Here is a 71,742-nt window from a genome sequence, read left to right as displayed (position 1 = left end):
ATATTGTTGTTAAGAAGTGCGAGTGGCAAGCTGTCCTCACTTCTTAGTATTTTCCTCTCCCCTGGCTCTTTACAATAAAACATTGCCTCATAAATACAGAAATGAAGACACAAAAACACACCCACACATACAGTACACTCACTGGAACATATGGACACAATATCCCCCCACACACACACATGTATGGTATATCATACTCATGTGCCAATCTCCCTCCTCCCCTTTTTGCCATATATGCAATTTGCAACATATCATGTAGGGTTTAAGCCTCAGCCCACACTTCAAATTCTGCTCTCCTCCTCATTTCAGCAACGCGCACATCTCCGCGGACCGAAGCCTCCGAGTGCAAATACATGCAGAGGCTCTCACTATCTCCCCCCGTCACGTTGATGGGCAATAATTTTCCATCCACATTACATAACTCGGATAAACCTCTTAAAAAAATGCTATGCCTCTCAGTGTGAAAATTGCTAATCCATGCGGATGCCTCGGCGGCAGGCGTTAGCCACTTTAATTTTCAATAACAGTTAACATTTTAACATCTTACCAGTGTTTTCCCCAAAGTGCCACGTGGTGCCGTATCATGCTCAGTTCATCTGGCTGCCCTTGGCTTTCACAGCTGACACCTACACAGCAGTAGCTGCCATCTTAACAAACTTCAAAGGCAGTTAAGTTGTGTTTTGTTGCGTTGGTGACAGCTTCTGTAGCCGAGGAAGAAGACAAAGTTTTGTTAAATGACATAGAGTCATGTTAACAAGTCAAACCTAATCATGACTAAAAGAAGTGTGTTGTTTTTTTTCTTGCTTTTCCCATTTTCCTCTGCTCATATCACGATCAACTCCAGACAGAATCTCAGCTTTCCTTTTTTTTCTTTCTTTATGCCTTATTTTTCTCTTCATTCTATTGATTTGATGTGGTTGTCTCTTGCTATTAATATTACATTAGAGCAATGTTGCAGAAATATATAGAGGAGTGGAATTACACGCATGCATGCACAGAGTTCTATGCCCACTTACAGATTTGACCACACACACACTCTCATACACACATTGATCTCACTACACTCACACATGCGCGCTCGAATAAAAATAGACTTGATGAATCTGCTTGCTGTGGTGCTGCAGCCTTTCTGTCATCAATAGTGAAAGCTATTGTTGCTGCAGTGAAAGGAGTGTCGGTGGGGAGAGGTGGAGGGAGGGTGGTGGGGTCACGGCGATGGTTAATGTACCGGGCAGGGGCAAAGCAATTATTTAGCTCGTGTAAAGTAATGTTAGAGGAGCCTCCCACAGCACAGCGTCACTGTGAACTTGTTATCTCAATGATGAGGTAGAAAGAAGAGAGAGATTTGGAGAGGAGGAGGGAGGGAGGAGGAAGAGGCATCTTTTTTTCCACTTGATTTTCAGACTGATCGGAGAGACTCTCAGATTTTAATCACACTTGCATTGTTTTCTGTAAACACACAACAGAAATGTATAAACCCAAATTCGGGAAAGAGAGATCGTGATACATCAGTGGAGAGGTGTGAAGTGTTTAATTACTCCTGTATGCAGAGGAGAAGAGAGCAGCTGGCGACATGGGCTGCAACTTGATTGGCTGAGAGGAGATCAGGTCAGATTCATCTTCAATCCTTTAACATTTGATTGATTCAATACTTTAACTTGATAACAAAAGATCTCTTTGGCGCCACTATAGGTTTGGGATTCAACAGCATTTTGTCCGCTCTGCATCCACTTATTGAATCTGATCAATGTGACCTCATGTTAGCTCTTCTTTTCTCAGCAACGCTGTTCCACCCTTGGGTCTCTAGTGGTCTTAAAAGTTAAATGAATACAAACGTGTAATAGATATCAATAAATCAGACCAGTTTCCAAGATGTAAGATGCGGTTCGCCGGGGTGCACTGGATAGTTGGAAGCAGGTGCGGAGGGGTAGAGACAAGTGGCAGAGATCATGTCTGAGGTGACAGGGACAAGTGCACGTCCTAACAACAACAACAGGAAGTTGGTTACTGTAGTTTGGCTGCTGATTTAGCCACTTATCAGTCTAGTCTAGAGATGTCATGACACACAGCCCATGGAGGCAGTCACACTCGCTTCTCTAAGTCATAACTATCTGAACACAGGCAAACTTTTAATGGTGCCAGTTTTCCACGCAACAAATACAGGTTCAAAAAAAATGAGGCTTAATCAGTTGGGAGGGTGCAGTTGTGGTGTCCCACCCCTGGGTCAGACTTTTGTGATCATTTCTTTTGATCTTTCATTGTGGTCATTAAATATGGTCACCCTGTTGTTGCACTTCCTGGAGTTTTTTTTGGTTGCCTGGCAACCTCACAGCTAAGTGGCTGCTGGTATAATACGTAGGTAGATTTGTCTCAATAATATTTGTGTGAACAGAAATATCTTGCAAATATGAATCAGAAAATACACAAACACAGTTATGAGACAAACTTTCCGGCAGTCTGAATGAAAATCAGTGACTTTTGGAAAACACTTGATCACCTGCTGACGAAGCCATTTCCCATTGGCCGCTGCCAGGAAAAGCATTACGAGTAGCAAAAAGGGAAACTTACAAAAAGAGAACACAAATCCAAAATAAACTAACCAGGAACAAAAAAAATGAAAATCCAATAATGCAAGAAAGCTCTTGTCTCCATCCAACACTCTTGTAATGTCTTGTTTTTAACTGTAAATATATTTATTTGTATGTTTATATTTACCTGTATCAAGCAGCAATGTAAAACCGGAGACAAATTCCTTGTATGTACATACTTGGCCAGTGAAGCAGATTTCTGATTCTGATTCTGATGTAACCTGGATATACTGATTATAATGACTCCATTCAAACTACAGTCAGTGAAGTGGACCAGAGCGTATTTTGAAAGTCTGTAAATGCAACTATCGGTCATAGACTCCAGATCTAAAGGGAAAATTCTGGTAAACAAATGAGTAATTGAAACCCTGTAGATTATGTTTTTTAATAACTTGTGTTCTCCAGTGCTGCCAGGTAAATAATGAATGACGATGTTCAAGAAGCCTCGTGTGTGTCTGTGTCTCACACCACAGAGAGCGAATACACACATACAGTACACACACAGACTTTCTGCCAGTAGATGGAGGAAACAGATGCTCCACAAGCAGAGCACAGTTTGATCTTCCTTTCCCACGCCCAAATGTCAAACTGTTGCAAGTATATACAGAATACACGCTCGCATGCACACACACACACACACACACACACACACACACACGCACTTACACCTGCAGTGAAATTCAACAGATAGAAGATGCATCACTCATCCGATGTCGCTGCCAACCACTCAGCCTGCTACAGCACAAACACACACAAGCCTGCAACTGGTGTGTGTTCATACACACGTTTGTGTTAGACTGCCAAAATTTGTTAGCAGCAAAACAAACGACGACTCTCTTGAAAAAGAATTTCCTGCACCCTGACCCGAATCTGAACATGAGACCAAGCGTGAACGGCCCCTTCGAGGAGCTGATGATGCAGCAAACTAACCTCACTTTCAAAAAATGTCACCCCCTCGGGAAAATGGAAATGCAAGAACACACAAACACGTGTTGAAGTGGCGTTTAATTAACATTCATCTGAACACAGCACGATGGTGACAGGACCATAAAGGAACAAAGTATGAAAGGAAGAGAGGGAGAAAAAAAAAGCAACATGAAAAACAATTAAAGTGGACACATGTTTTCATCCAGGGAAGCATTTAGTTGGTCACTTCTAGACTGTGACACTGACGAAACAATTACTGCATTTTCTTTAGACTCTCTATGAAACTGAGCACAATGATTTTAAATACAAACGAAGATAATTCACTGTGAAATAGGTCATTGGTTGCAGTGGTTCCACAACAAGCCAAAAATAGTCCTAATAACACTCCTAATTTACCAAGAAGCAGATTTATTACTAACAAATAATCCCTGAGGTGAAGGTTTGTGCAGGTCACAAGGTGGTGTTGGATTTATTCAGGTCTGAGACTCCAGTTGGATTTTTATTAAAAGAAGAAATCATAATATATCATTTGGCCATCTGTAATTTATTATAATCAAATCCTCTGATATTTCTAAGAATTGATGCTTACATGTTTCTCATCCTCTCTGTGCTTAGATCAATACCCCAGCAGCTGTGGATTTTCAGACTCTTGTTGCAGTGTTTAGCCAACCTGCCATCTGCTTCCTTTGGATGTTAAATACTTTGCATGATTGATGCAATAAATTGAGAGAGAAATCGATGTCAATAATCTGCTTCTAACGCCATGGTGCCCTATTATTTTGTACTCCTCCAGGTCATAAGAGAGTTTCCTTTCAAACACAACACAAAGCAAAAGTGGGCAACTGCCCCAGGGCCCAGGAACTCCAGGAGCCCCAAAAGGCTCCATTGTATTTAAAGCACAATATCAACTGACATAGTATACGTAAAGTACATATACACACACAATGTTAGCACAGTTTTTATTTATCTATTTACTTTAATGTTGTGTCTTTATGGACAGGACAGGATTAACTTGAATATTTACCCTATAACTATAATAGGGAGTAAAAGTCGGGATTTTTTGCTGCATCTATTTGACCATTCTTTTTTAAGAATATGTCCCTTGTGAGTTGCCTAAATTTGTGCAACTGCAATTCTCCATTAAATTGTGTTTTCCCACCCAGACACACCTGGGAGTTCAGCTGTTGACCATCTGGTAACAAACCCTGGTCAGGAAGCCATAGGTCACTGTATTTATTTCCCCTGCCACCTTTTAAACAACATACAGAACAGAGTTGCAAATCACTATAACCTCATGCTGTATATAGTTACTGTATGTATGAGCATTATGCAAGGGAGTTCAGAAAAAAGGTGGCCTGAAATTCTGAACGTCTGTCTCATATATAACACACAGGGTTTCTCTTCTTCTTTGAATAGATGTGCGCGCGCACACACACACACACACACACACACACACACACACACACTCATTTACACACACACACACACAGACACTACTCTCTTGACCCCATGGCTGTCTGGTTAAAGTGACTTTTTATCTAATAGCCTGAAAAACACATTGACTGACTGAGCATGGCATATTAAATTCCTGCTTCTCCTCAGGGCTATTTACTCTGATAGCTTCTATTTTGGGCTATTTATTCAAGACAACACACAAAAAGTTTGAAAGATCATTGGGAAACAGTGACTAACACTCAGTACCTAAAAACATGTGAGTATTTGTTATTTTAACTTTGAGTTTATTTCATCATTTTGTCAAATACAGTAAAAAGAAAAGTGCTACCAGAAAGAAACATTTCATTTGTATCGCTGAGTTTGTGGCGTTTCATTCAGTCTCTTAAGAGAGGCTTTGTCTACAGTCATACAGCAACTGTTTGAGCTAAATGCTAACATCAGCATGCTAACAGTGACAACATTAACATGCTGTTACTAAGTGGGTGTAATGCCTACCATGTTAACCATCTGAGGTTAGCGTGTTAGCATGCTAATATTTCATATTGAGCTCTATAACACAAAATATAGCTGTGGCTGATGGAAATGTCATTAGTTTTTGCAGATATTATGTAGATTATGAAAACTACAGGGCAAATTAAAAATGGTGTGTTCTTAATCCATCCAACTGTTGCTGAAACATTTTATTCAAAACAACAAATGTCACACTCATGGTTGTCATGGCGAACTGCAAAAACGTAATGATACATCAAAGAGCCACAAGTGAATAGGGAGAGTGGTCTCTGACACACTCCGCTGTATGTATTTCACTGGAGAAGTGAAAAGCTTGAACTCCCAGTCCTCGTCTGACATCCATCCATCCATAGAGCCATGGCCATCCTGGGATTCAGCCAGTCGAATATCTGAACATAATTTCATGGCAATCCTCCCAATAGTCGGGAGAATGCAGTCTGGACCAAAGAGTCAGACCAACACTGCCATCCCTAGAGCCTTTGCCGTTACAATGCTAAAAAAAACACCCTTATTTCTTGTTTTTTTCCCTCCCACCTCTCCTCACAGAGCAGATTTGATGATGTCATATTGTAATTGCAGGACAGTTCATGGCCATAACTTGTGTCCTGCCGCCCAACCTGACATGTCTGGCTTCCCGGGTGCTGACGCTGGACAGAGCCATCACACTGTGCGGAGCTGACACTGACACATGGTCTCCTGTGAGGAAGACTCCTCAGCATGAGAAAGGGACAGTCCCCACTGCAGGTGGATCAGACATCACAGTGCTTTTCCTTCCAGTAGCACTTAATCTGTTCAGCCCTTCAGCTCCTCATCCACCGGCTGGTTGATATGACTTAACCTTGACTTTCCTGTGCGCTGCAGGAGCGTGTTGCTCGCATCATGTATCATACATATGCCATTCATTTGCTTCATTAATCATTTCCACATAATAACACGGCCAGGAAATTCTTCATCTGGCTTAGATACTCATGCAAACCAAGACGGATAAATAGTCCCCTATGATCTATCCCCACCATCACCATCTCCGAGCAGGTACACAACCATGAGCGTGTTTGTTCGACATCTCCATAAATAGAAGCCATGCATTATTTCAACAGGCAACACGGCTTAAACGTGTAATCCGTGTGTACTGCCCTTTTGCATGCACTCCATCAATGTAAAACGATCACTGATAAACAGACATTGTGTTAGTAAAGAACGTGTAAACAAAAGGAGGGAATGGATATAGCGGGAAAGCCTATACGGAGCTGAAAAGGATGTTGAAATCTTGCTTCAAGGATGTAAATGATTGTGTGGCATCCCTCAGGGACGCTGTTATCTGTCTCTGCTGTTGTGGGAGGAGTTGAATATGAATTTGCACAGACTGCATTCACTTCATTTATCAAGTGTCGGATGGGGGGTTTGGGATTGTTGCATCTTTATTTTCCATATCTGCCCTTACTTTCATTTTAACATGGCCTCTTAAAGTGTTTTTTTGGGGCTTTTTTGTGCCTTTAATTGACAGGACAGTGAAGATTGACAGAAAACGCAGAAGCAGAGATCCGGGGGTTGACATGCAGCAAAGCGTCTGGTCAGGTGAGAGTCGAACCAGGGACTCGCTGCTCAGGGAATTTGTGACCACGCAACTTTTTTTCACAAAAACTAGAGATTTTAAGTCCCATGGTTTTAACAGATGTACCGAACTGAAATCCAATAATTACATTTAAAATTATAATCCGCAGGCTCCCTGTCTGTGCTGTTTGCTTTCATTACCGGCGCCCAGAAGGATCCACCCATTATAAGGACCTTTCGAAATGGAACAACCTGGTCGTGCCGCTGTGATGCAATAATTTTCAAATGAAGCCTTCGGAGGATGCGGCCCCTGGGACGCAGCTCATGGCTGTGTGCCGACACTCCCCCCAAAGAACCTCACTGGCTGGGCTACGACACAGGTACCCACATCGCAAACTCTCTCAAATTACTTTAAATGTGCTTCTATTACAAACACGTGCATTGGATAATCAGGTCTGTTGTTAATATAGAAATATTGATAAGTGCAGCTGCTTTAAAGGAGATATTTATTTTGCACTTGGGCCACCCATGCTACCAAATGGGAGGAGTTTTAAGTACAATGGTTCACGATGCAGAATGTGTAAGTTTGTCTTTATCAGGAAAATCACTGAAAAGGAAAAGTTTCTCCTGAAAAAAAAGAAAAAGGATGAACAAGAAAAGGGAGCAACACAACCAAGACTTGCTGTCTTGCTTATTTGTTGTGTCTAATTCTCCTCTTGTCTGACTCGAGGCAAGCTGTTTAATTGTGTAAGCATGAAAGTTGTTGTTTAAATCAATTATGAGCTTAGATAAGAAGACAGAGTTGTCTCCCCCCCCCCGTTTCTCCTCGCTCAAACTCTCAAATATCAGGATTTCAATCACACATGAATCGACGCCATGTGAGTTGTGTTCAGGCGCTGTGCACCGCAGCATGGAGGGAATCTGCTGAAATGAGGGAGAGGTGAAGGGAGGGGGATGTATGTCAGTGACCTCCCTCTGGCCATGGCCCCCTCGTCGCCTCATTCATCTCTCTGCCTCCTGACTGAGGATTTATCCACCTGATTACCCGGCAGGTATCCCACCGGTCCATCCCTATCCCCGCACTGCTCCGCTCAGCATAAACAGCTTTCGGGTTCAGCCCTTGACCTGGAGCTTAATGCAACATTAGCTGCTTATAATATCAGGCATCATGGAGTTTTGAGCTGGTCATGGCCTAGTGTTGTGCTGTGTACTGTATTTGCCCCCGAGCAAGAGACTTACTCCTTCCCTGTTTAAACTGAGATATGTGAGTGTTACAGTTTTGCTGTCGTCTTCAATGCTCTGGTATCGGTGTGAACGCTATTTAAGAATTTTGCAACAACAAATCCATTTTAATCACAGACATAAGCAGCAGCTTTCAACAAAATCAATTTTAATAAAACAGGCTAAATGCAACATGTTAAACCTGCAGCAGCTGATTGGTTTAAGAGCAGCAGAAACACCGGTTTATATATCAAACTTATTCACGTACCAAACAGCTACCGATGGGCATTAGCATTGATTTGAAGTCGTATTCGGGTCCATCTGATGAATGTAAGTCTGTTGAGCTCTACACTATTTAGCTAATGCTGAATGAGGGAGCACCAGCTCGTCCCTACCTTTGTCTAGCAGCTGTAGATAGAGTCGTACGCAGAGGGTTTCCAGAGCTGAAAACAGTGAACAGTGAGGGGAGACAATGAAAACAATGGATAAAAAAGATGCAGTTGGGGGGGGGACAGAGTCGGCTGATGAATGTCCCTGGGTTCATCACTATGAGTGACCAATTTCACATACAAGTCCTATGGTCCACAACTAGAAATGTTAGCTGCTTTGGCTATAGCTTGGTTTGGTTCTGCTTTGGCTTTTACTTTGATGAAAGCTGGGGATTGTTTCTGTTTCTCACATGTAACTTATTAAAGACAATAAGTGTAGATTTATTATGTGATTATATACACAGCAAGTCTTCATCGCTCCATCTCATACTTCTCTCAAACAACTGGACCAAACAAAATCTTTTTTCTACATTGTCAAAGAAGCATGAAATGTCCATCACGTCCCTCCAGGAACAACTCTTGTGGAACAATCCAAGTGGAACAGCTGCACTGTGGGTCCAAAGGTCCGATATTATTTCCACATTTTCCTCTCTCACCGACACTTCTCTGGCAAATATGTTCACTCCGGCAATAAGATGCTGGTCACTGTGGAAAATAAATGCAGTAATGAGGTAAATTCTGGACTTTAGGGTGTGAACTGGGGTCAGAAATCAGGTCATGTGAGGTCAGGAAGCTGTGGACTTTGGATTTTTCTCCTCTCTTAGATGCAGCTAAGAGAAGGGATCAACAACATCCCAATTGCAGAGAATATTTCCTGTCTTGTCAATTTGTGATTTGAGCTACACAGGTGGATTCTTACATAGAGTTTGCGGCGCAGAGAAGCACGGAGGCGAGCGCCGCGCTCTTGCTGACAAGTCGTCCTGCAGACGAAGAGGAGACGAGGCCCCTGGAGGAGGCAGAGCTGAGAGTTAATCATCTTTCTGTATGCAAAGGCCACGGTTCAAAAGGCACTGCGATGATAGGAAGTGGCAAAACCCCATTAACTCCATGACAGAGTCTGCCACAAGTAATATGCTCTCTTGCGCTTTCTCCCCACCCCTCTCTGGGTCTCTCTTTTCTCCCTGGTTCCTATTCTCTGTCGCTCACTCTGGTCCTCTCCCTTTCCTGTCTTTCATCCTTTCTCTGTTTGTCTTTTACTCGGGATGAGTTCCAGTGTCTAATTTTTTCGCACCCTGTCATCTTTTCTCAGGCTGTCTCTTTTTCCCTTCTTATTCACTCCCTTTTTCTTATTTTTCCTTTAGCCTCCCTGTCTTGTCTTTTTTTTTTTGTCCATCACATCACCTATCTCTCATGGAGTTCCTCTCTCTCTCTCTCTCTCTCTTCTTTCTCATCCTTTTTCATTTATATATCCACTGTCCTGTTCCCGTCTCTCTCCCACCTCTGTTCATGCACACGTAACTGTGAATGACTGTGAATAACCATGAAGTTATAGTTTATTATTATTATATTATTTATGTCACAATGTTACACGATTCGCTTGATAACCGGCCATTCTCTAAGCCCCATGCCCCCTTGTCCTTTTTGTACTGTTTGTCAAACTTTCCATCTGCAGTTTGCAATAGCGTAGTCCTCTCATCCCTAGCTGATGACCATGACTTTTGTCTGACTAAAATGATGACTTTCACTACAGTATTTTATATTATCTGCAGCTAGCTGGCGTAAGCTAATGCTAACACCAATACTCCATCGCTGTTCATATGTTGCAGGGTACAGTCACTTAGCTCTGGTATTATTTATTCGTCTTTATGTTTTTTAGAGTCTCGCAGTGTGGTGGCATGTGATCTGTCTGCGATGGGAAAAGGCGAAGCGACCCTGGAGCACTTTGTGTTCACACTGGACAGGTTACGTGAACCGCAACGTGGCACCTCGAGAGCGAACTGATTGTAGGAAATGAAACTTTGACCTTGCGTTCGTATTTTTAAACATATGCTTCAGTTCTACAAGAGAAAGGGTTTTGAAGATGAGGCACTGTCTAACCAGTTGTACTGGACTGCACTATGTTATAAGCTGTTATGTTCTGCTTGTATACAGAATGCAGGCAGTGGACAAAATGGCATGTGTTTTAATGAAAGCCGTGTCAGGGTAACCACAGGTTTTTCAAAGCCTGTTTGATGCGATTGCTCTTGCTGTCAGATGATACAGTTTCCGCCTGATGGTGCTCGCTCCCTATTACTCCCAGTTTGTGTTCCAGTCAGTTGAATTTTCTCACCAACATAAATACCAAGTTTCACCCCTCTCTTGAGACTTGATGTCAGAGTTAAAGAATTTATTCAAATGAAAAATATTCAACCATTTAATACGCAGAACAGATGATTGATTTAAACTTTGTTGGACAACTTGTGTAGCATAATTTATGGGTCTATGTTTCCCAGAAGAGATTGAGAGTCCAGGCTCAAAGGCAGGGCATGATATGTCAGAAGCACCCAGCAAGACACATACTAATGGCCTAGACTTTCTGCCATTTAGTTCTTGTCATACGCAGCAAGCTTCAAAATGCCACCAACTGTGTGCATATAAATCATCATCAGAGAGAGAGAGAGAGAGAGAGAGAGAGAGAAGAAATAGTGTGCATTTTTAGCTTGAAATTGTTGTTATAGATAAACGGGGATATACAGCCATACATCAGACTGTCAAAACTTGGTTTTCTGTGATTTGATTTTAATTGTGGCATGAAGAGAGTAATTCATTTTGTAGCCTTTGGCCTCAGGTGTGAACAGACGGCAGGGTCAATATAACACTCACTGAATTAAGTGTAAGTGACAGGAAGAGCAGAAAAATTAAGAGAGCCACACTATAAACTGTAAATCAGTTGACTAGCGCTATTACACACATCATAACATCACATTGCAACACATCCTGAGTGAGAGGGAGGGATGAGGTGTTGTCTCTCAACCTCTCTGTCTCTGAGAGGACAACTCTAACCTTAATCAAGTGTCGCCAACCCACGACTTGACAGTTGTTAGCAGCCGACTCCAAATTTGACAGAAGGAAAAGGAAGATTTAGGGGCCGGGGTGTGAGAGAGCAGACAAGCGTCTGCCGCAGCGGTGTTGACAAATGAGCTCTGTAACGGGGCAATAGCCTTTCGCTGTCACGAGGGAAAAATCACGCGCTGAAAGATGACATCGAAAAACACAGCTGCTCGCGGACTGTCAAATCGCCCTAACTGCCATCCGTCTCCATAAGCAACCAGATTGGGGAAGTGATTGTTCATGTGCGAGGGAAATTACTTCAGTTACTTCAAAGAGAGAATGTTTTTCCTCATATTTCCATAGAATATCATTTTCTTTGTAATGTTATTTTGTAAGACAACTATAACCAGCTGCTGATAATGATCTGTACTGGTGATATCAGGCTTCTCCCAACCCCAGCATGCATGTGTATCTTCAACTCTCCATGGTGCTGAAAGGAGGGGAGGGATATTTGGTTAAGAGATATATATTTAAGCTAACAAAGGTGCAGCGCTGACAGCCGCACCTGTACTACACAGCACTGAACCCACCAGGAAGAAAAGTGGTGAACTGTTGCCACCCACTGACCGAACGTGGAACTACCACAGGCAGCAGACTGACAGGAATGCAGTGGTAAATGTACCAGTTTCCTGAGCAATAGAGTGTGTGTGTGTGATAGTTGAAGGCTAAAACCATGAGCATTTATCAGCTGCTGTGACCTCTCCTCTGTGAAGTCTCGCATTGGTGAGCCTGGACTACAGTCACATGTTCCAGGTCATCACAAAGGTGTTGTTTGTGGTGTAGGTGCAGATGTACGTCCACTCCAAACTTGGGAAATAAAAAGAAGAACGTTTCTGTACAGATTTAGGCTTTGAACATGAGTGCAGTGTCATTTTGAAACAGGGCAGAATCTTGGACAAAGTGTCGCCAAAAGTACATAAGTAGGATTTCAAAAGTGAGAATTTTTGTGACTTTTATGTTCTTGTAGTACTGGTGTTTTTAGTGAGGTTTCCACGTGTTGTGTGATTATAAAGCAGGTCTAGGTTGTATATTAATACTGTATCAAAGCGCTCAGTCCACAGAGAAATGCACACAGCCTGTATTCAGAAACTGCCTTCAAACGAGCCGTCACGATGTCTGTAATTTCGTGATGTCACAACGAAACAGCTCTAGTAGTGGGCTACAATCTGTTACCTGTCGTTGGCCTGGTCATGTGTCACTCAGAAAACAGTCAGCCAATCAGAAGAGAGGCTCAGAGACCGATACAAAGCGCCCTGTTCTTACTAGAGCTCCAGAGAGAAGCCTGAGAGAGCAGATGTAAAACTACATCAGATGGTTTTTGGTTCTTAAAACCACAAATATATCTTCTATTGGATCAACACTTCAAATAAAACATGTTATTAAAGTACGTGATAATACAGTAGCATAAGATGTAACAATATAACACTAACAGGGTCAGTTTTTGTGCATACGGTGTGCTTTTACTTTTCATAGTTTTACTTGTAACAGTCCTTTTATTCCTACTTTTCCACGATGGAGCTCAACACTTTTCTTTACTCCTACCTCTGCACATAATCATTGTTTTACTCAATGAATAAGAGCCTTTTCCCTCTTTTTTTAGTGATAAGTAGATGTTAAATTGACAACTACCCACGTTTTCATTTGACAGACACTAAAAGAAACTGGTGTTCTCAAAGATTTATAATTACACTACAGCAGAATGACTCATAAGATGTTGAAATGTGGCAGCACTGAGCTGTGGGCATGTGCATAGCCTACTCATACACTCAGCCACGTCCTGTCATCTTGACTCCCATCATAGTAGGCTTTAAACCCTTTAATCCAAATCAGACCAACAATAAAAGATATGTAATAATTAACAGGCTTTAATTCAAATAAGATGGAGAAAGGTGACTATTCATTTGCTGATAACGATGTCTACATCGTTCTAAAGGTTGGTTCAATAATGTGACGGGCCTTCGTTGTCAGTGTGCTCCCTCCTTGCAGGTAAATGACGCTCACATGCTGCACAGTTGGCGATGTGCATGCTGACCAAACCACGGCTCATGCGGAAAAGCAAGTTTGAACAACCTCTGCATTTCACTTCCTAGTATAAGGTTTCATTGCTGTTCACACACACACACACACACACACACACACACACACACACACCCTTCCACCCTTGAAAGCTTAATGAAGGGGCCTTGAATTGAGTCTTTTTTCTCTTCAATCGGAAGTAGGCTACACCTTGCCTCAGCTGAGAGCGCATACCTGTGCTCACTTGCCCGTTAACAGGACTCAGGGGGAGGGGAGGGGGAGAGGGGGGTTGAGCTCGAGGAGACACACCTTACTTACCTTTTGTGGCTCTGCGGCGCCCCCCGCCCCGCCCTACACCACCCTCTCTCGCTCGGTCTCTCTTTCTCTCTCCCCGTATCTCTCTCTCTCTCTCTCTCTCTCTCTGAAAGCGAAGGAATAATCGATCTGAACACAGAAATGTCGGCGAATGAGAGAGCCACGCGAGCGCTGAGGGAGATCCAACAAATCCCTGGAAATGACGCCTGCGCAGACTGCGGCGCTCCCGGTAAGATGATTTTTTTTTTCTTTTTTAAAGTTTTAATTATATAGCGTAATAAATGTGTAAGTCAAACTTTGTAACGTATCTCGACTTGCTGAGATGTGACGTATAGGAGGCGCAGAGCATTTAGCCAACAGGCCTACGTTACAGGGGTAAAATCAGACTAACCCTTCGTTAAAACACACGCTTTTTTTTATTCTTTATCATTGCAGCACATAAGTAGCCTGCGTCGTGCTTTTAACGTAAAACATTCACCCATGTTGTGGTGTTTTTCTAGCCTTGAGTGTGTAGACAAGGTGAGCCAGGAGCTCAGAGGGCGGAGCTTTCCTGGAGCACCTGAAGGTTTCAGCTCAGCTAAAGTCTTTAGTCTTAGTTTCTGAGATGTGGAGGCTGCCAGAGAGGGAAACTTTCAGAGGTCTACAAGTGTGGACACGCAGAGTGCTGGGGCTGCACACACCCTCATCCAGTGCGCTGAGCCTTACAGGAGGTCTGCACAGGAGTCAGCTGCTTATAAACAGTTTTGGGTGTAGGCCACATTTTAGGAGCTCCACTGTCCCACAAAGGTGAATCAGTAACCAGGAAAGAAGTGAATTTGAGACACAAGGGGTTTAAAGCTTCCAGGCTGGATAGAGAAGTTGGAATGCCTCAGTTTTGTCTGATTATTTTACTGATTACTGAAGAAATCTTCACCACAGAACTTATTTAATATGTACTTTTTCATCTTTCCTTCAAATTTGAAGTAGTTTTTGATTAAGAAACTAAATTAATCAGCAATTGACGGTCCATATATAGATGACTTGTTTCTCTGTAATATTTACATTCAATTCAATATAGTTTAGCTGGGTATCCTTCTTTATCATGCCATGATTTAGCTGTTGCTGCTATCTATCTATCTATCTATCTATCTATCTATCTATCTATCTATCTATCTATCTATCTATCTATCGAGAACACATTGTGACAGTAACTTCCCAAAGATTAGTACTAAACGACTGCAGTTGCCTTTTTTTTTTAGCTTAGTTTTGTAGTTAATACAGATTTTACCTACAGTTTAGATGTTACTGAAGGAAAGTAAAAAAAATCCAAAATTTTCAGCTCATGTGATTTGGATATTGCACTTGACCGTATTGTGATTTCAGTAATATTTCAAATAATTGTTCTGATCGCAATTAAATCAGGAAATCCCTGAAGCCAGGCCCTGGGGTAACATGAGGCTGGAGTTTCGTAATGTAACAAAGATAAAAATCACTGCCGGGCTCTAGCGCTTCATCTTTTGAAATGTGATTCATCCAAGGAAGGTTTACACCTGTGACACTGTGCACAAATCTTACAGTACCTGTGTCCACTGAGGACCGGTGTTTGTTTCCTTGTGGTCAGTTTTACTTCAGCTCGCATTGTGAAACACTGACATAGCAAAACACATCGTATTCTGATCTGTTGTGTGCCATTAGAAAATTAAAGAATGACCTGCTCTCCCTGCTCGGACGTCTGTGATCTGTGGTGATAAGAGCAAAGGCAGGCTCTCCCTCTCTCTGTGTCACACACACACACACACACACAAATCTCTGTTTACTGGCAAGCAGCAGTGTGTGTGTTAGAAAGATAAGCCAGGTGAGGTCAAGGCAAAGGAAACATTTCTCTTACATTAAGGGCTCAAAGAGGGAAGTGAAAGGCAGATAAATGAACCTTGAAGGTTTCAGGCTGCATAATTAATTGTGTGACAGCGATCGGGCCGATGTTCTGAAATCTGAGGCAGGTTTGTGAGCACAAGGTTCCCGTCAGATTCAGACCTCACTGGGGAAAGTGAAAAGCAGTTACTTTTTTAGGTCCCCCAAAGCAACGCGCTTTTTTAGCTCTGCATATGTATCATCCATTTTTCTTTTCACAAAGGTTGTGTATTCCCAGAGCAATTGTTCCTAGTCCTGGAGTGATTCTTTGTCTATTTCCGCAAAATGAATTACCCACAATTCTGATGATCAAATAATCAGTATTAAAGCAAAAACATCCTCTGGATCCAGTTTCTCAAATGTGAGGATTTGCTGCCTTTTTCTCCCGCTCACTTCGCTGATTAAATCTGTTTGAATTTTTGCTCGTACAAAACTGGCAAATTGAAGACGTCACCTCAGGGTTTCTGCAATGAAATTGGTTTGCAAAGACGGTGCGCTTTGTAAGCTTAATATGATATTTCATAAAGAATAAAGAAACTTCTGACTCATCATTTCATGTCATGAAATGGTGTGATGGTCTCAGGACTTCTGATGCTCATTTTCCACCATTTCTTAGACTAAATTCTTAATCAGTGAATAAAAACTTAATTAACAGACGAATCAGTCTTTCTCCCAGGTATTTACAGCTTGTTTTGTTAAGAACTCCCTGCCCATCTATCTTTCCATCCTCAGCTCCTCTCCCTCTTTACTCACAACGCCATATCTCGTCCTATCCATCACGTCTTCTCTCCGTCCTCCTCTCTGCAGATCCTGGGTGGGGCTCCTGCTCCCTGGGGGTGTTCATCTGTCTGGCCTGCTCGGGGATCCACCGCAACATCCCCGACATCAGCAAGGTCAAGTCCCTGAGTCTGTCCCGCTGGGAGGACCACGAGATGCAGGTGAGAACAGCTTATTCTCACTGTATGAAGTTGAGGTTATAATTTGAAAAGTTGATTGATTGATAAACAGTTTTTTTCCCCCTGATGACCATTAAATCTGTTTGAATTTAGACTTGGACCAAACTAGAAAATTGGGTTTCTGCAATGAAATTTGCAAAGAGCTTTTTAAGCCTAATATTATATTTCATAAAGAACTTAGAAACTTCTTCTGACTCATCATATCATGTCATGAAATGATTTTATGATCTCAGTACTTCTGATCTGAATCTCCCACTATTTTATAAAGTAAATGATTAGTCAGTGAATGAAAAGTCTTGAGATAGACCTCCTGAATGCTAAAACCTCTGTGTAGAGTCTTGTGCTGATCACAGTTACAGAACATGTTTTTTTGTTCTGCTTTCCTCGTCTCCGCTCGCGGTCGACTGATCACACGTCAGCGAGAGCCAGCAGATGATTTCTCTGATTAGAGCTGAGGTTTTGCTTATCAGCGAAGAAAACCGCTGCACACTGAGTTCCCAGAACTCAAGCCTCGTGGTCACGCATCGACTCCTGCGACCCTCTCCTTCCCTCTTCCGTTTGTTTGGCTAAAATAACGTTGAGTGATCGTCTCCTAAATGGCGACCCCTTAGATTTACAAGCCTCATTCCTCTGACCGTAAATTCACTGCGATAAGTTTAATGCAGCCACTTGATGTTGATGTGAATTTTAAAAAAAAAAGAAGTGCTGTCACACTAAAAAATAACACTTACTTGTCCAATATTAATAGATTCTAGCAGCAGGTGTTTTCATATCTGTTCTCATCCATCACACTGTGTAGTTTCAGGCAGACGGATTATTCCCCTCAGCAGAGAGAAACACAGATTAGTGTTTTATATTTTTGTGAAATTTCAAGTGTTTGCCTTTAGTCTTTGTTGACAGTTGGAAAGGCAGTTAAACAGCCTGGAGTAAAGACGTGCACACATGGAGCGCATGGACCGACAGTCTTTCCCTCTGTTATAGCTGATTGATCCAGGTCCTTTCTGTGTCACTTGAGGAAACATGCTGTAGTGTGCACAGCGTGTATATTCATAATGCTGATGCATGAACAGACCAAAGAAACTTTAAATACCCCAATAACTTATTTCTATAGCTTTTAGTTTATGTACAGTGTCGAAGTTTATACACAAAGTTGAAATGTTTATCATATGACATTACTCATAAAATATAGTACACTATGAACAGAATTACCTATTTGGAACTTGTAAAAAATGAAATGGCATCATGAGAGATAAATCTTTTCCAGTTTTCTTTATTTTAAAGCTTTCAAGGGGAAATAAATTATTATTTCAAATGTTAGGACATCACTTTTTTTATTAAGTACATTTCCCAGTGATTCCCAGAAACTGAATGATGAATGGTGTCAGTACCTTGCACATCGTTATCTTAAGATATTCATTGCATTTATCACCTCAGCTCTGTGATTTATTAGCTTCCTGCAACGTCAATAAAGATTTTTATTTCAGTTGAGTGTATTCTCCCGTTGAGCACATAACAAATTGCATTGATAAAACTGTCTGGTAATGTGCCACGGTGTTATTCATCCTTGAATAATCTCTTGCTATTTCGTGTGTGTGTGTGTGCATGTGTGCGCGTGTGTGTGTGTGTGTGTGTGTGTGTGTGTACACCTTGTTAGTTCATGGCAGAGAATGGTAATGAGCTGATGAAGAGTAAATATGAGGCCGCTGTTCCAGTCTACTACTACAAACCAACCCACAAAGACTGTCAGTGAGTAACCACGGCAACACATACACACACACACACACACACACACACACACACACATCATATATTTTGTAAAATGTACGATTGATACATTTCCTGTTTTGAACACATTCAGATGTTTGTGTACCGGTGGCTGTTTTCAGGTGTGTTTGCATGCAGGAATGAGCTATCGTTAACTAACGTGCACATGCAAGAACCAGTTTACCAGCCCAGCGCTCAGTTCCAACTGCAGTTAAGTAAAGCAGGTGAATTGGGAAGGAGAAGCGGAGGATTTCTCTAGTTAGTACAAGTTGAATCTACGGAAGCCCTGAAAGGCAAGAGAGAAAAAATTAAACAAATGATCCCGGACAAAAAATTCACTTCCCTCTCAGAGCTTCTGCAGAGCCTGATCAATAACAACATCATAATTTCCCTGCGGAGCTGGATTTGTAATGACAGAGCTGATATTTCTGTTTTTAAGATGTGTTTGAAATATAATTCCTGCCATGCTGCAGGACTGAAGGCCTTGTTCTGAGGCCCAGGGCCTTTACAAACCAGTAAGCTCCCCTCGTACTTCCCTTTGAAATGCTTCGGTGTGAATTACAGACGTTTCCTCAGAGCTCTACAGGAGCACCTTCTGGCTGTGAGTCACATGTTCTTCAGTTCGTCTCTATTTGAGGATTTTCTGCTTTTTCTAAAAGGTAGAGTTGCTCAAGCTTGGTCAGCTTGTGCAGGGACTGTGGGTAAAAGAAGTTGCTTCATCAAGTTAGTCCACAGATTATAAAGGGGATTCAAGTCTGAGTTTTGACTCTGATATTCAATTTATTTTTTTTAATCTTGATTATCAGCTGTCGTCATGGTTATGTGTGCCTTATAGCGGTGAGTGTTGACTGTTGGACTAAATTGACTGAAGTTACATCTCAGTCAGAACTCCAGATCAGTGTCGCTGTTGATGTTGATTTATCATTTAATCAATAAAATGCCAAATGTTTTACCTGAACGACGGTCGAGAATTTGACAGTGATGTGAAACAGAGACAATTTGAGAAGCTGAGTGAAAGTTAACTGCTTATCCAAACTTTTGTTAGTAAGTTTTCTCAACACTAAATTCAACTACAATCTTAGTATTTACCTTGAATTAAAACTGTAAAATTACAAAATACACCTTGAAGTGCACGGGCCTGAAAGAACCGAGTAGCTACATTTCAACTGCGGCCATTATCCAGAGCAGTTTTTCCTCTTCAATAATAATAGACAGGTTGCAGAGAATGTTAATTCACCTCATCATCTTTATTAGCAATGATAAGAGGAGGTGTGATGGAGCATTTTATTTGCATCAGTGAATTTCTTGTATCAATTTGTTACAGTTAACGCAGCACAGAAATATGATAATAAAGTGAATGAGGTAAGAGTGTGTGTGAGTGTGTGTGTGTGTGTCTGTTTGGTACATCATGAACTTAATTTCACCTTTAGTTGGAGGATTTTAATGTTCCTGATAAAGAACATTGCCTCGTTTCCCGCCTGAACATTATCAGTCTGTTGACTTTCTCCACCCGTGTAGTTTTGTCTCTGGTCTCCAGCAAAGGTTGTTGATTCTCTCCGTCTTCTTCTGTGTTCTTAAACTGCAGCTCAGTCTGGTCTCTGCAATTTCATGGAATTGATTGTGACATTTTACAGCGAAAAGCGTTGTTGACAAAAGCTGTTGTTGAGTGACGTTTTAAAGGCACTGAACGTGATTTTCATATTTAATTCTCAAGGTTTTCTTCTGTGGTTACTTTGTTTTATGATTAAGTGACTAATTCCTTTTGGCATCAGGTATGTGAACTAGTGTGAGTGTTTGCAGCTTGTGAAAGCATGATTCTTTGAAACATTACTTCAGCACGCCACGTTAGCATGCTAACTAGCATGCTAACTAGCATGCCAACCCTAACCCTTATGAACAAAGTTCAACCTGCATATCTCATGTAACGGCTGCCAGCTGTCTAGCTGCCACTTTAAGGGTTTGGTACAGACGTGTGTTTCCGCCCACGTAGTTGTCTAATGTGGATTGACAACACTTTTCAGTGTGGTCACAATGTGTTAGCTGATTGGTTCACAATCCATCCTCAGTGCATCCTTGGTGCATGTACACCTGAACCTTCACGAGGTCAAGAACTATCTGATTGCAACACATTTTAAAGTAAGGTGTGAATGGGGTCGTAGTGAGTCTATGAGACACTCGTAGACACACTGACTATGAGACACTATGCCTGTCTCATAGTGAGTGACTGTGGCTTCGTCGGGCAGCTTCCAGACAGGAATGTTAGGAATTGTTTAAATGCTAAGCAGTAAGCAGGGAATTTTTTGGAAAGGAACAGACCTTATCAGGTGACATAAAATGAAGCGCACAGACACACACACATAGTTTCCACAGCCAAGTGATACCCACCGCTTGATGAGGTCTTTGCTGGGCTGAAAAAGTGAGTGTGTGTTGAATGGAAGCAGCAGCAGCAGCTCGCCACTATATCTGTAAAAATCTGCCTGAGGGCAGCTTGAATCTACACGCCCTACTTTTTCACGCACACACACACACACACACACATATTTGTACACGTGTGTAGATCCCTCTTTGATCATTAGAGGAAGATGGGAGCGAGAGAGAGAGAGAAGAAACACGCTCTCCCTTGTCCTTTTTGGTTCAGTGTATAAAAGGAGCTGAATCAGCTGGATCTTTTCAGAGGCCACTCTCTTAGGCATTTTTGAGAGTAAACCAGTGTGGTGTAAGAATCCGATTGGGATCAGACACACACAAGGATGAGCGAGTGAATTGTACACAGATTTTTCTTGACACTGTGTTTTGTCCTCGAGCCAGGTTTGCTTTTAAAATTTTTTCTGATGTGGTTTCACTGACACTGATTTATGACATCACAAAGTTCCAGAAGTCCTGACGGCTGGTTTTAAGGCTCAGTTTCTGAATACAGGCTGTGTGCATTCCTCTGTGGACTGAGGCTTTGATACTTTCACAGTATTAATATAGAACCTAGATCTGCTTTATAATCAAAAAGACTTGTAAATCTCACTTTATAATGTGGGAACTTTAAGTTGCTGCGTTGCTTTGTTCCTTTGTTTTTATTTTATACTCTTAAAATGTGTAAAGTGGTTTACTTTTATTGAATTAGGAAGTAAAATGTGAGCAAATGAACTAACAAATCTACTCGAGCAGAGTAGTTTCCAGTCTTGGTTTGTGCTTTAATGCATCACAGCTCAGGCTCTTTGTCATCTACCACACAAGTGCACAAGACGTCTGTTAGTCAGCTTTCATCTGGTAGCTTTTTACAAGCCGGCTCCGGTGACGCGTCTTCTGTTTGTGTGTTTTCAGGGTGTTGAGGGAGCAGTGGATAAGAGCAAAGTACGAGAGGAAAGAGTTCTCTGAACCGGGGAAGAATTTTACATATGAGGAAGGTAGGTTTGCGCACACACACACACACACACACACACACACACACACACAATTGCATGCACAGGATCACACTCATGCTAATAAATGACCTTTGCCGGTCTCCTGCAGGAACTAGAGATGGCGTTTTGATGAAGAGAGGGCGGGACAACGGGCAGTTCCTGAGCAGGCGATTCGTCCTCTCGGAGAGAGAGGGGACTCTGAAGTATTTCACCAAATATGACGTAAGCAGCAGCAGCTTTTAATGAGACCTGCAGTGGCCACATGAAGCACAAACACACACAGACACACACACTACCTACACACACCCCACACAAAACCATGGCCGCAGGACACCAGTAACCTACTGTAATTAGACAGTGTCCTAGTTAATGTAGTTTGAAGGTAGTTGCTCACTTCCAGAACCCACACACCCAGGCAACCACATCACAAATACCTTAATTAAAAGGCACTTAAAAGACATAAAGTATACTGCAGACAACACCCCCACATTGTGCGCTGCAGTATTTTTTACACACATATACACAGTTAACTTAATAAATAAAATCACACACACCGACCAAAAGACAACAAAATGAAATGGCGAACGCTGCCTCCTCTGAGTGTGAGCGTGCTCAGACAAGCTTAACCAGCAGTCTGTCCTCGCTGTCAGTGTGGCTGATTCACTAAGCCGTACACCACCCAAACCAATTAGGGGCTGGAAGCACTGGGAACACTTTGTTTGTCATAGTAAACCAGCTCAGGAGAAGTGGGAAAGTACAGCTACTCTGTTTTCTACTCTGTCTGCGATGTGAGTGTATTGGTGAGTATTTTTCCTGTTTTCTCTGTGAAAATATTTCACTATATAGCTTCTTATTCTCCTGGTTACTGTGCTATAGTAAATAATAAAACTAAAAAAAAAACATCCTCATACAGTCACAGCGATGATAAAAGTCAAAGTGTCACTCAGGTGAGTTGGTCGGCTTCTCACAATGACGGAAAAGTGTAAAATCTAATCCTGTAAAAAAAAAAAAAAAGCATATGTGTCCATGTCTTTCTGTTCAAGTCAACAGATGAAGATACACACAGACGGATCCCGGTCCCATTGGTGCCCATTTAAATTCAAGTCAGGACAGAATAAAGCACAGCAATCCTCAAACAGGTTTTCTGGGATTAGTGTGTGTTTTATCAGTGATGCAGGCTGTTGTGTGGATAATAGTCATAGATCATATTTTCATGGTTAGAAAGAGCAGAGAAAAAAAAGCCCCGGGCCTTGATACCAGACGATTCTATTCTCACACTTAACATGGTTTTATCACGTTCTCTAATTTGATGAGAATTGCTTATTAACATGATTTTGAACTGATGACATGTTTCAGAAGTCCACTAAAGAAAATGAGGCAACACTTCCGGTTGGGGTCTCAGAGACCCCAGCTGGTAAACACAGTTAAATACAATAGATTTTTATATGCTCTATATCTCTTGACAGAAGTTCTCCTGTCGCTCCACTCAACCTAAAGCCCAAATTATTTTCTGGATGGCTTGAACAGGAAGTTAGACCTCTGTAGGGACTAATAGTGACATTATGTACATTTTTGTCTGAATGATTTTTTTGCTAATGAAAGTGATATATATATATATATTATATATATATACACACATATGTATATTTGTTAATGCACAGCCTATAGATATAACAAATAAACAAAAAAGGTTTTGCTGTTACTGTTTTACACATACAGGTCTGTGGGTCTCCAAACAATGAGGAAGTAAAGCCAATATCAACAAAGCTCCGAGGTTAAACTGTTTGCAGGATTGTATCTAAAATAAATAAGTTATCAAGGTCAAACAACAAGATTAAAAGATGCATCATGCAACATGAATCTATAAATTTTCTAAAAAACCTCTTCTTTAGTCACAGAAGTAGTTTACTATCACAGATTTTCAACTCATCACTTTTTCAAAAACTTCAATCCACTATTTTTCTACCAACCATGGGTCGTCATTGTTGTGGATTGGAAAAAAACCTGTTTACTTTTGATTTGCTTCCTAAAGCCACCACCAGAATTTGACATTTCCTCATCCCGAAGTGACAGATTTACAGTAACCAGTCTTGGATTAAATCCAAAATGTTATTGATCCCTGCATTTCACACCAACACCTCCTCCCTCCCTCCTGCAGGCTAAGGAGCCCAAAGCAGTGATCAAGGTGGACACCATCAACGCAACCTTCCAGCCAGAGAAGATAGGAAACCCCAACGGCCTGCAGATCACCTACCTCAAAGACTACAGCACCCGCAACGTCTTCGTCTACCATGAAAACGGCAAGGTCCGTCTGAAATGTTGTGTGTTGTGATCAGTGTGTGAGAGGAAAATGAGAAAGAAATACAGAGAATGAGCGCTTTTCTACTCTTACGGTGAAATCCAAAAATAATGTTGATAAAAGAACTGAACTGTTGTTGGCAGCCGCATGTGATATCTGTCACCTGTCACATAAAGGGACTTGTTTATGTCGTGGGCGAGTCTCCAAACCTTTTAAAACCATTTGTACTAATTTTACTGGCTGATGGAATCCATTAGCACCTGACATTCAAGCTCCACATCCATCATCCTGTGTCATTCATAAACACTCATTGAAAATATATGGAATAGGTCAGTGTTTGTCGTCAGGTTGAGAAGTTGTCTGTGAGCTGAATGCGAAAACAGCATCATCGGCTATCACAGAGTAACTTCTGCTTCTACTGAAGTTAGCATTGCTAACCAGCTAGCCCCGGCCCGTCTCGTCACGCTCTGATAGCGACCCACTGTGCGACTCCAATCTGCCCCCGAAGACGTATCGCCTGCTCAGAGGGCGAATTATAACCTCTTGTCTTGTAAACAAAACGATGACTGAAGCTCTTTAAGCGACAATCAACAAGAAACCACGTTTGGCAACTTACAGATAGCAAATACAAACTCAAAAATATAAAAAAATGAATGTGCATGGGGTTGCCTAAATTTTCAAATGCTCATCTAAACGTAGCCCAAGTAGACATCAATATGAACTAGAGGTTAGGTCACACTCTATAGGAATATTTGGCAATTTTGGTTTCACTCATGGATTAAATTAGAAATAGATAGAACATGTTAGAATAGACCTGAAAATCAGATGTTGCTCTGTGATCAGCCACATGTATGTTGATTGCATATAAGCATTAAATACATTGTTTTGTAGTGACCCATGAATGAAGTATGCAAATGAAATCACGTTTTCAAGCCTCAACACGGAGGCTCTGTGAAAAACAAACACACATAAAATTGATCTGAACTATCAGAAAACCTAAAGGAAATGCAGAAACTTTACTGATCTGAACTACAATAAGAATAAGGAAGATTATTCCCAACTCCACGGTCACCACCCTTTGCATGGGGGCTGTGTATCTATGACATCATTTTCCACCTTGTCATCTCGTATGGCTGAAAGCTTTCGGAAGCAAGTACAGGTCTGTGTAACCAACATAGTCCTGGTTGTATTTGTGATGTGATGACTTTTTGTCTTTGTCAGAGCTCTGTCACATTTAGAGACTGGTATCATCTTCTCTTTAACTTGTGGAGGACCCTCCTCACTCTCTGTGTCTGTACCTCTCTCTTCATTAGGAGGTCGTAGACTGGTTTAACTCAATCCGTGCAGTTCAGCTTCACTATCTAAAGGTGGCCTTTCCCGGGGCGACAGATGCTGAGGTGAGCACTCACACTCACACACACATAACGTTGACGATTGCTGAGATTAAAATTATATTTTAGCCATTTATATATTGATTTTTTTTTTGTGTTAGTGAGGCATTAAAAATTGAGATGGATGGAACTCCATTAGTGTAGTTGTACCTACTGAACACATTCGCTAGCTCTCTCTTTCTGAACAGCACTGAAAACCCTTTGTGTCCTCGTGCTGTTCTTAATCCATTTTTGTTTTGCTTGTTCCTTTCAGCTGGTGCCCAAACTTACCCGCAACTTTCTGAAGGAAGGATACATGGAAAAGACAGGTCCCAGGGTAAAGTGACACACACAGATCAGACTGTGAACATTCATTTTTACTTGCATATGTTTACTCCTCTTCTCCTTCTTTCTCTGCATCTCCTCATGTGTTTAAGAAAGACCAGACCTCCCCTGGAAAGACTAATCACAGCAAATGTTGTCAATTAAGTCAAATTAAAACAATATTTACATGGGGGGGGGGGAATAGCAGAAGGTACTCTATAATTTGAAGTAATTATCAAGAGCAACATGGATATGGAAATCTCAAATGTTTAATTTATTAATTCACCCATTTTTATAGTAAAACTTCCATCTCAAATTACCAGCTACAATTTTGGTAAAGTCTATTTATGAACTGGTTCAAATGACTTATTTCAAGTAATAATTTAATAATTTAGCTTCACAATGTGATCACTATCCCAATACAGTCCAGCCCAAATAATCGCGATATACGATATTATCGTGGCGGGTAAAACTATATAACTAAAAATTATATTATTGTGTGTGTATTCAGTTGTCTTTTTTTTAATAATGCATAATTATTATGTTTCAGTTGTTGATTTTTAAAGAATATATAATTAGATAGTTGTATTTTATGTTTCAGGTAAGTGATGCTGCCACTAAACAGCAGTTCAAAGTTTTATTAGTCACATGCTACAATGTACAGTAAGCAAAGCAGTGAAATAAAGTTCGGAGTTGGCAGCAGAGCAGACTGTGCAAAACTGTGAGAAAAAAAAAAATCTCTATTATGAGAAATATCGCAATATTCAATATTATCGAATATCAGCCAAGCCTTTGATTGAGTGCATCTCAGTGTTGTGGATCATCTGGTGGAGCTATTATACTGTATAAACTGTATGATTATGCATATATTTTAAAAAAAGTCACAACAGAAATCTATTGTCTATCTAATGCTCAGTAACACATTAATAGATTAGCTATCTGTGCCTGTCATATTCTCTACACTGGCATAAAAAAAAAAATCCAAACCAGGCTGAAATCTAAATTCAGATTCAAACTACATTTCCATTTAACAAATCTCCCTCTGTGATCCCATCTCCCACTCTCCCTGCTGTAATTGAATGGTAGCTGGGCTGAGAGGGCAACCAGCCCAGCTGTCAGTGCGGCTGCTTTCCACCGCTGCCTGACAGGCTGACTGACAGCTGAGAGGGTCTACCTGTCTGCCTCAGCACCCGTCTGTCCGTCAGTCTGTCTGAGAGGGAAGGTTTCCAGCTGAGGATCGACTTAATCCTCAGGTGTCAAACGCACTCACAAAGCACGGACATATGTTGGGATTAAGGAGCCTCGTAAAGAGGTATTGTACATACGCATACAGTAATGCACAGTTGGACTGACGCTTATGTATGCGGTTGTTTTCTCACATAGGATTCAGACTCACCGCACCGACACAGGCAGCACAAAGCAAACCTGATCCTCAGTGACACAACCGGTTCGGCATTCAGACACACACAGACGCAGACTCTCTGTTTAATCTCCGTCTATCAGGTTGGGAGATGAAAGGACTCGCTCACATGCTGCATCGGGGCCGATTTGCTAAATGGATGCCATAATTCATTTCCTTCGCACGCGCGAGACATATTTGTGGAAGGAGTTACTCGCGGTTTGAGAAGGAAACAGTCAGTCGTTCAGGCTCACGCCACAACGAGAATATCAAACACTTTTATGAGGACGATTTGGCAGCAGTCGGGGGACCTGAGCGTCCTCATTATTTGAAGCTGAAAAGAAATCAAGCTGCTTATGCATTTCAATAAACTCTCCAATGGCGCTACACTTGACTTTCCTTGGTGTGGATTTGAAACAACGATGCACTGATATAAACTTTCTAACATGACAAGTCAGAAGACGGCAAGCCTTTTTGAATTCAATATCAAAGTGTTATGAAACACTCAGACAGGGATAACCATGCAAACAAGGAAGTATGTTTTCATATCACCTTTTGTTTTTAAGCGTGAGATCAGGTTCAATGCACTTTCATGGTCAAGTTACAGTTACAACAGAACACTATACAAGCGTTTCATACAAATACAATTGAATCCAAAGTTTTACTTTCTGTCTATAAGTCACTAAAAGGTCTAACTCTAACCCTTCATTTTTATTAGATATGTATTACCTGTTTTATAGTCTGTTTTCATACTTTCTTTATTTCTATTTCTTATGCTTCTTTTTTATTTCCGTCTAGAACATTGAGTAACCTCTCTGTGTGATGAAGTGCTATACGAATAAATCCGCCTTGCCTTGCCAAAGGAAAATATTCCCGACTAAGTGGTTGAATAAGGCTACAAATAGAATCAGGGTTAGGGTTAGAAACAAATCACTCATCCCCTGCTCTTAAGTTTTCCATCTATTTTTCAGTACTTTATCATTGATGGTGATACAAAAATGACTGACTTTTAGTATTGAAATGGTTGATTAATTGCTAAAGTCATTTTTTAAGAAAAAAAAAATTAAACATTTGCTGGTTCCAGCTTCTCAAATGTGAGTCATCGCTGCCTTATGTAACTGTAAAATGAAAATATATTGGGTTTTAGATGGATGGTCAGACTAAAAAAAGTAATTTGAATATGTCATTTTGGGCTGTGGGAACTTTTTGGGCATTATTTTGAGATTTTATAAACTGAATGATGACTTGAAAAGATAATTGATGATTAATAGTGGCAGCTTGAGTCACAGTGTCACTCGGTGCGACAGCAGAGTATAAATCATTTAATTCAAAATTATTTTAAATTATATATTAAATTATTATATTATTAAATATTATATCAATTTATTTAATTTAAAACCAGGTGGACATCACCTTTGTATAGTGTCTTTATACAGTTTCTCTCTCTCTCTCTCTCTCTGACGTTCTCTGTCTCTATCGTCCGTTGGTAGCAAACGGAAGGCTTCAAGAAACGCTGGTTCACTCTGGACCAGAGGCGACTCATGTACTTCAAAGATCCACTGGTATGTCTCACACACACACACACACACACACACACACACACACACACACACACACACACACTGGAAAGACTTTAGTCTCAGCATCACTTTATATTTTAGACCCTTTACTATGGTTCAGTTTCTTGATCACACACTGCCAGTAAAAGTGCTCTGATGGTATTCTTGTGCTGTAAAAAGATAAATGAACAGAAGTTCTTTTTCCATCAAGAAAATTAGATTAAGTAGACGATGTGGAGGATATGAAGCCATGACTCAGTGGGGGAGCGAGTGAGATAAGGTACTTTCATTCCCAACGTAACGTCATTATACATACAGTATGGCCTTCCTCGCCATGAATCCGCAGTATGGACTTCCTCGGAGTAAAGCTATGTGCTAACCCTCAAGCGACGCCGTACGCTCCTACAGGCGACGCGACGTTATGTGCAAACCTCTGCCTAATTTGTCTGATATCAGTGTTTGAAATGTAGAGATGTTGTGAAAGTGAAACTCTGAGTCACAAAATGATTAGAGGGGAGTTTATATTGCAGTGGTTATCGCAGAGATTTAAGACAGAAAGCCTAAAGAGGGGGCGGCTCTGATTGCCCAAGTCTTGGCTAAATACACATCAGATAGCCAAGGCAGATTAGCTCCGCATTGTTGCTGATGTAATAGTTCAATGGAGAGGTGCAATAATTATAGGTGCTAAGTGACTGAAATGTCCGACTTGCCCCGAGAGTGTCAGACAAGAAAAACTGGTAGATGAAAGGAAGAGGAAGTCTAGTGAAGTGGAGTGTGGCCTGGGAATATGAGGAGGAAGCTCAAAGCAAGTGTAATCGGATCATTTGGATAATAACTAAATTATGCACGTTAGATGTTGTATACAATGGTTCTCTGTATGTAAGTGCAATGCGTTTGCGTTTTTTGCAGCAGGTTCTGTTTTAGCGAGCCGCTTAAAGCACTTTTTTTTTTTTTTTAATCTAACCTCTCACTTCCTCTGTGAAGGGCAGCTGACGTAAAAAAATATGTGCACGAGTAAAAGCTTGTAAAATCCTGTAAATTCCCAGAATGCATCAGAATCGTGAGAAACTGATTTGCTCACAAGCTGTGGAGAAGGTTAGCATTAGCAGTGGAGCTAATTAATACGTCAGTTTTATTGTTAAGAAGACTGTAAGAGCCTCTCTCTGTGAGACTGTATTAGCTAACATGCTCACAGCTGCTAGCAGGTTTATTTATTTATTTGTTTATTTGCAAAATAATTTTTGCATCAAGTTTACCATGTTCATAATTGTGTTTTAGAGTGTTAGCATGCTAATATTTGCTAATAGGCAATAAACTCAAATTATAGCTGAGGCTGATTTTGCAGGTATTTAGTCATAAACCAAATTTAAATTTCGACCTGAAGATGGCGCCGGATGAATAGTGACCTGGTCTCCACAGTGATTGACTCATCCTGAGGGGAACACATGTCTGTTGAGTGAACGATTAGTCAACATTAATCTGTAAATATTCTGACAATTTATTAATCTTTTAAAACATTTGCCTCATTTCATTTCAGCCTGTGAGGATTTGCTGCGTTTCTTATTATCAATAATCAGTAAAATACATTTGGGATTTGGAGCACTGACACTTTTTGTCACAGTATCCTGAATTGATTTACTCTTAACATTACTGAGGCGGCTGACACCTCAACAGTCTGGCATAGCTGTTGTTTAATCATCATGGTGTCATTATTGCATGCCAGTAGTATCTTAAACAAAAGAGCCACTGTGCCAACAAACACACAGTACCACGATGGGGAGTCGGCGCTCTACAGTTGACCTCCCTCTCTTTCACTCCCCGTCTGTCTGAAGGACGCCTTCGCCAAAGGTGAAGTCTTCCTCGGGAACAGGGACCACGGTTACAACGTCTCCCTCGGCTTGCCCGCTGGCACCCACTGCAACGGCGCCTGGCAACACGGTATCACCATAGAAACACCCGAGCGCCTCTTCCTGTTTACTTGCGAGATGGAGAGCGACCAGCAGGATTGGGTGAAACACTTCAGCGACATCATGAGTGCTCCGATGTCCCCCCAGGAGTACACGAGTGAGAATTCAGAACTTTTAACTAGTCATTAAATATTTATTAGCTATTAGCCTTTATAATGAGCTGCTGATTACTTCCTTTTGTAAGTGTCTGTTGTTTTTAAAGCTTCACATCAAATAGCTGCTCTGCTCCACGGGGGCACCACAGAATAAATAATAAACCACAAAAATGAATTAGCACGCACAAATTAAAAAAAAAAAAAAAAGAGAGAGAAACTTAATTAGGTATGTTAACATTTGTTTGTTAAGTAAACTCCCTATGCATCTTCTAACAGTTGCCTATTCTTTCCATGTAAATACACAACAATCCATTACTGGCCACCGAGTGGGGCAGCTATGGGTTAACTACCTCTGTGGTAGTTAAGGGAGGGTGGGATTTTGTTTGCAGCCTTACAACTTACATTACTGTTGGAAATCTTATTTAGGCCTGTGTCTTAAATCACTCCCCCGCTCACTCATACACTGCGTCCTATATAAGAAATTCTCAGTAGTTTCATCAGTGTGTGATGCACATCAAAACACCCATTCCCTTTGTTTTCTTACGTACATTTGGTATATTGACACACATTAATGCTCAATTTATCATATTTTCTCCCTGGATTGGCATCTTCATCAACATCTTAGCTACTGTACTTCTACTACGCCCGTCAGTACCGTGCGCCCGATGGTTGCTGCCTGCCCGTCCTCAAGTGTAACAGAGGGACGGACAGAAGTGGTTGAGGAAAGACGAGTCAAAAAAGAGAGGAACAGCTAAGCATAGACAACAAACCCCTTGAAATCTTTGTACAGGGCAAAAGACGGTTGCAGATTGTTTTATGTAGAATGCACTTGATCAATCGTTTGATCTATCAAATGTTAGACAGCAGGGAAAGATAACCTCCTTTATTTCCCAGAGAAAAAAAATGACTAAAGATAATCAAGCTAAAATGATATAAAACATGTTTCATTTCCAAAAAAGGATGCAGCGGGGGAATGGTTGTCTTGCTAACATGCTCACAATGACATGACATGCTAATGCTCAGCAGGCAATGTTTACTGTGTTCTTGCTAGCATGCTAACATTTGCAAATTAGCACTAAGAACAGCTGAGGCTGATGGGAATGTCATTACGGATACTTCTAGAGTATTGGAAAAATGAAAATGTTGACCTGATGATACTTGAGTTGTTGGTCATACAAAATGTTTGTCTGGCTGGATTAAAGGGCGTATTTTTTTTTCTAACTTTGGACTTTCATGTGTTTTCAAGTGGAGGCCATGTTCAAGCACAGGCACTGACGGACCAGAGGCCTACAGGAACCACCTGCTCTCCTCTCAGTCCATCACCACAGGATCTGACTCTGGAAACCACATCAGTTCTTGACTCCTTTAGTACTTCTGGGAAAATTGGACTGTATTCACTTACACATTGGTCACACTGGCGGTTGATGCTGGTAAACAAGAGGACCAAGGCAATATTCACTGGGAAATTAGAAATATACATGACCAGAAGAAACATTGATATGTTAATGTAAAGCAGGTAATCATTTTCATTTGATTTTGTTTTGGTGACAGCTTTTGGGGGCCAAGAGATCACTTGCCAATCAAACAGTCTGGGCAGTATTATAACACGTTGGCACTCTTGGTCTGTTTCTACACGGTGCCTGTTAACCATGCTAATCATGGATGGGATTGATTTTTTTTATTTTTTTAAACCATGATTAGGAAATGTGTTTTGAAATTTATAGGCTTGTTAGATATTTAATACGAGATTTAAGAAAAAGGTGTTAAGCTGAGAAGTTACGCGGTCTTCTTGTATCAAGTATTTTATGTAAGTGTGATATGATGATTGGGTAACACTATTAAGATGCGAGAGTCGAACAGGTCAAACAGGCACTGAAAGCCCTTGACCTTTTTTTTTTTTTTTTTAACCTTCATAACTACTTTAATGACCAAAAACATTTACAATCTGCATTTTGAAAACTGTTTTCACGCTGCATGTTCTGCTTCACTTCAAAAAAGTCTTCCAAGTGAAGGAAAATCTCCAGACACACTAGAGTACAGTTTACATCATGATTTTAACATGACTTTTAAGTGTTTTCTTCATTGAATAGGAAGATAATGATGTATGTAGTATTTGAGACATGAGCAGCTGTTGAAGCTACAGCTGTTGAGGACATGGTGAAACAATGCCCCCAGGTGGTAAATAATACACAAGTCTTTGTTGAAACAATTAAGAATTCCACTAATAAGTTATTTTCCCCTTGTTTTTATAGATATCAAACAACTGATTGATACATTTTAGTGATTTTTTCTTTTTTTTTTTTTTTTCTTTTCTATTTTTCAGTGAAACAGATTCTCACATTTGGTGACATACGTTATCTTAAAAGGCATTTCTTTGCTTTTACCGAGGCTGACTGACATAGCATATGAAATTATTGATGATGAGTAATAAAAAATATTTCTCCTGAATGTTGGGTCTGCACATATTTATCTGTTAATGTCGTAGCATTACATCAGATCAAATATCAGACTGAAGGTGAGTTAAAAGAGAAAAATATTAAATGTATGGTTTGTTTTTAAGAGTTTAACCTCTAAAATGAATTCAAATGAATAAATATGTTCCTTTGTTTTAAAAAAAAAAAAAGAAGAAGCAATAATCCGACAGTGGTTGTGCACCTGTGTAACATTTGTTTGTGTAGCTGTGAACAGTCGCCCCTGTCAATGATTTCTGGGTGTCTAAAACTACACCTTGGTGCTCAGAGACAGCAGGTTGAGGCCCGAGAGGAATACCTCATGAATCGGTAGACCCATGCTAGTTTATCACCCTGGTGAGAAGGAGGAAGGACAGTAGAGAGAGAGAGAAGAGAAGAGGGAAGAGGCGGGAGAGGAGCGTGACCAGAAAAACCTCCAACGAACACAGACACAACAGTGTTTTATCTAAAAGTGGGAGATAAATGTGGGCTGAAGATTCAAGGAGAAGCTAAAGTTCATCTGTGTTCAAAGTGGATCCATAGACGGATAAGGAGGCGCTGCAGGGAAGCATCATGGATGATCTGTATAAAAACAAAAAGAAAAAAAGATGTGCCTGCACTCAGGTGGTAATGTAGAAGAAAGAAGACAAGATGGATTTTGACTGAGCACATTACAGCTGTTGCTTCACTCATAATTTGTAGAATCAAGACAAGAAGCTTTGCTGCTCAGGACGCCGTGCTGACGAAGAAAGGGTCACGTTAAAATGGACATTATAAATGTTTCATCCCCCAGTGAGACTCTCTGGAGAAAGTCAGTGAAATCCTCTCAAGCACATCTTTGCACCGCAGGAGCTAATTATCAGAGATTTTGAACAGTTTGTCCAGTTGAAAGGCAGTGACCTCCCTCACTGTGCCACCCTGCTGCTGCTCCCAAATGACCTTTGTCAGACCTACTTCAGCCCGAAGAAAATTCCAGCACTCTGTGACTGAGAACATCCCTCATGTCCGAGGCTTCACCATGACTTAAATCTTTGCTGGAGGCTTTAACGCTGTGTCAATTTTTCAAGAGAAGTATGGGAGGACATGGACGACCTTATTTTTTTTTGCTGCAAGCCACAGGCAGCTCTGTAGTCGGTGAAGCTGCTGACCATGTCAGTGTCATGTCTGTGGATTAATCGGTTGTTGTTTTCTCTCGGATTTATCTTGAACAACTGGTTCTAACAAATCTCAAAGAGTTTTTTTCTCTAACTCTTCACCTCACAGTGTGAAATGCTTGTGCAGACCTTAAACCTTTTCCGATTTCAGGAGCCAACTGTTAAAGAACTCTGTATGAATTAGCTCTTGAACATTAGAACCTGACCTCTGACCTGCAATGAACTGCACTCCTAATGCCACCGTCACTCCAGAGCTGGGACTTGTCGTGAGCCCAGGGGCCGGAGATGGAGGGTCCCAGGAAAGCGGTGGCAGTGCCGGAGGCAGCGGAGGACTGTGGGTGACGTCCCTGCTCGGTGCCACACTAATGATCATGTGTGTCATGGGTGTGGCAGGCAACACATACACACTCATCATCACACGCTCGGCTGCTCTGCGCCGAACAGGCTCCATGTACGTTTACATCGTCAACTTGGCTCTGGCTGACCTGCTCTACCTCTCCACCATCCCCTTCGTGGTCTGCACCTACCTGGCCCATGACTGGCTGTTTGGTGAGGCCGGCTGTCGCATCCTGCTGAGTCTAGATCTCCTCACCATGCATGCCAGCGTCTTCATTTTGGTTGCCATGAGCCTGGAGCGCTATCGCGCTGTAGCTAGGCCCTTCAGCGCGCACAGGTCCTCGTCCCGCAAACGACGCCTAGCGGCGGGGATTATCTGGGTGTTAGCTGTCGTGCTGACGCTTCCCATGATGGTGATGATCCGACTCAGGGAGGGAAAACCCACTGCGGCAGGTTTGGTTAAGAGGATCTGCTTCCCTACCTGGACCCCTGAGGCCTTCAAGGCTTATATCACCGTCCTGTTTTTTACAAGTGTTTTAGCACCTGGGTTGGTAATCGTTGGGCTGTATGTTGGGTTAGCCAGGCGCTACTGGGCAGCGCAGGTTAGCTTGGGAGGTAGCAGCCGCTCTGTCCGAAGGAGAGGACTCAAACAAAGAGTCGTATCAATGATCTTTAGCATCGTGGTGGCTTACTGGGCCTGTTTCCTACCTTTTTGGGGATGGCAGCTTGCCAAACTGTTCTCTCCAGAGTCTCTCAAAGCTTTGTCCGCAGCTGCTCATAACTATGTGAATTTCTTTGTCACGTGTCTGACCTACGGGAACAGCTGCATCAATCCATTTCTTTACACTCTTCTGACCCGGAACTATAAAGATTACTTGTCCCAGAAAGGTCAGTCCGTGGGGTCAAGCAGGGCCGATCCTGGATCAGCCGTGACCACGCCACTGCAGGACCTTTAGTGGAAGAATGAATAAGCATAAACACTCAAGCGAAAAAAATGTCATTCACTCACCGGCCTGACAGAGGACATTTCTGTTCCAGCAATTTTCTACAAAACTGAAAAATGTCATATTTCTGAGACACTTGTACTCTGTAGTAGCACTTTTCTACAACCTTCAGCACAGCAGGTGGATGTTTGCTAACATGAGAGTCTGACTACAAGCCTTCTGGTTGGAGGGCAAACGGCACAAATGACACAGTATTTCTATTCTTTGTTATATAATCTAACACACATCCCCACATGCCTGTCTGACAATCTCTAATTGCTGACACTGATGATATAATTCATACAAATTAGCCGGGGATCTTGGGATTCAAATGCAAGTCATTTTTCTAACTAAAAAAGGTTTGAATTCAAAACGCGATTTTCAAAAGTTCTGAGAATATTTTGGAAGAAATACTGATCAGAACAATCACAGCAATCAATTACTTTGCAATTACTGTTAAAAATTCTAATCTTTGTAATTGAAATGAAATGTAAACTGTAAAACTGTTTTCCTTTACTTCCCTGTTTGCCATCCATCTCATAAACACACACACACATGCAAAGTATATTTCATCTCCTTCCAGGGAATGTGGTTGCATCGTGCCACATTCCTCGGCCCACGACCACGGTGCTTTTGAGTCCTCCTGTAAATTGTCTTTGTAAGAGTGTGCTTCATATCACCTCTGTCGTATATTCTCCCTCCTTTTGCATTAACCTGTTTTATCTGTTTCATACATTCACATTACAGGCAATTCTTATTGTGTTTCTAATTTCTCTTTTTGTCTTTACATTACATTTTTTTTATGTGGCAAATGTCTAATATCAGTTTTGAACTAACCTACATTTAAAAATTAAAAAGTACTGCAAACATTTTTATGCAGAATAATGTAAATACAATAGAGGGAAATTAACCTATAACCATCATACAGTTTCAGTGATATGATTTAATTCTCTTAAAGGTATGTCGGCATCTCTTTATAGATTCTTTCAAACATGCAGTCATTTCTTTGCTTTATGTTCCATTTGCACTGAAGCAACATTTGAAATAACAGTGGTCTAAGACGTCTTTCTCTTTCCCAGGATAATTGGTTTTTTTTCATCTTTTCATTTAATTTTTTCATAATTTTTTTCATCTGTGAAAACAAGTCTGTTTTCTTGGAGTGGAAGAATGATCCCCAGATAGTACCTTTTTTATATATATTTCTAATACATGATTGTGTGTCTTTGTTGCATGAATGTTGCATGAATTTAAAAGAAAATACATCAATTGTAAATTAAGATTAATGTACCATAATTGCAGATTATGATGTATGGTTGTATGGTGTGTGTCAGAGAGTCAGAGACAGAGATGGCACTCTTTTCTTTTTTTTCACAGCATTTATTAACAAACCCAGTGACTGGAGAGATGTCAAGCAGACACAGTCCGGTGAGATGTGCTGTGGCTCCCTCTGTAGGCCATTTCCTCTTATTACAATATCCATGTTGATGTACATTTCTAGGGTTATATTTCCATAAGCCCCAACAGGAGAAAAGATGACTAATCAGGCCTCGCCTCAGTAATTTAAAACAGGCTATTTCAGCAACAAACAGCAGGTGGACAGGCCAAGAGTCAACGGTGAAGTCAATGGTCGGCGTCTACTTGATCTTGATGCCGATGATCCTTGCATCACCGCTGACGTCAAAGAACTTGTACTTGACGTCCCCCAGACGGTTGGGGAAATTCATCATGGAGCCATCAGGGAGCTTGATGTAAAACTGCTCACTGTTGAAGTTGATGTAAAACTGATGAATGAAAGGGGGAGGGAGAGAGAAAATACACACAATTTATCTTCCAGTGTCAGTGTTACAGTCAGTTACTCTGGCACTATTGCTCAACTAAACGATAAGATAACCGGTATTTAAAAAGAACGACTGAAACAGCATTTTGAGCAGAATCATCAAAGTGAGACTATTTATCTCTTTCCGAAGCGATTAACTTTTATGAGCCTATAAACCCCTTCTTGGTCGTACAGCTCAGCGTCTGTTGACCTAACTGTTACAGCACAGATACCAAGCCCACTAATAACCTCCCTGTGGCTACAGACAATTTGAAACTTGAGCATGAGCCAAATGACTGTGACAAATACAGCAAAAAAAAAAGAAAAAAGAAATCTTTCAAATACAGAAGGTCTTAGTGTGAACTATAATCACCTAAAAGCAGCAGCTTTAAGCCTTTGTCGTCTAAACAACCATAAGAATGCAACTTCATTCTTTCTTCTATTTTAGGTGCTGCAGAATGTGATGAAGATCTTTAGTGACATGTAAGAAAATTACTCTGTGCTATAAGATTCATTAGTTGCACAATTTTGTTTGCCAGGTTAATCTTTGAACTCACCTTTGAAATATTAAGACACGTGTGATGGCTGTGTGTACTTTCATTTGAATCAAGCGAATACGGCTTTAAATTGAGACCGTGTAACTTCTGAGACAATAAATAACATATTCTGACATTTGAAATTCAGGAAAGTTCAAAATACTCTGAGGTTTTGCTGATACAGCCTTTCATGATCTTGCATGAGCAGTAGCTTATGGTGGCTAATGTTAGCAAAATGTAGCTGTGTAACTGGCATTACTGAGCCAGTTCATTGACTTGATGACTCCCACACTACCAATATCTTGCGCTGTACTGTACTTTACTGTACTTACATCCTTCACACTGAACCTTGTAAGTGTGTTATTGACTAAATGGTTCTGTTGTCTCAGACTACAGGATTTTGAGATTGCAGATAACTTAACATATAACCTAATACTCTACCAACACACCTTGCATTCCTCCCCAGGTGAAAAGGGGAGGATTCCCTCGCATTGCTCATCACCCCAGCATCCCCCAGACAAGGAGTTGCAGACAATGGTGTTGTCGCTGAAACGAGGGTTGAAGTGCATTGCGATGTTTTCAGAGTCATGACCGATGTTGATGGCAAAGCTGGAATGGAGGCGGGGACATAGAGGTCAAAAGAGTGCAATGAAACGGGAAGAAGTGGATGAATCATTAACCTATCGTACACAACGTCAACTTCCTCTTGATTAAATGTCATTGAATCCACATCTGAAAACGGAGCTGCATGAACCAGAGATGATGGCTGATCATTTTCAGAAAGTCTGTCAGCACTTGACAAATTGATAACCCACGAGGACAACTTACGTATTGCAGTCGTCCTTGGGCTTGATGCGGATCTTGAACTCATGCCCCTCCTTGAATGTCATGTTCTTGACTTTCTGTAAAGGGAAACGACAAAGAGGAACATGGGAAGTGACTTGGATGGATGGATGGATGGATGGATGGATGGATGGTTGGATGGATGGACGAGTCTTAACTGAAAAAACCTTTCCATAGATTTAAAGCAACACTTCATTTCCCAAAAGAATAAACGTGACTCCAATGACGAAACAAGTCGATTTACAGCTTTTATACAAAAACAATTGTGAAAGTAATTTGCCACCAAGATCACTACCACTTGGGAAGAGAGAAGGCTAAATGGCTAAACTGTTGACTCCTCTGTTCCTCATGTTCATGCGTCTGTTGGAAGTTTCTCCCTGTTAAAGGCAATTTTTTTTGTTGTTTGCTCATTGTGGGAACTGTTGGGTTTCTTTCTATAACATAGTCATTTCTTGACCTTACCCTTTAATGTGTCTGTTTTGTTTGTGAAGTTAGAGCGCAAAGAGGAAGAGGTTACCTTTTAGAACAATAATCTTGTTTGTCATGTCATGTTTTGAAAAAGCTTTTGCTTTAATCTAACTATTTAGAGACAAATCTAAATGACTGTTTGTACAGTGTACTCTGGAGGGAGAATTGATAATCCTAGGTGTTTTTTTATCTTCGCTGTTGATGATCAACCAGGGTAGAACAGTGTACAGAGTACTGAAACAGGAAGGTGCTGTATTTGCTCATTGGCATGTGGTCGTCATGCAGAGACAGTAAAACCATAAAGAGGCACCCAATGCTGGGACCTTCTATGATACATCGGCAGACTCTAGATAGGTACCATTGCCACGCCTCTCTATATAACTGCATCACCTGATCGTTACACATCAACATCCTGGCCCCAGTAAACCTGTACCACACCCAAAGTCTCAGTCTTTACCACCCACTATATATTCTTTGAACTCATGTCTTGTCCTCTATCTCACATCAGTTCAAACATAAGTTTATCATTGACTAAACAGGGCAAAGTGCTGGAGAATAATTAGGTGAAGTTACACTTCATTCATCCCTGTGGTGATTTGAGTTATCCTAACTATGCGGAAGGATAACTAAGAGAAGTGTGCATCACCCGAACACAATGCCCGTGTTCTTGTCCCAGGCCACTGCCAGAGTATTATACCTAACAATAAATGCATGGGAGGGGAGACACAGGGATCGGCGAGGCTAAAGAAAACTGTGATTTGACTGAGGCAAACACTTCTTTTGATTTGAATTAGTTACTTAATAAAGACGCGGGTAAAGCCTTTCCTGGGTTTAGATACATGGATATTTTAGATTCCTTGCTCCTCATTGGTTACAGTGCGTACACCTTTATCAAATCACATGACGGTGAGAAGGATCAAGGGATCTGTGAACCCTGAATTAATGTTAGTGTTTGACAAAATACACAAATTACATCTACAGAAAAAAACTATATCTTATAAAAAACAAAAAAACATGTTAAGCCCTTTCCTGTCTTTTCTATGGATTTAAAATTAAGCCATCAACACCTTTACAATACCGAGTGAATCAGTGTTAATGACTCTGCAAATCACAAACCTCTTTAAAACATATCTCTTTGACCTTATTACCATCCAAATCTGAAATGTGTGAATGTGTTTGAATATTTTAAGTGCAATCAGACTGCTAAAGTCTTTGATAGCAAGAATACACTATATCTCCTGTGTGTGTATTTATAATGACATTAAACATTAAAGTTAAATCATAAGCATTTTCTATTTAAGGATAGGAATAACAAGTAATGAATGCAGATATTTGTCCATGTGGAGGATGAAGAATTGTCCTATGAATGAAGCTCTTTCACGCCACTTACCATCTTGGCTGTCGTTAGTGGGTTTCGCCGGGAGTGACAAAGCTGTGCAGGCAGGTGAGTGGTTTATATAACACTGGTGATATCAGGGGCAGGAAGCAGTCAACAGGGAGGGAGTTGTAAAAAAATGACTATTCACATGTGACGACATTTGATCCTCAGTGAAGCCACCAGGTCGCTCTTCTGTTTCATATTACAGGATGTTTGCCACAACATCAGGTGGAAATTCAACTTCAGGAGAATAAATAAAAACAGTCCATGTATTGTAAACATAATAACACACAATATCCACATGTTTGGCTTGACAGACTTAATACTTTTTTTATTAAATGGAAATCAAACTGAAGTCAGAACACACTTATAAACTTACTTAAAAGCAGTTACTCCATAAACAACACAATAGGCACTGACTATGTTAAGTACCAGTGGAGGTAGAGTATATTCCATTAAAATATCAATGAAATGTAATACAGGAATTGCTTTACTTTTGCATCAATAATGTGAGGGGTCCGAGTAATAACTTGGACCCCTCACATTATTGATGCAAATGATGAACTAATACAGCATATGACCATATTTTAGAAGTAGGCTATAGACTTGTTTGCAAATAAGAAATGTGAATTCTTAAAAAAGGGTTGGATCGTCTTAGATGCACAGTCAATGATTATAATAGTCTTTCATCCTCAAAGCATCTGGTGCAGAAAAATAACAGGCTAAAATGAGAAATGTTAAGGTCATTATAGAAGCCTACAGGGGACTGTGTTCTAGGATTTTACTGGACTGAGCAAAGCAGGAGAAGCAATCAGCAGCTTCCATTTGAAAATATTTGATCTTGTGCTTGCCTATATACTGTGCAAATGTTTTAGGTACTAAAAATAAAATGTGGGTGCTTTGAAAATAAATGCAATGAATAGTTTTTATTTGTCAGTTAACTTCATACAAAGTACAGTAAACAAAAAAAGCCAGATGCCTCCCTTATGATATTGCGTGATTCATTTTTTTTTCAAGCAAATGCTATTTTCCAAGTTATTTAATATTATTATGTCATAATGTGTGTGTGTGTGTGTGTGTGTTCGTGTGTGTGTCAAGTAGGTCATGGTTTCACGGTTTCACCCGAGCAAAAACACCGACGTATGTTCTACGTCGGAAGTGGGCGTGACTTTCAGTAGGGTAGCCAATCCTCTGTCTCCTTTTGAAGATGGGCGTGTCATACATTCAGTGCCAACAAACCGAAGCTAACTCGAATAAACAACCAAGTTAGCTTGTCAGCTAGCCACCAACGTCTGGTATGGCTTCATTTCATAAGAGATTTTATTATCTAATTCGGCTTCAATAACCATTCAGTTGTCCAGAAGTTGTAAAATGTAGTTGACATGTTACAGCTATGGCGATTTATTTAAATATTTTTTCAGTTTTAGAGTGTTAACATATTATAACAGCAAGTTCGATATATTGTTAGCATTAGCTAACTGCCTGTGATAATCAACCTAACTTTCTGTCTTTGCCAACGGCTAAAGCGGGTAGAGCCAAGCAAGGGAGACAAGTTAGTTTGTTTATTAATTTTTTCTGCGTTTGCATTATTTCTATCTGTAGAAATGGCGTCGGTAACGACGACAGAACCAGCGATATGCCCGGCTGCAATACAAGCTGCAGCAGAGTCCATAGTGCCCGCTTGTATGTTTGCACCTGACCGGGGATGTGCTGACGATCCAACCGGCGTAGAGGGCTTTGAAGACGGCGAGGCTACAAACGGCGAGTCCGCGGAGCATTTAGACTTAAGCAGTAAGGTGGGCCTCACTGTAAATTGCACCTAGTACTGTTAGGTTTTAAAATGTTGCAACCAAGCAGCTTTTTGTTTTGATTCGGTGAACGAATGCTGTGTCGTTACATTACAGAGTCCCCGTTGCATGTAAATTGCACACAGCACATTTTTTGCTGGCTGTGCAAAACTCCAGAAAGTGACACGTATGTTGCACTGCGTATGTGACTGCATGCAGCTGGCAGATTACCCAGCCATTATGTATATCTACTGTACGTCCAAACCTTAAAGTAATTTATATACTGGGAAAATAAGTAGCCTAACACATTAGAATGTTTTGCCGAACCAAACTGTATTGGCTGATTTGCAGAGCACATTGCCTTAAAGCAAAAACTTTGACTTCAGATTACTTGTTGAAGTTGTGACTTCAAGACACTCACAAAGACTTGTTTGAATCAGTGTTTGCTCTCATTTTGACCTTTCCAAGTTTTTCCTCTGTTGTCTCTTTCCCTGTCTCTCACTCTTCAGCTGGTCCTAGTGAGTCCAACAGGGGAACAGTATGATTCATTACTAAGACGTTTGAGGGAGCAGATAGATGAGGGCTGTGGAGAGACAATCTATGTGGTTGGAATGGGCTCAGGTAAGGACAACTAACTTTCCAGGAACTTAAGGATGAAGCATACACCTGTTAAGAGTGGAAGGATACATGAAGTTCTGTTCTGCAAGATATTAGCTGTATGTCTGGAGCAATCAACTAACAAATTGTCTGCATCTAGTTGTTATATTATGTTTTGTACTGAGAGAATGAAGGGGAAAGTGGGCAAAGTCTCCATTTAATAATTGCTTTGATTGAACAACATGTAAAAGATGTAACATGTAAATCCATAAAAACTAATACAATAATTTGTGTAGTGTTAAAATTATTTTAAAAATCTATTCATCAACTCCTTTTTCTCCGTGATGAAAACAAGATGTGAATGTGTCAAAATGTATATCAACAAAGAAAAACTTGGAATGTAACGTGGAATGTTATTTGTAGATAAATATAAATAACTTACCGAAATCTCTTTAAAAAAAAAAAAAAAAAGATGTGATTAAAATTTACTGCGGTGTACAGTTGAACGGGAGTCATGATAGATGATTTAATAATAATATATTTTAGTATTTTGTAGATTTTTTTTGGCTATAGTTTGCTTAAATAATTGAACGAAGCGGTAACTAAAGACTAAAGTTACGTGAACTTTTGATATCAGCTATAAACTTGCCAAAGAGAGCACTATTGACAAGTTAAAGAATTGTTTGCACCTGGAAAAAACTGATCTTTTTGAATAATGAGGGAGATTGGTTTATTTTAGGTGTGGTGTAGAGATAATGCTGTAACACTGAGAGGACAGAAGTCTGTAACTGAATCTTCTGTGCCCAGACATACCCCAAGCCAAAAAAGTTATCTTTTCATTCATGTGGTGTATGTGGTGAACAGATCCTATAGATGGCACCAAAGGCTTTTCATGTTTTCCCAGATATGCTGTTTTTTAAATTTACAATGGGACCTCAAAATTAAAAGCAAGGGTAAACCAAGACAAAATGTACCGTCATGCTGTCTACTTTCCACTCACAGCTGACCCTAGGAGATATGGATAGCGTAGCTTTGCTGCTCAAAAAGCCCATTGTATTTGCACATTGACCAGTTTCAAGCAATGAGAGATATTGTTTCACATTTGTTTAAGTATTTGGTGGAAGCAGTTAATTAGTGTATTTAGGCAAAAGCCGGGCCACCAGTGTGCAGTCGCAGAGCCATCACTTCTGTCAGCTGTGGCCCAGCATGTCCTCCCAGGCAGCTGACCCCCATTTGTCTGCTATTTAGTTTTCATTCTGAAATTCCCTTCCCCACACACAGACGCGGGAGCTTTTGTTGACAGCCAGGGTTATTTTCTGCCTGCTACAGCAACATGTCTGACCTATGTGGTCTTTTGGGGGGAGGGTCAAAGTGCATGTGTGAAAGGGTGTCATTTTTCCCTGCTCAGCACAGGGACTGTCACTTGTTCACCAGTTCATGGATGTCTGTTTTATGACTGGACAAGCAGCCAGCTGACTGGTATACTGGCCTGACTGGTAGTTTTTGTTTCCAAGTCTTCTAACCCTAAACCATGTGGCCAGGCGAGCAGCAGAGAGCTGAATTTCATTTTTCATTTTCACTGAAAAAGACACCGGATGGTTTGATTTCTCTGCAAATTAGTATTTACATAAGAAAGATATATCTTTATGTAGTAACCTATGGCAACCTATGCTGTTCTTGGATTGCATCTGAAGCAGTCTGGTTATGGTGTAGTCATTTTGGGAGGTACTGTGGTTACAGTAAATTACGTTTTCTCATCTTAACAGCACACCCACTTTGTCTCTCCCATAAACCACCTGTCTGTTTATTCTTTCTTCCACAAAGTCTCCCTTCAGTGTTTTATTTGTCCTCCTGGTCACCACCCTGTCATATAGCAAGCTGCTCCCAGGCTGAGGCTTTACATTAACCCTGACATTTTGCAGACAAAGAATGTGTTTATTGTTCATCAGGTGCTCAAGATAAAAGCACACATTCAATAGCAAATGTGTAATTTTACATTACTTCTTGCTCTTTTTGACTTACCCCCTCATGCCTCTCTCTTTAGACGGAGGGGACTATGGCCTGGATGAGAAGGACATGGAGGCGTCAGTAGCCACGGTGCGGTCGCTGTGTGAACAGATTGAGGCTGACCTAATCCTGCTAAGGGAGAGGACAGACACTGGCGGAAAAATTCGGGACTACCTCATCAGACGGCGGGTGGGAGAACAGGATTTCCTGGAAGTTAGGTAAAGCCAAAAGAATAGGAGTCAGCAATTAAAGCACTATAGGAGCTCTGGGTAAGGAAAGTAAACAAGTAATAGTTACCCCTACCTCATCAACTATTAAGGTGCTCATGTGCAAAACTCTTGAATCCTAAGTGACCTAAGTCTTTTCTTCAATCCTGTGTTATCAGCAGAAGCCGATCTCCCATCTATTTTTGATCCAATTGTAGTATATTAATATCCATTACATAACCAATACAGCGCAGCTTGTGTGACAGACATGTTCTATGGCATCATTTAAAAAGCACATTTGATATCACAGACATGTTCAAATGAAATTCAGGCATAAATATGTAATATTTGTAATCTTTTTGTAACTGAACTTTTTTGTTTAGTTCCTTGAAAGTGACACATTTACATATATATTACGCATTTCAAAATATATATATATATATGTATATATATATATATATATATATATATGTATATATATATATATATATATATATATATGTATATATGTATGTATATATATGTATATGTATATATATATATGTATGTATATATATGTGTGTGTGTGTGTATATATATATATATATATATATATATATATGTATATATATGCGATACAAATGAAAACAAATCATGGGTATAGATAAAAATAGGCTGATGGATTTTCCATACCCCTGTGAATGTGACAGATTATGATTTATTACAGCTCAACTCCTTATTGCCCCTGACTTTGCTGCTGGCAATGTTTATTCTGTTTTGACATGTCTTTTCCGTCTAAGTGCGTCGTGTCTAATGTGGGTTTGTTCATGTTGATATGGAATTGGATTTGAGAGATGATAGTTATTGCAATGTTTATTCTGTTTTGACATGTCTTTTCCGTCTAAGTGCGTCGTGTCTAATGTGGGTTTGTTCATGTTGATATGGAATTGGATTTGAGAGATGATAGTTATTCTCTGAAGTTTAATTGAACTTTTAATCATACTGCAAAGTTTGCACTGAGCATCTCCAGCAATGCCGCTCTATAATAAAATAACAAAAATATGAGAATCATTGGTAGAACAGAATAACACACTATATACGAGATACAGGCTCAGTTAATGCAGTCACAGGCAAGATATGCACGTGTTTACTTTGCTGCTCTATTGCATACTGTATCTACATGTAATTCTCTATACTTGCCCCTGTATTTCTCACTCTCCCTCCTCTCCTTCACCTTGTCTCCAGAGTGGCTGTTGTAGGGAATGTGGATGCTGGGAAGAGCACCTTGTTGGGGGTTTTGACCCATGGTGAGCTGGACAATGGCAGAGGCTTCGCTCGCCAGAAGCTCTTCAGACACAAACATGAAATGGAGAGCGGCAGAACCAGCAGTGTGGGCAATGATATCCTCGGCTTCGATCAGGAGGGACAGGTGAGCTTCTACCGATCTGCAAAGACATGACTTTTGCAGCGTTAAAGTGGACTGAGCACAGATCAAAACTTCGCTTACAACTGCCCATCATAAGCCCCCTCTACCTGGATGCTTGTGGTGTGACAGGGGAAGAGCAGATTTCTTTAAGATGACAATCTTGCGCAGACATGCTCCATGTTAAAGTGTCATGTCGAAATCATCTCTAAATTTGCCTTCAAATATGTTAAAATAAAATCACTTGTGCTTATCTGCAAATAAAAGTGCAGTTATGAATTTCTCTTCATGTGCCAACTTTGACTGAAAAGAAGGGAATCTGTTCTCTTTCTCATTTTTTGTGCGCTCTCTCTCACATACTCAATAAATTATATTCTGTTCCCTCTGTTCCTTTAGGTGGTGAACAAGCCAGACAGCCACGGTGGCGGCCTGGACTGGACCAAGATCTGTGAGAAATCCTCAAAGGTCATCACTTTCATTGACCTGGCCGGCCACGAGAAGTACCTCAAGACCACCGTCTTCGGCATGACCGGACACCTGCCTGATTTCTGCATGCTCATGGTGAGAGAAGGGAGAGGGGAAAGGAAAGCACGCATGGTTGTGTTTCTTAGATTGTCGATTATTTATCTGGAAAAATTCAAATATTTACTACTAAACTATCAAAATCCTACAACATTTTTAAAATTTCTTTTCATATTTAATTTTCATTACCTTGTTCACCATCCCGTCTCTTTGTTCCTTTTCTCTGCTCTCAGGTCGGCAGCAACGCTGGCATCGTTGGCATGACCAAAGAGCACCTGGGCCTGGCACTGGCTTTAAATGTACCAGTGTTTGTAGTGGTTACTAAGATTGACATGTGTCCAGCCAACATCCTGCAAGGTAAAGAGACATGCCGCTGTATTCCCTCTTGAAATCCTAGACCCGTTGGTGTTAGATACCAACTACAGAGCTGCACAACCTTAGTAACTAGCTTCACAACTCCACACACCATCCAACAAAGTAAGATAAGTTATCGATGGATTTCCCATATTTTCAGTCTGCAAACACATTGAGAAGTCAGTTATCAGCAAGAACAACGTCTTACATGCTAAATTCAGTATAATTTACATTCCCACGGCAACAATTACATCAATACTATAACAGCCATGCCATACTTATCGTTCTGTTGTTAAAAAACGCTTGTAGGCACTAATTTCTTCTACACACTACTTGGCTTTACTTTAATTATGTTAAGTCAGTGCGTGTAAAATCCAACACTTACTCACCATAAAAGCCTCTCAGGGAAAGAGAGGAATATGCACCCCCAAAACTGCTGGAGGGTTGTAATGTGAAACAAAAAGAGGAAGAGTTGAGTTAGCATAAATAGCAAACCACTGCAAGAGCAAATTCACAACCTGCAAATGGGAGCAGTTTAGAAAACAAGGAGTCCTGGAGTTACTTTTTCCACAAGTAGCACTTGTGGTTCTAAGTTGTGTGTTGTGTTCTCAGATACTGTGACAGCCGATGTTTTCTTTTTTGAGAATTACTCATGCATTGGATATCTGCGTGTTTATTTGCAGAGACACTAAAATTATTACAGAGGTTATTGAAGTCACCGGGCTGCAGGAAAATCCCAGTGTTGGTCCAGAACAAAGATGATGTCATCGTCACAGCCTCCAACTTCAGCTCAGAGAGGTAAGAGCAAACTACAGGGAGACGGACGGGCGGTAAGACTGGACCACACTGTCAGAAAAGAGAGAGAATCAAGCTGGGGATGTGCAAAGAGAAATAAAGTGGATCAGCAAGTGAACTGGAGAGGGGAGGAGCGACCAAAGAATACATTCCCTTGTTTCTTACGATACGATTCTCCGGTAATATGCTTCCCCTTCTTTGTTTGGAGTATGAATTGTACAGTTGGTCAATTCTTACACATTGCCCCTTTTAAAAGTAATATTGATCACAGTCTTCTAGGTTTTTCACTGGTATTTTGAAAATGGCTGCTGCACACAGTAAAACGGGTAGATGTAGTAGCTGCATTGTTAATGTTATCAGACCATTTCAATGCTGCTGTTTTGAAAGGGGTGTTTTGGTATTAGAAATTGAATTAATTTGACAATATTTTAAGATTTAAAGCCACAAATAATTTGGAGTAAATATTGAATCTTGTTGTAGAGATTCTTGTTATCGCAGCCTCAGTTTGTGTTCTAGGTAGTAAGACAGGTGCATTTCTTCTTTCTTCCGTCTTTGATTTAGTCAAGATGTCTTAAATCTCAAACTTTAGTAAATATTCAAGTGCTAGTCCTTGAAGGGACTGCCATCACAGGAAGGTCAGATGATAGGGTTTACTACGCAACACCACTCCTGAAACTAATAGAGCTTAAACAGAACAGAGTGTAATTTTTAAATGTCACATTCCCTCTGTTGTTCTCTGACATTTTCTCTCTCCGCAGGATGTGTCCAATTTTCCAGATCTCAAATGTGACGGGGGAGAACATGGACCTGTTGAAGATGTTCTTGAACCTCCTGTCTCCTCGGACCACCTTTAGCAACGATGAGCCTGCAGAGTTCCAGATAGATGACACGTACTCAGTACCGGTATGAAATCAAACGTACACTCTCTGTCACTCTTTTCTCTTCAGGGTTCCACTCTTTTCTTTTCAACACATGAAAGTGGTCGCCAACAGGGGCAGAGCAAACAGAAGGGTTGACAGTGGTCAATCCCATGCGGAGACACAACAGCAGAGTGAGAGCCTTTTGCTGTTGCAGGTTACGACCGATTGAAAAACCAATGTGTCTCTCAGCAGCAGTGTGTCATGGGAAATGTCTTCGACTGAAACGCTGAACTGAATCTGTGCGCTCGCTGTCAAACACCTAAACTGTGAATGTGAATGTGACTGCGGTGACATTACACTGACAGTGTTTGTACGCAGAGGAAGGTTGTCACTGCTTTTAACGGCAGAGCAGAAGGTAAACACAAGCACATCATGTGCACTGCAAAAACACATTCACAGCATTAAAAGCTTAAATATTTTCTTCTTTAATTGCTAGCTGAGTGAAAGCAGTGGCAGTTGACATGGTTGTGGAAAAAATAGAGTGCACAGAGTTGTACTTTCTGAGGATGAAAAGAGGATTGTGGCTGAACATTCATGATAAAGTGTGACGTTTCATTGCTTCAGCTATTTTCATTTACCCTCTGAAGTAGAAAATCCTCAAGTAAAAGACATTTGTCATTTGTTGGAACGTAATCTCTTGTGGCTTCATATTAATGAAGACTGTCACTAAAGATGAAAACAGCACAAAGACAAGAAGAGCCACAGATCCTAACTTGACCTCTTGTTGATCTTCTCTCTGTAGGGTGTGGGCACAGTAGTTTCAGGGACTACGTTACGCGGATTGATACGGCTCAACGACACACTGCTCTTAGGCCCGGACCCGCTTGGCACCTTTATCCCCATTGCTGTAAAATCCATCCACCGTAAAAGGATGCCTGTTCGAGAGGTTCGCGGTGGACAGACGGCATCCTTTGCCCTCAAAAAGGTATGTGGGAGAATTTTCCGTCATAGAACATTTAATGCTTTTACCTGCTGCAAATTCAGCACCTACACAACTTCAAACAAACTAAAGTTTTAAAATAAAACCTCTGAAAAAGATAATTATTCTGAAACTTTTGGATGTAATATGCATATGAATTAGTTTCCTAACTTTATAATCAGTTTTGTAATGCATGTAAATCCCAACGTACGGGTGCAGGTAGTCTTCTGTCTCTAATTTTTGACTTCACCACTCCTCCAACTTTGTTTGTCTTTTTTTTTTTTCCTGCTGTTTAATTTCTGTACTTTCTTTCCCTCTTCTCAGATCAAACGTTCATCTATAAGGAAAGGAATGGTGATGGTTTCCCCAAAGCTGATGCCACAGGCCACCTGGGAGTTTGAGGCTGAGATTTTGGTGCTTCATCACCCAACTACGATATCCCCGAGATACCAGGCCATGGGTTAGTGATAACACCTTCGCATCCCTTTAACACCGATATGCACCAGTTTATGCAGCCTTTGTATGTCTTGTCTTGGGTGCAGCTACAGTTGGATTTATGAGGTCTTGCTTTATGAAAAGTGTATGGTCAACCAGAAACATTCCTACCAAGAGTAAATGAGCCTCTCTCTCATCATACTAGTCCACTGTGGCAGCATCAGGCAGACAGCCACCATCCTGACAATGAACAAAGACTGTCTGAGGACAGGGGACAAGGCCTCAGTTCACTTCCGCTTCATTAAGACCCCCGAGTACCTGCACTGTGACCAGAAGCTGGTGTTCAGGGAAGGACGCACCAAAGCTGTGGGCACCATCACCAAGGTACCGGAGCTTTAAATTAGGAAGTTACATCACATCTTCCTTATTTACTTTAACGTAAATTTACTTTACATTAAAGACATTTGATTCGCTGTTAAATTCAAAAACAATGAATGAGGCGGATTTACTAACAATTTCTGTGCTTATGTCTTCAGCTTCTCCATTCAGTGAACACTCAGGCAGCTAAGGCCCAGCAGTCCAAGACACAGGCCAATAAGAAGACTTCTAAAGACGGCACAGCAACCAATGAGGAGGCTGGATCAACAGCACGACCGCCCAGTCCTAACACAGCGCAGCTACCAGTGAGTAAATCCATGTCCAGTGAACCTTTATAATGTCTGATCGTACAAGTGACGCCTGAAATATGAACATTTTGTGGTGCGAACACGCTTTATGTAGCCAGTATTATTAGTAGAAGTGTGTAATGAATAGTGCTAAGTCAAATTCATGGGCAGAGTTGGCCTTATGATCATGATACAAGACTCAGGATAGTATTGTTGAGTCCTGAAAAGTATTTTTGGGTTATTTTTAGAGTTAAGTTGCATTTTTTTCTTGTCATACGGGAAACTTTCCTCTTTTAATATATCATATTTAATAACATCTTGAAATGAAAATGAACGGTTATATTCAAAACAGGTTTGTACGATGCCTGGATCCTTTTTTTTTTTTTTTTTTGTGCAACAAACTGTGAAGGAGAATGTTAAAGTCGCCTTTTATAAATGGTACTTACCTCCTTTTTCTTCCTGCTTTTGACTTTGTCTTTAAATACGCCAGTTAATTCTTCTTCCACCGTCTCCTCTCTTGCCCGTTCTCTTCCATTCCTCAATTATACGATTTTTTTTTTCTTCCTCCTATGTTAACTGTTTTTATTCCAAATCTTCCATATATCTCCTTACCCTGTCCATAATATCCTGCTTTCATCTCTCGATATGGTGACACACTTTCCCCCCTTTTTATTTTTTTCCTTTATTTACCTCTTCATTCGCCGTCTTATCATCGTCCCTCCCCTCTGCTTTTCTGCCCTTTACTCCTTTGCTGTCCTTCCCTCCCTCTCTCCCTGTCTTGGCATGCTGCATCAGACAGTGGCAGAGGAGGAGGAAGCTCTATGTAAAGATGGCAACAAAGAAAACAAGGTAAAGAGGATTCTACAGACTCTGGCAGTCATGATGGTCCTTGTCCTTGACTTGTAAAGCTTTTTGTTGGTTTTCTACACTTTCTAAACCTCACAAACCAAAGCTTTCTGAGCATGCGTACTTCTTTTCGGTACAGTCTTACTTTATATTTACAGGTTTCACCTGGAAGCTTCTCAGTGCGTCTGCAGTGTTTTTTTGCTGGCCACTGAGCAGCTTCACCTTTTAGCAGGGAAGTAGTCCTGAGCTGGAGCAAAGTGCTTTTTGTTTTTTGTTTTTTTTTATTTAGAAATAATTCTCTCTTAAAGAGAGAAATTAATTAACTGTGCACATTTCTTCCAGTCTGTCAATGTTTAGAGTTCTATCTGGTCATATCGATTTCAAGTGACTTTTTAAAAGGTTTACAGAACTGCAATGAGTTACAATTTGACTTTTCATACATATTTCCAGTTACCGCTTGAAAACAACTAATGCAGTTTCAGTTTTCATGCCTCTGCGCTGGTAACAGCCAGGGCCAGGGGCGTCATGTTTTTGGGTTGTCCGGCTGCACGACTGTACGTCTGTACATACATCTGTCCCATTCTTGTGAAAGTGATATCTCAGTAAGGCTTTGAGGGAATTAGATTATGTTGGGCAAAGGTCAAAGTTCAAGTTCACGACAACCTCGCATCCATTACATCTTAAAGATGAACTGATGAAATACAACACGATGATCTCGCAAAACACAACTCATGAATGAATACACTAATTATGACACAATTTAGCTCAAGTGTCTCATAGGATAAACTGATGAAGTGATGACATTTTGATATCCAAAAGGTAAAAGGTCAACCTCACTGTGACATCATAATGTTCTGGCAATTATTCAGTGCTGTAACTCAGGAACAGAGATCGTGACCATATTTCCTACAACCTGACATACAACCACGAGGTGGTAATTGTGCTTCCTCTTGTTATAGTGGAAGTGGCCCCCCCCCACCTGAAATGAAAACCACACCTGCTAATATCACAAGTTTTTACACTTTAATTAACTATAACAACCTGCAGGAAAAAGCTGTATATATATTTAATGAGTCAATAGTAGGACATTTACTATTTACACCTAAAATTTCCTGGGGAACCCCTGACCTTCTCCTTATTCATTTTATTCCTTCCCCTTGGAGAAACTTCGTCTTTACCCTCTTAACCTCTTTGGTTAAAGACACGGGTGAGAAATGCATCTGAACATCTGAAACTGCTGCGGACCGAGCGGTTTTTACCTGCTGTCTGTTTCTTTATTTATAAGCTGATTTCATGTAACAGCTGGCTCACTGTGATGTTCCTGTCTGACTGCAGCTCAAGTCAGGAGGCGGAGGGCGCAGGAGAGGGGGTCAGAGACATCGAGGGAAGGGCCTGAACGCCGCAACAATCTCCACAGCGTTGCCTGCGGGAGCAGCGGGCACAGCGTAAAAGCACAACCTTTCATTTCTCCTCGGCCCTTGTCATCTCTTTACAGGGAGGAAAAGTGACTGCATGGCCCTCTGATGGTTGTGTGTACAGACTGACTGCACATGTTTCTTTAATATAAAATGATTATTCAGCAATTTTGAATCATAAGAGTGAATTATTTTCCAGATTAAGTCAATTTAAAGTTTTATTGGATTATGTACCCACAGGCTGCTGAGGATGGTCTTGAGTTTTTTTTCTTTTTTTTAGTTTGAGTTTTATTGCAGTTAACTGCAATTTGTAGGTGACATTATAAAATTTTCTAATACAGAAGTTTTGGGGGTGTTTTTCCCAGCCAGCAGAGGCATCAGTCACTTTCCCTGCCCTGACGTTTTCCAAACTTCAATCTACTTTTTTAAAATTTTTTTTCCTGTCATCCCTCTTCTCTTCCTCATTCTGCATCCTCCTGTGTTCAACTCTACCTAACGTTCATTCATACACACTAGGGCCTGAGTCCATGTATTGTTACATCAGTCATTTGAGGAGGTAGATTGTGTTCACCAGCTGAAAAACAGCAATTTTCTTTTTAAAAAGTTCCTTGTCATTGAGACTGGCAGTTTGAATTCACATCGGGAATTGATTGAAATGAAAGGGAACCGCTGCCAAACTTGAACGGGTTACAAGTGTCTCACATCAGCTAAATGATGGATCAGACGTAGCTGATATGCTAATTTACCCTACTGCCACTCTGAGTGGTAGCTAAGGTTGTTCTTGGGAAATCCCCCGCTGAGGGTCTTTTTGACTTTGTAACAGCGATGACGTTGGATAAAATTTTGTGGCCAGTTAACAGAAAAGTTCTTTTCTGTCCCTGGGATTGGAGCCACTAATGCACTATCATCACCTGCCATGAAGCATCTCCTTGCAAATGAAGAGAAAACTGTCTCTCATCCATTTGATAATCCTGCTATAGAAAGGTGATTTTATACATTTTATATTAAACCCTTTTTTCTAACCCTTTTACTAGATCCATGCAGATCTCATGCTGCCAATAGAGAAAGGGGCTGAATTGTCCTTCCTTTTTTCTCAAGTACAGTCTCGCGTCAAAGTGGCTTTGTCGTGCGGTAACATGGTGAAATCACCTCCTTCATTTGCTGGGAAATAACACTCAGTTCCTAGTTTATAATGTACAGCTAGCTAAAACTAAAGCAGTCTAATACAACAGTGCTGCAATAAGTCCTCCTTTCAGGAAGGTTGCAATGTTCAGTTTCTGTTGAAACTCTTTTACAGAGGTGTTGATTCAACTGTATGGTCATTATGGAGGCTGTAGTTTGAAGTTCTGCTGAATAGTATGGTGTTTTATTGACAGGTGTTTATATAATTTTGTCCACTCCATTTATATCAATGAGAGTGACAGAAAAACCTCTCTGTATAACGCAATCCTCTTCAACAGCGCCACAAGTTACAACCTCCAAAATGATCATACGGCTGAATCATCACCTCTCAAAGGCGGTTTCAACACAAACTGAACATTATAACCTTCACGAAGGGAGGATTTACTGCAGGGTTGTTGCTGCATTGGTTTTAGCTGGGTGTTCCTAATAAACTGGCAACTGGGTGTATCTTCAGCCAAGCAGTCACAAGCACAACTTTCTTCCACTTTGATGCAGGCTGACCAAAAATCCATAAGCGGATGCTCTCGTGCACAAAAAATGAGTCATCCAGTATTTTCTTTACTTCAGTACAAAGGTCAAGTAAGAACAACGCACACAAAAAAAAGATTTTAGCGTGACTTGAATCTGAACATTATCTCTTTGTACTCCATATGAATGAGTGGCTTGCAATTCATATTCTCAACTTCTGGGGGTCAAACACAAATATGTATCAGACACAGGAAATCAGTTTGTTTCATGTGATAAGACCTAAAATCATTTTTGGCACATAGTTTTTTGGCATCTCTTTATGATTCAGTATTGACTCTATAGTAGTCAGCCAGATAAACCATGAGACAGGGACTGTATGGTGTTTTTGTTGAGGGTGTTAACAGCAGCCAATGGTGCACAAGTTAAAAATGCAAGTTGTCTCAAATTGTGCCTAATAAGCTAACATCGCTAACCACTGATAACATCAGACTGAACTAAAAACGAAATCGCGATTTTTGGCGGCTTACAGCTGCTTTCCACTGGTCAAGTATTCCCACTTTAGAGTTTTATATCGGGAATGTTACTAAAAGTGTTATTGGTTGCTACAGTTTAAGGGGCTTTTTTCTTGTTCAGGGGCTTTTCACTCTCCCCTTTCATATACATACTATGATTTCATCCTGGGCAGTCTGGTCTGAGAGTGTTTGGGAGCTCTTGAATTACCCATTTTCTGATGATCACCACCTCACTGAACTGCCAGAATATTCCCCCTTTTTACCTTTGGACCCTCTTTCTTACTGATAGTGCATGGATTTATTTTTGAAGGGACACATTTTGTGTGTATGTATGTACAGAAATACAATTTGTGCAGAAGAACTAAGGATAAAAAAGATGCCATTTAAATTAAGTGGTGCCAGTTTGTGTTGTAAATCCTTTTAAAATAAAGATGTTATAGAAAACTGACATGTGCAAAATACTTTTTACTTTGAAGGCATTCAGGTGATGCTGTGAGGATAGTAATGAGTGGAGCAGATTACATAATTACTTTGGACATTTATAGGCCATCATTATGCATTTAGTTCAAATAGACTAGAATTTCTTTCCATTAGACGGTGTCAAATACAGCAATCAGAAATGTGTAGTAGCAATCCATTGATATTTATGGGTCCAAGATGTTTCCATAATAAATTAATCTGAGAAATTTGGTTTCTTTATATTGTAAATGCCACTTTACACAAGATTTCTCATCATGTGGTAAAGACCTGGTGTGCTACTTTCATCTATTCTGCTTTGTTGAAAAGCATCTGTGTTGAAAGAGTGAGCGTCATCCTTTCCACATAAATAAAAAAAAACCACAACTCTAAAATCCATATTGATAAACTATGAATCTAAGTCAGCCATTAATAAGGTTGTGAAAAGCCCCATTGGCATCATCCCTTTACAATTATAAAAGGTCACAGTTCTCTCAACATCAATAACCATTAATAACAACCCTTGACAAAGAAGAACAAATTAAGGGATAGAGGTAAGTCAAGGAAGCAGATCAACACAAAACAATCCTTCATTTGTCAAAAATACAAACAAAAAAGTAGTTAAAACACTTGTGTACTATGATGTAATGCGACCCTAAATTGGTTAGGTTTGAGAGAAAAACCAGATTCATTTACAACAAATGTGTAAATGTGTGTAAAACGACATGTTCTTGTTAAAGCTTTGCCTCACATTGGAGCATATTGGTCGACAGTTGGGCGGATAATCACCAAGAGGAAGCTGTGGAGTCAGTGTTGAAATTGCTTTTACAAAAACACTCACACAAACACCTTTTCTCATGGCTTTGGGACACGTCGCATGGCAGCCTGCTATTGATGCAAAGGGCTTTCAATCAAATTTGTTCAATAGTTCAGAAAGAGTCAGCCTTCCAGCCATAATTATTTTCAAACACCCAAGGCCTTAATATGGTAGTCTGTAACAACTGATTGCTTTGGTGGCATTTCAATCAAAGTCTCCCTCTGTGATCCTGTCAACTCATTTTCACAGGAGCTGTTCATCCAGATAACATAAAAATGGAAATGGGAATGGTATTTGCAGCAGAGCTTGGGATTGGTGGATGACTTGATGAATGTAGAGGTGGGGCATGTCAAGGCTGCACTCAAACAGTTTACCGCAACCTCTTGCACCACGCCTCTTTGTTTATTCCCGTTCACGCTTTGTGTTTTCATCCTGACTGCTTTTTCAACCTCGTCTCCCATGATGGAATCAAACACCAACAAGAGTTACTTACCATGTCTCCCTCAGATTTTTATTGCCTTACACACTATTAGAGTGTCAGGGCCTCATCACCGAATCTCTGCGAGCGACTGGACCGGATCGCTGTCAAAATATGCAGAGTCATCAGACCAACTCGAGCATGATGCGAAGGGGTTCATAATTATTTCGTTACTGGAGATTCTGAAAGGGCAAGGATGTATTCAGTGTTGCAACCCAGCCCCACACACACACACACACACACACACACACACACACACACACACACACACCTAGCCAGGCTCAGACTGAGCCGTCAGCAACTATAATTAGTCTATATCACTCTCTATTTTACATTTAATTTTATATAGTTAATGCTCCAATTCATGATGAACAGTAAGTGCCATAGAAGAATAACACTTGAGTTATCTGTAATAAATACAACAAGCAGCTGATAACGATTAGCCATGCTATGAGTAACAATACACTGACAATAGAACTACGATCATAGAATCTTTTAAAGATATGGAAGATTTTTCATGGCGACAGGAAAGTGTAGGATTTTTTTCTTCCGTACTTCATATCATCAAATCTGAATCATAATTACAACAGCATATAAATGACTCCTTCAGTGTGAAACTGGTCCTAACAACACTTTGAAATGCAGTAATTGAAAAAGCGTTGAAACAATGCTTATACTAGTGTGTAAACAATCTATGTAATTTAAATTAATCTGGTTCTAACTAACTGTAAGGATTGATTTAGCCTCCGTGATGTCACCCATAGGTTTCTGAAGAACGGTTTTGAAGCTGACAGTGGGCTGCTCCACTGTCGCCATCTTGGCAGAGCCTGACTCTGTCTAACTCCCAGCTATCCCAAAATGGGCAAAGCTGAGACTTCGGTACGTGCCATTTAGTGGCAAGCGTATGCTCACCCACCTGTCACTCAGTAGCCACACCCTCAGTTATGCATGATTCTGCTGTAAAGTTGGGCATTTTAACATGGGAGACTATGGGGATTGTGGCCATTCAAGGAACTGGAGTTTTGTGCCTTCATTTTTTTCAGCCCTTAAAGAAATAGTTTGGCATTTTTGGAAATTTGCTTACTTGCCTTCTTGAGAACTTTGATGCCACCATCATGGTTTGTCGTGACAGAAAGCCAAGCGAATTTTTGCCTCACGTCATTTGTGTGGATTTGGCCTGAACTGAAGTCTAAAAATAATAAAACGTCAGAGTTTATCATGAGTTAATGTGAGAATGTAGCTGTGTCCCACTTCAAATGCCGCATCCTTTGGAGGACCCGATCTACTAAGGCCTGGTTGCTGAAGACCGCTCAGACAACGAAAGCCGCATGAAATGAGACGGGCCTGGCCTTCAAGATTTCCTATTTGTCCTGATATTTGCGGAGTCCACCATATTCCCCTTTTGAAAAGTGATTGATCTCTGGCGCACAATGAATCTTGGGAAGAAACGAAGGACGCATTTCTCTGCCACATTTGAACGAAGCTTTTCAAAATGGGACAGACATGTCAGGACGCTGTGACGCAATCGGCCTTCAATTGCGGCCTTTCTTTGGATGAGGCCCCTGAATTTAGACAGCTTATTTCTTGGCACAGTGCCTTATTGCAGTCTGTGCTAGGTGCTTGGCAAACTCACTGTGAAAACGAAGAACACTGCACATGATTTCTGTTTAACAAAGAGCACTTGGAGATAGCTGCATTGCCTGCCCGATTCCTATTTCAAACTTTACTTTACTTTCTTAGTTTTTCCAGCTTGCTGAATAATGAAACACCATGTCATTATAATTGAAAGTGCTAATTAACGTGCTAAAGTGCTTATTGAAGCAGTGTCCTGTCTCTCAGTTAAGTACCATTCACCCTTCACCTGTTGCTTCTAGTTGATCTCCTTTAATGTACTCAGCAATCTGGCAAAACACAGACATTTGAGTGATGTAGAGAAGCCAGCAATGCTAAGGTTTAACTATAACTAAATGCACACAGACACAATGCTTGTGCATCTGTGCACATTCAGGTGTAGAGGAACCTATTCTCACCCACACTCCATTTACTAGCCCAGTAGAATGGTTTTAGCCGAACACTTGAGCCAAGGCACTGTACGTTTATCTCTGACTACAACATGGTGGCCTCTGGAGGCGTCTGGCCCTGAGACAAAAAAAAAAAAGAAAGAAAAGTTCACACCATTATTAATGAAAACGCCAATAAGTTGGCAGACAGCATAGCCTGCAGAGAGAGGATAGTGGAGAAGTAGCATTCACTCCTTGCCAGAAGATAAACTTGAGATTCTTACAAATCTCTCCATGGGATGTAATTGTTTTGTAAAAAATAGTCACCTTACCAGCCACAGTAACAGCTCAGTATGGAAGGAAGAAAAGAGTCAGCTTTTTGCTGTCAACAGACATTCAAACCTGAACTTTTTTTTATGACTGAATCATAATAAAAAGGTTTAGCTCTTTTTGGCTGTAGTTGAACCCGACAGATCAAATATGTTTGTAGATGCATATCAGCCATCCTTACTGTTACTTGTGTACTGTAAACTGATGTCAGTCTTCTGGTAGCAGGATAAATCCCTTTTAATGTATGAAACCCAAAACCCAATTTGAATTCCTGTGTAAATTGATCAGCCCCTTTTACTGGTGTAATTTGTGGTGCATAATTAGTAAAAGCCCCCCTAAAACAAAGAGCCTTAAGCGTAATCCAGCACAGTCTGGAGACCAAGTATGACTAAATACCATCGTCATCCCAAGTGGCTTCATTGTGCCAGAAAGCCGGGTGTTAAATGTTTTTACAGACCGAAACTGAACATACAAGAGGCTCTATAAGAGAATTTAGGGTTTCATTTCCCATGAGAATAGTCAAAAGCAATGTTTTGTTGATGTAGAACAGGTTTCCGCATGTAACTAGTTGTCAGAGCCACGGGATACACATGTACAATCTAAAATAGCGTAATGTCTTTTTGAGTTCTTTGTTTCTTTATGGTGTGGAATGCCATCCTCCAATACTATAATCAGAGCAGAGTTTATAGTAATGTAATAGCTGTCTCATTGGTGGACTGTACAGTCTTCGAGCCCCCTTCAATACTGAACAAACACTGTCATCTCAGTAACAACAGATAACAGTGCTATGGAACAGCACAGCAATATGCAGTCATCGTCATCATCATCATCATCATCAAATGAACCAGCAGTTGGCAACAGAAATAAGATTTATCATATAAACCGTAAGTGGCTGCAGATATTGCCACTCTCTTGTGAGGCTGTCCATCAAAGAAATGCCATCTGTGTCTGTTGATAGTAATCGCTTGTTTGAAGCAGAATCTGCTTCAGCATCTGTGTCTTGCAGTTGAACTTAATAGCTGTGTTGTTCCTGCAGGAACATGACATTGTGGAAGATAAAACTTTTTTAGAAAGTATTTTATTGATTTTCTGAACTAAAGCATTCTGCATATTCATAGAGTTTTTTTTTGCAGTGCTGAGACATTCTGACCATGAGATGATCTCTGTAATTACCATTTAAATACAGTATATTGTCAGCCATAACAGTTAGCCCTGTACACAAAAGGTAAGATCTGCACATCTGATCTCCTTGGCAGTGAACGCCATCAGTGAGACCATATGTGAGAGAGGTTATTTACCTTAAGTCATTTATAGAACAGGGAATATTTTTGAAAATTGCAGTAACATCGAGATGAGACCTCACCTTGATGTAAATAAAGAGAAGGCTGCAAAACAGTTTAGGCTGTCGATTGACTTCCTGTCACTGCAGCGTACAGTAAATCCACAACATCATTTTGTCACTCCCCGTTCCCCGCGGTGCTAAGTTTGGTGCCTTTCAGTGGGGAGTGACAAGGTCAGAATCTAGACGCAATGTCATCTCTGTACACATTCTACATGCGTTAAGATTTTATTCAGCTCTAGCTGACTGAACTGATGCTTTTATACTTGAATCCAATCAAATAAGAGTAGAAATCTAACAGGAACATTTAATGAAGCAGTAATATGCCTCAAAACAAAAACATGCAATACCATAAATCAACTTTGTTCCATTGACCATTGGACAAAATGAAATTCCTCAACAGTCTAACCAGGAAATTCTGCATCTACATTTGTTCACAGTTTTATAAAGTATGTATACTGTACATTTTTAAACGGTGGTATCCCATATAATAACACTTGTATTCTATAAAGAGACTGAAATAATTAATTAATGAAGACACTTTGAAATTACAGACAGAGACACTACAGTTAATAATAAAAACCCCATCATACCACATGACTGAATAAGGACAGACAGTAGAAGAGACATTTGGTTTTCTAATTTACTCAACATTAAATGTCAGTAATTGTGATAAGTTAATAGAAAATGAAGTCTATTAAATTGCTCCGAGCACATGACTAAAAGAGCTTTTCAGTTTTATTTTGACATGTTCATGTTCTGGAAAAGAATGGCCAGCTCCTTTAATTAAGCAAGGCAGCTTGTGTTTTTGTGCTCAACTGGTGGCTTTTTGTACAAGAATGAATCCAGTCAGTTGGAAACCAACTGGCACTCCTCAGTCCCAGCCTGAACACTCATCCTTTCTCTTTGCATTACGTTTTTCAGCCCAGAGTAGAAGAATAGTAGATTCTGTAGCATTTAAAATTCCAAATGACATTTACAAAATACATTTATGTAAACTTAGTTTCAGTCCAGTGAAACATCCAGTTGCATTTTATGCAGAGTTCATTAATGACAAAAAATACTAATGGAAGCTCAAATTGAAATGTGGAGTTTATGTTTCACACAGCCTCTCGATTTAATAACTGCAGTGGTTCCCAGCCGTTTCCAACTCATGGCCCACTTGAAGATCTCATGTTGGCTGCCCACATCCAACCCTGAAACAATACAGAGCCGAATAATTTGTTCTCAGAGCACTTTTTGTTTTCATGATAATGATTGAACAGTCACTAACCAGCTCTTCATTTCGATACCCCAGTTTTTGCCATGGATGTTATGTTATAGTGCACAGTCATCCTAAGATAGCAAACAAGTGTACAATGTTGGCAACAACATAAACATTCCTGTAATTGGCTTATCACAGTGAAAAGAAAACAACAACAATTATAATATTGTTAAAGATAATTTTTGTTTTAAAACATTTTTTTTTTTAAAAAGTACAATTTATATTTTATTTTATGCAGGTTGGGAACCACTGAATTACTCTGTAGCATGATAAGATGTACATTCAAACCTTATTATGTATTTATCCACATGCACCCAAGAGCCTGCACATTGTGGCCATTAAATGAGCTTCTTAAAGTTAGGCTGTAATGGGCACTGACTGAGAAAACCCCTGAATTCTCTGCGGATATACAAAGTAAATGGTGCTGTGATGGCATCTAATTAGCTAATTACCTCTCTAAAGTGTGCTTCAATGGTGATTTCCTTCTATTGAGTGAAGATCAAGTCTTTGATTGATTGATTGATTGATTGACTGGTATATTGATGTCTCATTATCAGACTTAGTATAGTGATTATTGCTGCTTGTAGTTCCTTCACAGATCCATCCAGTGGCCCAAAAGCAGATCCTCTGGTTCAAAGAAGTGTCAAAATGCCAGCAAGAGTCAAACCCAAACCACGTTTCAAATGCCCCTTTCAAAAACCTAAGGATACCTTCCTTTCTATTACATCGTAATCTATGCATGTTACTGGATTATGACTCTCATTTTATTACCTAAATGTTGTAAAAACAGTCTGCACAAACATTTGGAGTTACACTTTTAGTCTTGAGGCAAGTACAGCCCGTTATTTCCTCTCTAGGACGGTTTCATTGTCACGGCATTTGACAGCACGACCTCTAATGTCACTCCTGCTCAGCCTTCACCGTTAGAATTCAGTGGGTGGTCTCATCCCAGACCGTCTTCCTTCATCCAATATTCATGTTCGGTTGTGCTTCCGTGGTCATTCCCAATGGACTGCAACACTCAGGAGAAACTCAGGATAAATCAACATTTCTTTTTTTTTTTAACCTGTTCTCTGTATTTCTGCTTCTATATCTAGCTCTTCTTTGTGGTAACGTGTTGTCTAGTGCCTGCTTTCAGGCTTTTTACATTCATTTTCGATTATTTTTGAGCCTATTCTCCGTGTGTTGACCCAACACAACTTTCTAAAGAAGGGTATGCAGTGGCTAGTGTCTTCACATTCAGATATTCCTCCTTAAATGTTCATATTACCATGTTTATCAAATATGTAACCATATGCATTTATATTCCCAGAGAGAAAACATTTGTTTTTGATACATTCAGCAGAACCACTCGGCTTGGTATTGATCGGCATTGTGTGCTTTGTGTCGTCATAATGAAAGCCACCTGTGGTCTTTAGCAGAAAGCCTTGGGATACGAGACCACAGCTGTAAGGACCTGCCACTTTATGTTCATGTTGTGTCCACCGTGCGTCATTTTGATGAAGACCTTCACTGCTCTGTTGCACATGGATCAGAAGTCTTTTCTGTTTTTGTAAAGTCTTTTTGGATTCGTTTGTGATGAAGGACTACAGTACTTCAGCATGCAGGCGCAGACTTGAGTGAGTAACTTCATCTTTAACCAGCCAGAAATATCAGTACGTGACTGCATGCATGTTATACTTGTGATACTAATATTTTTTTTCAACCATAAGTGTATTCTTACAAATGCAAATACACAATCCTTCATCTAAATTACACCAATCTACATGTTTTGCTACTAGGCTAGCTAGCAAATAGCTAATGCTTTCATGCCATGTGAAAAATGGGGAAAACATCCAGTTGCTGCAGCTGTATAGTGTTAATGCAATACTCCAAGGTGGTTAAGCCCACTTCCAGCCCTGTCGCAACAGAAATGTAGCCTATTTTTTATTGTGGTATGTATTTATAGCAGTTTGCTAAATTCACACAATGTTGGCAGAATGGGAAGAACAAGAAAACAACCTATTCCAAAGTAGTTAGCCAAGCGCTAACCTTTCAGTCACACCAGGTAAACAGCCTAAATTAGCTACTTTTTGTGTGTTATGTATTTGTAGCAGTTTGTTACCAAGTGAAACAGATACAAACAAACAGTGTAGCCTATAGCTCAAAATTTGAGACATTGAAATTCCTGATAATCTCTGACTCAGAATTACAAACATGAATAATTTCTCAGCTGCTTGTAATTATGGTTTAACTAAATGACTTAAACGAAGCAATGTAGTTTTAGTTTGTGGACACTTTAGTCAAGAATTGCCCATATCCTAGTGGACTGATAGGAACATGTTTTGTTTTGATCAGATTTTTTTTAATTAGTAGAATGTCAGATTGCCTACTAGCATAGCTTAAGAGAGCTAGGTCCCATGTCACCCTTTGTGTTTTTCAGCGGGCTTCAGTCCTTTGATAATTAGTCACTTGACTCCATATATCAAGGTTTAATTCAGCCAATGGAAGGATTTCAGGCTCCTTACAAACTGCTTGCAGTAAGTGTTTGTATGACAAACATGACAATCTGCCACTGAAGAGCTACAGGGACCAACTGTGGTATACTGTATGGAGAGGGAGAACAGACAGACTGATGGACAGATGGAGAGAAAAAGGCTGGCAGCTAAACAGGCAGAGGGAATAGTCTATTGATTCAAAGCATGAGTGTGAAGAGAGAGACAATGAATGGAGAAAGAGGGGGAAAAAAGACATTATCTCATTGTAAGAAAAAAAAGGCAAAAAGACAATATGTTTGCAGATATGAGATCAGATATTAATCCATGGTTAAAAAAATAAGCTGAGAAGACATTCTGGAAAACATTTTAGGTGATCAATATCGGATTCATCTCAGCTTAGCTACTGCACTTTCAGGAAGGTGATTTTATTGGCTGTAAATGTTCCATTTGATGTCTCCACAGATGTGGTGCTGCAAGTCAGCACAAGTTTTCCCAGTGGGATAGAACTACAACAACAATTTATCCCTGCTGCCCAAAAAGCCTTATTATTCCTATACTTCTCCATTATTGAAGACACATCTGTGACAGCTGCTGACTATCTCCAACTGCAAACAGGGTTAATCATTACTATCTGTAGACTAAATTCTCCTTCTGTGTTCTGTCACGCTTGAACTTTGACCTCCTCTACGTTCCGTACTTAAGCACATAAAGTATAGTGTAGTTAATATGGTGAAACATCTGTCTGTGTTTCGATGTTCCCAGACCTCACCAGATAGGAATATGACAGATAGGAATACTTCATTTCCCTTTGAATTACAGCCATATCATTATCATGGTTCTTTGCATGTATATATTTTACCCCTGAAAATCAAGCGAAAGAAAAATGTTGAAACCCTGTTTATTCCTGAGTTTATTACAGAATCAAAGTTTCATGGATCTTTGTTGGGCATCCGTCCTTGAAAATCAATAGAATCCAGTTTCCGTGATTCTGCAAACGTGTTGGCATCAGTGACGATCCAAAGTAAGAGTTCTCTCCTTTGTTCTTGAAAAAAAAAACTTTTTTCAAATGTGTTTTATGTCAGATAATTGTGATAAGACGTCAGGGATTATGGTTTTCAGTCCCTCAGAACTATTTCCTTTAATGTTAAGCTGGTGCGTTGCATCAGTCAGTGAGGCTAAATTTGCTGATTTGGGAGGAATGGTCGATGACGGGGGATAAAGGCTGGTGAAATGAGCTGCTCAGCACAAAAGCCAGATAGAGTCACATTCACACAGTCAAGGACAGGCACTTGGTTCTTTAACAAGGAAGGATTTCACAACCGTTTATTCACTTAAGCTCTCAATTTAAGCAGCTTTATTGTTAAATTGAGTGACCCAGACTTAGAGAGCCGCTAACCGGAGATGAATTTTCATCAGTTTGGGTTTTTCACTTGGCGTCCTATTATTGTGAAATACTGCTTTAGCAGCTTTTCCACCCTCAGATGAATTAAATTCTGAAGGAAAATTTTAAGTTTTGGCACAAAACATCATCAGCCTCTAAACAAACCCAAACTTTCCTCAAACCTACAAAACCATCCGGGGAGAAAGTCTTCTCTTTTTGCCTTTGCAGAAGTATGGACTTTCGTGAAAGTTAAATCAGGACGACTCTCCGGTTTGTGCAGGTTGAAATGAGTTGATATATTCATACAGCACATATAATGAATTTGCCTTTATTTCTGTACCTTAATCTACTCTGTAAGACACTTTATGACAGCCTATTCATAAGCCTGAAAGACATGGCTTGGCAGATTTTAAATAATTCATGCTGCTTGGAGCTCTTGGCTTGACTGGTTGACACTTAACACACCAATCCTTGTCATTGTCCTTATGAAAGCTGCTGTGCAGGGTTTATGTCGGCTATGTATTAAAGATACAGCTGTAGTCCAGGGTCTGTGTCCCAGATTCCTAAAATATCAGTCCTCGGTCTTGGTATTGATGAGTTCACTGGCTGATCAGTGAGGTTTGCAAGATCTTGTAAAAAGTCAAAGAAATATGCCTTCACAAGGGGCAACACATATTCCTTCATTTGCAACCATTAAGAAAAACTCCCAGCATCCTAAATGATGTTCAGACATATTTTTTAATTCAAAGACATTCAATAAATTTAAAGACATTTAATCAATCCAAAGACATTCGGGATTAATTAGTCAGGAGCTGCAGAAGTAAACACGATAAGATAAAACCATGGAGTGATTCAGAACTGGTAGACCACAAAATAACCCTGTTATTAAATACAGATTTATTTCTCAGCAGTTTTGGCTTTCATTTACAACAGTGCAACTGAAGTGCATCCAGCACAGAGTGGCAAGAAAAAGTATATGTAGCCCCTGTGACAAAATAAAGGTATTAAAATATATTCATTTTTTCTGAATCCTGAAAACAAAAGAATGTGAAAGTAAAGTTTGTTTTCATTAAGAGACTAATCTGAGTGAGAAATCCAGGCATTTCACTCGTAAACTAAGATATATAATAATATAAAATGTAATGTGGGATATCATAGTGTTAAGGCCGCTACTGATGGTAAAATAAAAGTTAAGTGTCGCGAGAGTACACCTACGGAATTCGTGTTTTTTTTGTTTCGTTGTTTGATTGGCTTAGACAGGTGGTCGCTCGGTGTCTGGTGATTGGCAGGGGGCTCAGAAGCAGAGGTCAGAGGGGGGAGGCAGGATGCAGCAGAGGACCGCGCGCCGGACCGCGAAAGGACCGACAGAGAATTTCACTGCTGCTGTTGCCTGGTTTCCTCCATGGGCGTCCGCCGAGGAGGGGCTTCTCCAGCTGAACCGTGAGTCTCACCTGTTTTGCCTTTTCTTTGTGGGGGGGGGCGCACCGCACCGCACCGCACCGCACCGCACCACACCGCAACCGAGCATCACCCGGGCCTGCAACAGTGTTTTTTATTTTATTTTTTTTTCTTCCAATTTATTGTGTGCGTGCGTGCGTGAGTGAGTGAGCGGTTAAAGTGTTGCTGGTATATTCGTTGATTAGTATTTAATTGATATAGGGTTTGTTAAGGACATTTAAAGGTGAAGAGCCACTATTTTTTTCAAAAGTCAATTAACAATGTGGCTCAGTTATCTTGTTTATTCGTTTGAATATGATTTTGGGCACTGTTTATTTAGGCTGCTTGTTTGTTTCTTTTTAAGTCTAACTTGTGTTATTTGGGGACTATATATTTTTTGTGTGTAATTGCAAGTTTAAAAAGTCAGTTAATCAAAATACAATAAGTTTATAGGCCCAAGTGGGGCTCGACAGTTTTTTGGTTGTTATAGAGTGCACTCAATACAGGTAAACCTCCTGGGTAGCTAGCTTAATACAAAACAAACTCAAAACCACCCCATCAGTTAACTTACAGCATCTGAGACTTACCGGAGAGCGGTGGGATGCCTCGTATATTGGAATGACCTAGTTTTCTGCATTGATTGGTCATAAAATGAGATCTGATCATCACCAAAGTCCCAAATGTAGACAAACTCAGGGTCCCTGGGCTAATATGAAGTGAACCCTTGGATTTAATAACTGCTCAACCCACCTTTGGCACCAATAACTTTAAACAAGCTCTTCTATTAGCAGCAGATCAGACCTGCACAATGTTCAGGGGGAATTTTTGGACCATTCTTCCTGGAGAGCTGCTTCAGCTCAGACATATTCTCAGGATGTCTGGTGTGAGCAGCTCTCCTCAGGTCATTCCACAGCATCTCTGGATTAAGGTCTGTGCTTTTGACAGGGCCACTCCAGAAGTTGGATTTTTCTATGTGTGAAGTCTTTCTGTAGTGTATTTACTTGATAGGGTCATTGTGCTGCATCACGCAGCTTGTACTGAGCTCCTGCAGGTGGACAGCCAGCCTGACATTATCCCGTAAGACAACTCGATAAACTTGGGAGTTCGTTTTCGCCCTCGATGATGTGGAGCTGTCAAGACCCAGAGGCAACAAAGCACCAAATCATGATGCTCCCTCCACCCTGCTTCACCTTTGGGATGATGTTTTCATGTTGGTTTGCAGCAGCCTCGTCCATGGTGTCCATGGCAGGACACCAGGCTCCGGGATGTTCTGTATGGTTGACTCCAATGATTCCTTTAAGCCTTTAGCTGTTAACTTTGAGGATATTTGTTACGTTACTGATCGTTCACCATAGCCGGGCGTCCACTTCTAGGGAGAGCAGCCACAGAACTAAATCATCTCCATTTATAGACAGGGAGGAAGATCTTAACTCTATGATATGACTGTGGCCCTTTCAGCTTCATGCTCATCGACGATTCTTTATCTTTTGTTGACTGGACTCCATGTTTGATCACTCCTGACTCCAATTAGCTTTTATTAACGCCATTAGGCATTAGTCCACATACTTTTTCCAGCCTGATGTTTTCAATATGGACAAGAACAATGATTTGTGTTTTATTAGTTAACATAGATTGTGTTTGTTCACAATTGTAACTGATCTGACTTAATTTCAGGATAAATGTATACACAAATGGAGGTGAATGCAAAGGGTTCACATACCTTTTTCTTGCCACTTGATGTCTTCTAATATAACATTTTATAAAAACATTTAGTTTGGTGTCAAACCTCATTTGTTCTTGTTCTTTTCTGAGTTAACAAGTGCAGCTCTAAACTCACACGTGATCTCTTGATGTGTAAAACTAAACTGTCTTCTCCTGAGTGGATGAAGTTGATTTTGTGTCAGTCGGGTCTCAGTTGACCACCAGGTGTCATTGTTGTGTAAGGATGTATTCAAATGCAGCTGCATGAGAATTAAGCCAGTCACAGGCCATTAGTGTTGTGGAGTGTGTGCCGGTGTGTTTGAGCTTGAAGGCACCGGTCTGGCATGTTTCCATGAGACAGTGTTATCTCCAGTAAAGCTGATACTGTAAAAGCAGCTATTGAATATATAATTTTGCAAATGTGTTTTTGTGTGTGTGTGTGTGTGTGTATGTGTGTGTGTGTGTGTATGAGTGCTTTATCCAGAGCAGTTGGCAGAGTAAAAAAGAGAGAGTCACAGATAAAAGAGAAAGCAAGAGAGAAAGGGAAGTTGTCTGTTGTATTTATGGCGCTTCATTAGGTGAGGGCAGCTCCTGGTTTTGGCCCTGTTTCTCCCTGATTCAGCTATTGTCGTCTCTGCCGACTGCTCTCTCTCTCTCACACACACACACACACACACCTTCACCTTCCTGCTATCTGTCTCCTCTCATCCAGCTCTACGGGAGCATCCAGAGACAGGGAGGGCCGAGAAGAAGCGAGACACACCCACCAAGATATGAGTCTGCATCCATCTCTCAGTATGTCCGATCTTTTTACTTTTTTACCTCTTGTTTTGTCTCTACTTTCTCCAAGATGTCAGGTGCGCTGTTTGTTTCTCCAATATTTTATGTTTCATCTTCCAGGACCACTGCACCTCAAAATGTTCCCCCTTAAAATCAGCTGAATCCACTGAGTTTTAAAATCTTATATAAAAAAATGATGACAAATCATAGTGAAGATGCTGAATATCCTGTTTTCAATTCCAAATCAACATGTTAAAGAGTAAGTTTAGTGATGTATAGTTATGCTGGTGGCCTGTTGGTTGGTCAACCACTCAGGTCCAGACTGAAATATCTCAACCATTTGCCGTGGAATTTTGTACAGACGCTCATGGTTCCCAGAGGATAAACCTGACTGACTTTGCTCTACAGCGGCACCGTAGACATTTTTGTTTTCATGCTTCCATGCCGTTTGCAGCTGAAGCAGGAGGATCATCCGTCCCTCCCATCCTTGTGAAAACGACATCTCAGGAAGGTTTTGAGGGAAATTTCCCAAAAATGCAGTCCACTGTACAGCACCAGTAAGGAAAGTCAAACAATTAGCGGCTAAAAACCAAGATATTTGAGTTAATTGCTCACTAAAATGTTGCCTTTAACAACTTTGTAAAGGGAGATATGTTAAGAGTCCATGTTGTTTCTGACTGTATCCCCAAGCAGCCAAACAAATGAAACTCAATTGGCATTTTGTTAAATTCCAGATCTGCTATTGTGTTCATGACGTTGTCAGGCAGCACGTACGCTGTGACAGCTGTTTCTGTTAATGCTTTTCAAGATGGACAAAGAAATGTATTAATTTAAGAGTTGTCAACGCAGTCTTAATCCTGACTCAATTCACTTTTGTTTTTGTGGCCATTTTTCATGGATGTAGCCATGTCGCTCCCGGTCCTACCTACAAAGCTGTGAATGTTCCTCCAGCAGGTCAGTTAGGTCAGTTATCAGCTTTAAGCTTAAAAATGTAATGAATTTGCAAGTTGATTAAACGTGTTCTCACGTTTGATCCATCCATGTGTAGAGAGTTATAGGCACAAAATCACACACGGAGCAAATGGTAAAATTTTTTTGTTTCCTCTTTTTCTCCTGCAAAACCACCCTCATAATTACTGTCATCGTAATTATCATTATCCCCTCCTTGCATTCATTGTTTGTTTTTTTTTTATCTCCCGACTTCATTTATCCACCACTGTCCCTCCATACCCATTGTCAATCTTTTCCAACCCTCTCTCGTCATTCCTCATTTTCTTGCTCAAGCCGTGAGAGCTGTGTCTAAACCTATAAAAAGAGTTTGTAAAA

The 71,742-nt window shown here is 40.5% G+C and overlaps 4 protein-coding genes and 1 long non-coding RNA gene across 6 annotated transcripts; 4 read left to right on the top strand and 1 right to left on the bottom strand.

The window, feature by feature from the left end:
* Positions 1-13,987: 13,987 nt before the first annotated feature.
* LOC111671840 (arf-GAP with dual PH domain-containing protein 1) lies at positions 13,988-33,408 on the top strand. The gene is made up of 11 exons (XM_023429066.2): positions 13,988-14,171; positions 16,640-16,770; positions 18,443-18,534; positions 21,868-21,950; positions 22,057-22,169; positions 24,106-24,252; positions 25,560-25,643; positions 25,891-25,953; positions 28,830-28,901; positions 30,731-30,962; positions 32,207-33,408. The coding sequence occupies exons 1-11, from the start codon at positions 14,084-14,086 to the stop codon at positions 32,233-32,235; spliced, it is 1,134 nt and encodes a 377-aa protein (XP_023284834.1). The 5' UTR covers positions 13,988-14,083; the 3' UTR covers positions 32,236-33,408.
* On the top strand, positions 25,960-28,338 carry LOC147817799 (uncharacterized). Its single transcript, XR_015438657.1, has 2 exons — positions 25,960-27,193; positions 27,324-28,338. It is a non-coding gene; the product is annotated as an uncharacterized LOC147817799 (long non-coding RNA).
* A 276-nt stretch (positions 33,409-33,684) lies between the features above and the next one.
* uts2r4 (urotensin-2 receptor 4) lies at positions 33,685-36,857 on the top strand. Its single transcript, XM_023429054.2, has one exon. The coding sequence runs from the start codon at positions 34,783-34,785 to the stop codon at positions 35,854-35,856; it is 1,074 nt and encodes a 357-aa protein (XP_023284822.1). The 5' UTR covers positions 33,685-34,782; the 3' UTR covers positions 35,857-36,857.
* Positions 36,858-37,239: 382 nt separating this feature from the next.
* lgals2b (galectin 2b) lies at positions 37,240-41,046 on the bottom strand. The gene is made up of 4 exons (XM_023429071.2): positions 40,937-41,046; positions 39,064-39,137; positions 38,685-38,844; positions 37,240-37,664 (listed from the first exon to the last, which is right to left on the bottom strand). The coding sequence occupies exons 1-4, from the start codon at positions 40,937-40,939 to the stop codon at positions 37,518-37,520; spliced, it is 384 nt and encodes a 127-aa protein (XP_023284839.1). The 5' UTR covers positions 40,940-41,046; the 3' UTR covers positions 37,240-37,517.
* Positions 41,047-42,121: 1,075 nt separating this feature from the next.
* Positions 42,122-56,404, top strand: LOC111671819 (GTP-binding protein 1-like). Of its 2 annotated transcripts, XM_087180059.1 has the most exons (15): positions 42,122-42,219; positions 42,527-42,720; positions 43,221-43,332; positions 45,353-45,533; positions 46,746-46,929; positions 47,320-47,484; positions 47,679-47,802; positions 48,483-48,597; positions 49,353-49,497; positions 50,257-50,439; positions 50,758-50,893; positions 51,074-51,252; positions 51,405-51,479; positions 51,536-51,551; positions 53,715-56,404. In XM_087180059.1, the coding sequence occupies exons 2-15, from the start codon at positions 42,529-42,531 to the stop codon at positions 53,885-53,887; spliced, it is 1,980 nt and encodes a 659-aa protein (XP_087036185.1). In that variant the 5' UTR covers positions 42,122-42,219; positions 42,527-42,528; the 3' UTR covers positions 53,888-56,404. The 2 variants fall into 2 exon arrangements, with proteins under 2 accessions (XP_087036185.1, XP_023284799.1); XM_023429031.2 differs by having other exon boundaries at positions 51,405-51,551.
* The last annotated feature ends 15,338 nt before the right edge of the window (positions 56,405-71,742 follow it).

Source organism: Seriola lalandi, unplaced genomic scaffold, assembly GCF_002814215.2.
Source record: "Seriola lalandi dorsalis isolate HSWRI2012SDOR001 ecotype SW California unplaced genomic scaffold, Sedor1 jcf7180002054887, whole genome shotgun sequence".
Taxonomy (NCBI): domain Eukaryota; kingdom Metazoa; phylum Chordata; class Actinopteri; order Carangiformes; family Carangidae; genus Seriola; species Seriola lalandi.
Note: the sequence above shows the minus strand (reverse complement) of the source record. Positions and strands in the feature narration are given on the sequence as shown.

Excerpts from the sequence above, each read along its gene's own strand:
- lgals2b (XM_023429071.2), bottom strand. Across the intron at positions 38,845-39,063 it reads CCCAAGGACGACTGCAATAC|CTTTGCCATCAACATCGGTC; the intron begins GTAAGTTGTCCT and ends CCTCCATTCCAG. Across the intron at positions 37,665-38,684 it reads CACCTGGGGAGGAATGCAAG|TTTTACATCAACTTCAACAG; the intron begins GTGTGTTGGTAG and ends TTCATTCATCAG.
- uts2r4 (XM_023429054.2), top strand. The coding sequence starts at position 34,783 with ATGAACTGCACTCCTAATGCCACCGTCACTCCAGAGCTGGGACTTGTC.
- LOC111671819 (XM_087180059.1), top strand. The coding sequence starts at position 42,529 with ATGGCGTCGGTAACGACGACAGAACCAGCGATATGCCCGGCTGCAATA. Across the intron at positions 47,485-47,678 it reads CTGATTTCTGCATGCTCATG|GTCGGCAGCAACGCTGGCAT; the intron begins GTGAGAGAAGGG and ends CTCTGCTCTCAG. Across the intron at positions 49,498-50,256 it reads ATGACACGTACTCAGTACCG|GGTGTGGGCACAGTAGTTTC; the intron begins GTATGAAATCAA and ends TTCTCTCTGTAG.
- LOC111671840 (XM_023429066.2), top strand. The coding sequence starts at position 14,084 with ATGTCGGCGAATGAGAGAGCCACGCGAGCGCTGAGGGAGATCCAACAA. Across the intron at positions 22,170-24,105 it reads AGTATTTCACCAAATATGAC|GCTAAGGAGCCCAAAGCAGT; the intron begins GTAAGCAGCAGC and ends TCCCTCCTGCAG. Across the intron at positions 28,902-30,730 it reads TGTACTTCAAAGATCCACTG|GACGCCTTCGCCAAAGGTGA; the intron begins GTATGTCTCACA and ends GTCTGTCTGAAG.